Genomic DNA, 62,300 nt, shown 5'->3' on the forward strand with positions numbered 1-62,300 from the left:
AATTTGAGATATTTGGAAAATTCAAGTGAAGAAGCCTTTAAGCCAAGTGTTTGATTCGTATTACAGGATTGGACTTGGTCTTTGATGAGTGCAACCAAGTGGGGAGATAACAACAACAAGTGGGTTTCTTGATATCAGGTCTGAACTTCTTGACACAAGCTGGCAAGATTTGATAAATCAAACTTTTTCCAAAACCAGTTGGCAAAATACAAAGTGTATCCTTCCCCATCAAAATACTATCAACAGCTTCAAGTTGTTTGTATTTAGCTCAAACCCAGTTAAACCATTACAAAAATTTCGAAGAGATTCAAGTTTGGTTACTGCTGCAGCCGCCATTTTTTTCCTTAATTATTCAATGTTTTGATTTTGATTTCACCGCGAAAAGAAAATATCTGAATTTCGTCAGCCAATCAGAATTAGAATCGGAGAGACAAAATAAGCCAATCAGAATGTTTCATCCGAATTTCGACTGAGATTGCGCAACCCCCACCAAGCGACCCTTTTATCATTCCTCATATTTTCCTTCGTTTAACAAAAGTCTACGGCATTAACTTAGTAGCAATAACGGGGTTTCTCGATTTTATAAAAGAGACGCTTGGATTCCCAGGCTAGCTTTCAGGTTGAAAACAATAGAAAATTTCAACGTAAGAACCGTGTAAGAACCCATTTTCAAAAATTTCAAATTTTGATATCTCGATTTTGGAAAATTTTTACACAAAAATACTTTGAGGTTTTACTAAGGACGAAGGACGGTTTCTGTAATCTAAATATCTCAAACCATCTGATTATTAGGCTGCCCACATCCCCTCTGATAAGTTTTGATATAGGGGATGCGAATCAGGCTCACAAAACCGTTCCGAACTTAGCAAAAAATCTGCTAACCAAAAAAAGAGTTGAATGATAGAGAACTTTGATTGACAGTTTGTCGTCTTTTGTTATCTTGAGAGTTTTGTTTGCTAATTCAATTAATTTCGATAAACAAAAAGAAATAGAGGAGAAAGAGAGATTTCTAGCCATATGTTCTTTTTATTTGAATCTTTATTTGATTTCTATTTACGTCATCAAATAACTCAAACAATACACATCGAGTTTTTTGAAAAATACAAGTCGCCAAAATTCTGCAAAATACATAGCTGTTCGGTAATTTTCTCGGAAGCGATATCAGAGCCTGATTCGCATCCCCTATATCAAAACTAATTTGGGGATGCATGCAGCCTATCTGATTATCCCTTTAACTTTAAGCTTATGAGAATAACAAGCATTCCACCCCCACTATAGCGCACAACTTAAATAGGGAATCCAAAAGCTTCATTTCCCTTGTATCTAGTACCCAATATGATCAAGGCGTTCATGACCAGTTAGAAGCGCTTAAAAATTTCTAACAGTCTACTGACTAATGAACTAACTTACAATTGCTACATACACCCCTGTCTCAGTAACCCGGTAGAGTTTAAAAGCTCACCGGGGTGGCTAAGAAAATAACAGGATTTCACCGGGGCAGATTTTTGACTGAATAAAGTCACCGGGTTTGAAAATTTGAGGTAAATTTTCACCGGGGTACAGTTTTTTTTATATAAAGACCAGTAAAATCTTTTGATGCTATGACTACTATTTTTATTTAAGCCTCAAATTGTTCTAATGCTTTTTATACTCCCTGCTTGTAATGCTAAACCTCAATTTGGCTAATATTCAGTCATTCCAAGCTCAGAACTGTTATACACTGTTTTCGGTATTGTTTAGCCTCAAAGTTTTTATTAAATTGAGTTTAGGCAAAAAATAATTCAGATCAAATCTTCGGTTTGTGTAATTTACGATGCGCGATCCAACGATTCACGATGCACGATGCACGATCCATGCATATATTATGTTAATTATTCTAATTATGCATTTATAGGTTTTAGTAATCACATATTTTAATTCCTTCTTTTGTATTCCTGGAAAACCAATGTAAAGTATGCGTGTATATATTTTAACCTGAACAATCAAATCAAATCAGAACATGAACTTTTTTGCCCATGCTTTGAATTGAATATCTTGTAACCTTTTTGCTTTCTTTATTTAAAAAAAAAAACGTTTCTCCGATTAAACCAACCAAATGCATTGGATTGAGACAGGGTTATAAACAAAAATTTACAATGTTGTGGTGAAGTAGGGAAGACGTTTTTTAATAAAGAGCGCGTGTCTAAACTCACCTTTTTTGAGAAAGATCAAATGAATTAACTTGATCATCAAACAAAGAAAAATATCAAATAAATAAAAGCACCAGTTATTGCAATTCAGTTGGTGAAATGCTTTTATAAGAACATGCCAAAAGTAATAATGTAGCCAATGATTCCTTATTTACCTTATTCACTGTTCTTAAAAAATAATGAACGTACAAAAATGAGTATGTGCTTTAATAAATTTTTCGCGCCAAAACTTTTCTATGACGTCAAGGCTTTTTCTTTCAGTTTTTTTCTACACAGAAGATATAAAGTTATTTTAATCATTCTGATTATGATAAATTATTTCCCCTTCTTTTTTTAATTTTTTTTCGTTATTGTTATAGGATGTTTGTAGCTAGCATTATGAAAACTTATTCGTGCATAATTAGAATAATTAACATAATATATGCATGGATCGTGCATCGCGCATCGTGAATCGTTGGATCGCGCATCGTAAATTACACAAACCGTCAAATCTTGGTACCAAACAAATTTATATTATAGTTAAACTTGATTTTGTCAATACAAGGTGTGTTAATTTTGAAAGTGATACGTAGAGCAATGATGTACTGACTAAGGAGGCGCCACCATGGTTGGCGCCGACGAGCACATTTTTTTAAATTCTAGCCCTCCTTGATAGCCTAAAACAGGTCTGTTTTAAGGTTACTAAGCCGTATATCAAATGAAATAAAATGTTGAAATTAAAACAAACTAAATGTAAAGAGCTATTCAAGTTTAAAAAGTAATCGAAAATTGCAACACAAATTCATATTTATTTGTCAGTTTCATTTCTTATTTACTGTATTATTTTCTTTCTAAATAAATATTTCTTAAACTTTTTACATACACTTTAAACAGAACAATAATATAAGAAGAAAACTAACAAAGTGAAAAAGAAATGAAATTAACAAAGAAAAATAAATTTGTGTTACAATTTTGCGATTACTTAACTTGAAGAGCTTTCCATCATAACCCTAGGAACACATTTAAGATTGTTTATATGAGAATATTTTACGCATATTCAATGTATTAGACTTTAAATCGTTTGGGTTTTATGTAATTTCACTGAAAACTGTTGAAAACTTGAATGGGTCGTTTGATGCACGTATTCGCTAGCAAAGATATTTTTTTGTATTTGCAATTATTTATTGGAAAAAATAACATTTTAGTTTGTCAATTTCTACATTTTCATTTATTATGGGTATGTGCATCCTTCATGGCAAAACTGTCTTAATTTCGCATGATTTAATTAAACAGAAAACTAGCCATAAATCTTGAACTACTCTTCAGATTGACCTTGTATTTAGAATGTAGACTCACTGGAAGCATTGAAATAGGTTGATGAAAAAATAACTCCAATAAACATCCGGGTTCAATTTTTCAATTTTTCGGTACATGGCGATAAGCATTTCCCTTTTTTGACCGGGGTGACCTAAAAAGGATGATATTTGACCGGGCCTCAACTATAAATTTCTAAAATTTGACCGGGTTCAAATTTTTGATTATTTTTTGACCGGGGTTACCAATTTTCCACCGGGGACAAAATTTGGCCTGTTTTTAGGCATTTTTTTCACCGGGCTACTCACCGGGGTGGATCTGACGACCGGGCCACTGACTCAGGGGTGTCTACATGTCAAATCATACTGGCGCAATCTTCAGGCAATTCATTGTATGGTAGATTCTATTTCAATCAAAGATCCAATATGATCAAAGCGTTCATGACCAGTTAGAAGCGCTTAAAACTTTCTAACAGTCTACTGACTAAAGAACTAACTTGCAATTGCTACATGTCAAATCATACTGGCGCAATCTTCAGGCAATACATTGTACTGTATTGTAGATTCTATTTCAATCAATGACAAAGGTGAAGATAAAGATAAAAATAACAAGTAATACTTTAATGGACCTACCTATTTATAAAACGAATAATTAGAATTTAATGGAAGTAATGTATAATTTTGGGCATTGCCATTTTACATCATTGTGCGAAAAATCATGAAAATCTGTCGAGTTTAAGTTGAAAAAATGAAGGAAAACCGTTTTACGCCGGTTTTCGCCTGTTCCGGCGATTTTTAAGGAGTTCCGGATTCAAAGGATGATTTTTTGGGAAATCAAACAATGCTAAGTTTTGGGCATCATCATAAAGAACACTTTTCTGTAAAGAAACAATTAAATAAGTTGAAAAAATGTGACGGAAATGTGAAAAAACGACGATTTCCGGCACATTTCCGGTTCTACAGACCGGAAAAAAAATTTTTTTTTTCGGCAAACGGTTTTCGACACCTTTTCGGCAGTACTAATGTGCATCTATGTGCAAAAAATCGCAAAAAACTAATGATAAAATCTCGAGAAAATCTCAAAAAACCGCTTTTTTCGGGATATTTCCGGTTCTACCGGCCGGAAAAATTTTTTTTTCGAAAATCGGGCTCCGTCACATTCGAGGGTTTATAATAATGCACATTTGTGCAAAAAATCAGAAAAATTGAATGAGCCAATCTCGAGAAAAGTTGGTAACTAACGAACGAACTAACTAACTAACTAACTAACGAACACGGGTTAATTTATAGGACCTCCACCCCACCGGGGTAGGTCCAATAAGTAGTAAGTACCTTGATAGAAATTGAATGAAATAGAGGGAGGAGTGTGTTATTGATCTTCTTTTTTTTGACCATCTTCATCTTGTTGTTGGTCATAGTGAAGAGATTGTGAGAGACTTCCGATAATCACATCCAACGGTTGCGGGGGAGATGTCGCCAGGTCACTGTAGATGAGAAGTGGTGATGTCAGAATACGCAGCACGTATCACACAAACTTAATTGGGGTCACACCCCAGCTTGGTTACTGAAGGAAAAGAATTGGTTGGTATGATAAATATGTTTTTCTGCCGGGGGGGGGTCTCATGGTAAGTAAATGCACTGTAAAAGGTCGAAATGAGCGAAGATGAGTGAAAGTGCACTCTGAGTGAGCCGAAGTATTTTTGACAAAATCTTAGAAATTCTGAAAGTTTTCTGCCTTAAAATGGACAAAAACTTCAAGAAAATACAGGGTCGATTTTTCACCTACATTTACTCAAACTTGAATAAATTTTCTCTGCATTGTAATAAGGCTCAGATTTTTAAGGCCTAATTTTTGGCTGCACATATACGGTCGCTTTTGAATCAAGTGCATCATAAGCATATGTAGGCTCGGTTTTGATAAGTAAACAACCACGATTGGAGATGGGCGTTGCCCGACTTTACCGCCTCTATGGGTGGTATTGAATGGTGGGTGGGTCGCAGCGCTCTTTATTCTCTACTGGCGGTGTCCAGTCAAAAATCAGCGTGACGTAATCGACTCCTTCCTCAGGAGTCGCGCCGAAATACAAAGGGCATAAAAAAGACGTCTCTGATTACTAATTCCGGCGCCTCTCTGCCTTTTGACACCTTAGAATTAGCAAATTCCGGCCGAAAAGAGATAAATACCCATAAGTTTTCTTTTTAGAGAGATATTTACTTTTAATAGCGGGCGCATAAGAATGGTGTAAATCCATTTCATCATGAATATTCTTAACTTTTTTGGGAAAATCATCCTAAAATATTCTTACAGCACATTCTTAGGTTGGGATCCTAATTCATACTAGATTTTAAACATTTAGTACATACGTCTCAAGCATAAAATGGCACTTTTGTAAAAGGAGTGAGCCTAACTTGGGGATAATTGATAATTTATAATTGAAAATGCTCTTAAAATGGCATTCTTAGCTTTAGTAGCAAAATTCCATGATGGTGATATTCTTAGCATATTCTTAGTTTTTTGGCCATTTTCATCATGGACATTCTTATAAAGTGTATTCTTATAAAAAAAAAGCGTGTAGTATCTTCTAAAATGGCCTTCCCAGTTTGTCCGAATTTTGGTCGACCGCCACACTACTGGTCACATGAGAACTATCAAAAATAGCAAAAAAAATATCCAGGGTATATAAAGGTCAGTGTTCGCTACATGTTTTGACTCGAAACTTGGACCATGATAGCTCTTCTACTTTAGTGTCTTTTTATAATGTAATGTTTATTTTGGATAGAGCTGTCACATGAGTACTCTCAAAACATGCCTTGCATTTTAGTGAAAACTGAAAAACAAGCAACATGCTGAATGGACCTACCTGTTGATCAAAATCAGATAAAAGTAGGTGTTCTACATTTTACTATTGGTATTGGAGGCCCGGAAAACCTGAGTTACAAAAACTCGAGTTACAAAAACCCGAGTTACAAAAACCCGAGTTACGACAAATGTGACGTCACAAGTCTCAAATTATGACGTCATAAGTGGGCTTTTTAACTCGAAAAAGTTTTTTACTGTTGTTTTGTAACTCGAAATATCTTTTTTAAATTTTGTTTTAGAGTTACGTAACTCGAAAATAAATCTTAAATTTCATTTTTCGAGTTACGTAACTTGAAATTGTAGTACATTATTTGAACTTTCGAGTTATCTTCAGGTGAAACCAAGTCGGCCAAAAATTCTAGAATTCATACTATTAATAAATATACACCATTTCTTTCGAGAAGAATCAATAGATTCGATTCAAAAATCAGGAAAAACTAATGAAGCAATTTTGCATAAAATCCAAAAAACCTTATTTTTAGGTAGTTTTTGGCCCAAATTTGCCCCCAAAAATGTTTTTCAAAAATCGGGCTCCGTCACTTTTCAGGCATTGCCATTTTGTATCATTGTGCAAAAAATAAAAAAAAACTAATGAGCCAATCCCGAGAAAAGCTTGTAACAGACGAACGGACAACGGTCAAATTAAAGGACCTCCCGGTAGGTCCAAAAATATCCAGGGTATATACAAAGGTCAGTGTTCACTACACGTTTTGACTCGAAAGAAATCTGATACTTAGATCATGATAATTCCTCTCTTTAGTGACTTTTTATAATGTAATGTTTATTCTGGATAAAGTAGTCACATATGAGTACTATTAAAACATGCCTTGCGTTTTAGTGAAAACTGCAAAAAAATATCCAGGGTATATACAAAGGTCAGTGTTCGCTACATGTTTTGACTCGAAACTTGGACCATGATAACTCCTCTACTTTAGTGTCTTTTTATAATGTAATGTTTATTTTGGATAGAGCTGTCACATGAGTACTCTCAAAACATGCCTTGCATTTTAGTGAAAACTGCAAAAAGACTTTCCAGGGTATATACAAAGGTCAGTGTTCGCTACATGTTTTCACTCAAAACTTAGATCATGATAATTCCTCTCTTTAAGTGGGCCTTTATATGATGAACAAAAATACTCTAAAAAAGGTGAAAAAAGTAACCTTTAAGGACATTTTTAGGCTTAAAATTCAACAGCTAAGAACCTCCTAAGGCTTCGAAAATTATGGATGTTCTAATAAAAAAACTTGTACTTGGACCATGAAGGCTCCTCTTTTTTGAGTGTCTCTTTATCATAGAATGTTTATTTTAGAAAGAGCAGTCAGAGTCACATGAGGACTATCAAAACATACCTTGCACTTAAGTAAAAAGTGCAAAAAATTATCAGCCCATTCGTTCTGATAAGAAGGGATGCTGTACACAAGTTTTGTAAAGAGAAAGTAGAACGAAAAAATGGCCTCTAACAATAAAGAAGAATTGTTACAAGAAGAACAATCAACTAGACTGGATGTTCAATCTTCTAACATCAAAGAGCAATGTTCCATTTGCTTGGCTCCCTTGCTAGAAAGGTCAACATCAAATAAATGCAGAGAGTGCACAGAGAAAATCAATGCAGTACCAACTGGTTTCCAATTCGTAATTGCCGGACAAGACCGAAAGGAGTTCGAGTGTCCGATATGTTTGTGTATCATTCGAGATGCAACAGATTTGGGGTGCGAACATATAATGTGTGGGAAGTGTTTGGAAAGATATGAGCACGATCAAAAGGAGAGACTTAAAGAGTAAGGAATATATATTTTATTTGGAAAGTGTATTTTAAGACATCCACTTTTAAAGAGACCAGCTGCTAAACGAGCTTGGGACTTACCTATTACTGTGCAATAACATAATTAACCAAGTATTAAACGTGGTAAAAATGAATGAGACAATTTATTAACAAGAGGGTAACCCCAATTTGCGTTAGTATTTATATAAGTGTAATACGGTAGGCGATCAACTTCTTGAAATTGTCAATGGGGGGGGGGTGAACCAAATTTCAACAAAACTAGATCATAAAACTGTAAACTATAAAAACGTTTTCATTATCATTTTTCATCAGCTTTTCATATATATTTTTTTTTATCAAGGAACGCAAAGTTTTACTGCAGCATTTGTCAAACAGAATACAAACCAGAAGAGGTAACATTCATTATTTACATTCGGGGGGGGGGTTGGTTTAAAGGGGACGTCAGCTTTGGGATATAATTTTTACCATTTTTTTAGAGAAGATACCTACGATGAAAAAAAAGTGATTGCAAAAAGAACGAACAAAAAATCTTTTTTTTTGGCTGAGTTATTCAAATTTTAATTTCTATTGTTTTGACTCTACGATGGAGAAAATAAACGAAGGAGAGTAAATATGTGACGTAGATAATGTTCCCCTCCTCTTTCTTTTAATAACAAATTTCTCCGAATAACTCACAAATATCTGCTCTTTTTCGCCAGCGATTTCTAGAACAGAGATCCTCCATTTTCCAAGGCACTAATTCTATACTCAGAAGAGATCGTATTTCAGCCAAGTATAGATAAACTAGATAAAACTAATGAACAGATAAAATTTTCTGAAGGAAAGAAAGCAGATCGACTTTTCTGTTTAATAATTATGAAATCTCTCTCTTTTTACTGAAAATCTTGTTTAACAAATGTTGTTTAAAAAATAGAAGTAACATTTGTTACGTCACAGATTTAAAAAGAAGGGAAATTTTCAAACGTCTATTATTACGCATTGAGAAAAAAACTTTCAATAATATATAGCTCGTTTTGATCGTCTTGTTCTAAATTTTCTAAATGTAACAAAAAATGTGTGACAAAAATTTGGGCAGACGTCCCCTTTAAAAAATTAAATTTCATGGGGAATAGCTTTACCTCATCAGCCATACAAAAAAGGTTCGTCAATATATTGTCAATAAATATTTGGCTGACAATTTGTTATTGTTGCGGTGGGCGTTCCCCCGTCTTGTCGAGCTTGTCCCAATTCGCTCGAGGGTTTTATCAAATGTGTCAAAAGCTCGTTCTGGACTTTTAAATGTCAAATTGTTTCTTTTTTTATTTATCTCAGAAAAATTGGGTGAAATCGTTGGATCGTTTGATTCAAACGACAGTTCCAGTCAAATGTTTACGCAAACAATGTGATTGGGTTGGTTGTATCAAAGATTATAAGGTTCGTAACAAATCCAGCTGGCACAAAAACGTTCATCTAATGTTATATGGACGTTGTGAATATTAGATCTACGTTGATAAGGCTCGTAACAAGTGCATAGTTTGGGTTGGCACCCGGGAGAGGGTATTTAGGCAAATGGAGGTACGGGTATGTGCCGCCCTTAAGGGTGATTTTCTTGGACCTTCAAACAAATTTGATAAGAAAACAGAGCCTAAAAATGCCTAAAAATTTTAGAACAATGCCTAGAACAGAGACTAAAGTGGCTGAATTTTAAGCAAATTAGGAAGTATTTGATAGAGTAATATATTCATCCTAGAAATAAGTACAGTATAAAAAAAATTTTAGGCCCAAAGTGCCAAAAAAATAAGAAAAGCTGCTTCTCGTCATTAATTTACAGTTATCATAAAAAAGGTACTTCTTTCTTTCTTTCTTTAAGTTTCACGAACCGAAATGTTCACATCAATTGGTGCAATGTTCTTATTATGACTTTGGATGTCAATCAAATGTAAGAAAATTACTATCAGTTGGTTAATAAACAGCCCCCAATTTTTTTCCATCCCACCCCTGATAATCAATCTTTGCAAAAAATTTTCAGCTGTTCCTTATTTTGCTCTAAATAGCCAGATTTAATTATGTTTCAAAAAATATAATAGCAAACGAAATAAATTTACAATTTTCTGAAAATCAAAGTTAGCGATTTTTGATTACCAGCAGGTTTGACCCACAAAATCGAAGACTGTAAAAGCGCTGATTTAAAACGTCGTCCCCAGTTGTTCTGGATCAATTTTTTTGATTTCTTATTTCTGTGACAGGTGGAGCGGAGAAACTTAGAGAAACATAACCAAGCAAAACATGGTGCACACCAATTAATGTTACTGGATACTATCCAAAGGCTAAGTAGAGATAGACAAGAAGATCAGCAACAAATCATCAAGTTAACAACGGATAGAGAGGAAGATCAGCAACAAATCATCAAGTTAACAACGGATATAGAGAAAGATCAGCAACAGATCATCAAGTTAACAACGGATAGAGAGGAAGATCGGCAACAAATCATCAAGTTAACAACGGATAGACAGGAAGATCGGCAACAAATCATCAAGTTAACAACGGATAGAGAGGAAGATCAGCAACAAATCATCAAGTTAACAACGGATATAGAGAAAGATCAGCAACAAATCATCAAGTTAACAACGGATAGAGAGGAAGATCGGCAACAAATCATCAAGTTAACAACGGATAGAGAGGAAGATCAGCAACAAATCATCAAGTTAACAACGGATAGAGAGGAAGATCGGCAACAAATCATCAAGTTAACAACGGATAGACTGGAAGATCGGCAACAAATGAAAGAGCAGGCAAAACAAATCACTAGTCTGCAATCCGAGCTTACAAATAAATACAACCAACTGAATGAATTGCAAATAGAAATTAACAGCATTTATGATAGAGTCGAGTCACAAGCTAGCGTTATCCAAGTCAACGCTCAAAAGGTTGCACAAATCGAAAGCAAGCTTGATAACAAAGACTCAAAAGCTGATGGAGAACAACAAAGAGACCAGACAACAAGGATCGAAAAAATAGAAAAATCTTTAGATGATCAATCAGTAGAAATCAAACATTTAAAAACTTTCGCTGATCGTGCAAGTAAATTACACAAAACATTGAGTAATCCAGCAGTCAACGACAAATTTGACAGTTGTATGCATGTCACCGGTGAAAGAGTCATGGAAGAAAGCGAAAAGAAATGGTATGATCTTGTTGATGCAGTCAATGAAGAAGATGACGATGACGATGATTGTTTTTATCTCGAAACTTTAAATGATGCTATTAAAGAATACAGTGAATCCTTCGTATTCCCGAAGGATTGGGAAGCAAAATATGATAAATTGATCTTTGATTTAAACGAAGGTGATATTTTGAAAGGCGTTATAAAGCTGCCATGCTACCAGCAAGAATATATTTCATTGAAAACATTTATTGATATTGACGAGTTCAATAAGGAACTTAGCATTCAAAACAAATGGTTCCATATTTCTTCTTACGTAGCAAGTGCTATTGATGTCGATAACAGTTGTACAAACTTTATTCTATTCTACACAGATAAAATTGAAGATTGTTGCCTACTGCATGTAAACGAGGAAGATAAAGAGGTGAAAGTTACTGTAGACGGAACAAAATTCGAATTGGAGGATGGTTTTCTTTATGATGAAGACTCGTTTATAATTATAAAATTGGTTAAATTTGATTTAATGAATTCATTTTTGGATGACGCAGGGCTCGATGAAGTCTGATGTTAAGTACACTTCCATCTTTTCTATTAAAAAGTATTAAAAGTTGCCCCCAGGCTATTGGGGGAAACAGGTTGAAAAAGATTCTTTCTGTTTGAATTCTTCAATCTAAATATTCTTCAAATATATCATTTAAACTTTGATTATTAATAACCAATAATAATTATATCATTTAAACATTTTATTCATTGGTAAGCATTTATTTTTCACTTAGCGCAATAATTATATATTTTGTAGGAGCAATACTATTATTACTATAATCAATTACTTCTGAAAAAAACACAAGAAAAATCTATGACGTAATCATTTTTCAGGGTACCATTTTGGATTTTCACTTTCATGTTTTTCTTTATATGATATACATATTGTATGTGGAAAGTTTCGTTGAAATTTGTGACAGGGGACGGTTTGTGACCACATTTGGCTCAACGACTGATTACAAAAGGTTCACTGATTTTGACATGTACATGTAATTTAATAAGCGGGGGGGGGGTTGGAATAAGAATGTCCTGGGTGGAGAATTTTCGAAAAATTAATTAGCGGTAATACCTATGTTATATAATACTACAATAATTGTTACGAGATAATATCAGTTTGTTCCTCATTCCATTACTTTTTCTTTTTCTTATTCTCTACTACGTCTAAAATTGTTGGTTAGCATGCTAGACTAAGCAGAGGATAACAATTTTACGATGGCCCAGAAGGCTCAAAACACACATTTCTAGTTTTCACGCACTTCCAGTTCTTATAGAATTTGTGAACTAGAACTGTTTAGGGTCAATAGCCCAGAAGGCTCAAGTGACACTGCGCACTTCTGACTTTTTGTCACGGCGAGAAATTTCCAAGCGAGCGGCCCGCACAATGAAAATTTGTTTGGTCTTTAAAATTAATGTCGAGTTACGCAAAATGAGTTAAAATTTCCGAGTTGTTCATATCAAGAGTTACAGGTTAAAATTTCCGAGTTAAGTGCTGGTCAGCAAAATTTCCCCCTAGTAGCAAAAATCGGGGAATTTTCGGGCTTAAATCGGGGAAGCAAAAAGTGACCAAATATCAACTTTGTTCTTTCATCAAAAAATGTTGTTATATATGAATCACAGACTAGATTTACAACTCGTCAAACCACAAATTATTTCGCTATTATCATGAACTCATTTATTACAACTCGGTATCTATTCGAGGGAGACTTTTGCGTCTCGAAAATATTTTTAGAAGTGCGCAGTATTGTCACAAAAAAACTCGCAAGTGCGCATTGTCTCGTGAGCCTTCCGGGCCATGACCCTAGACAGTTCTAGTTCACAAATTTTATAAGAACTGGAAGTGCGTGGTGAGCCTTAGGGGCCATCGTACAATTTTTCCGAAACAGGTGCACTTTTCTAGCTTTGATAAGAAGTAAAGTTTTTGTTTACTTAACGAAAATTATAAGGACGACCTGTCAAAATGTCGCGTTTTCGTATAGAGCTTTTTAAGCTATTTTAAGCTATTTTAGTGAAGATTCTTCGGCTCTGCCCCTTTGCTGTACTTATACCAGATGTGTTAGAAAACGCCTCTATTTTTTTAAACACCGAGCATTGCCATGGCGAGTCCAGCCTTGAGTTTTAGATTTGGGAAAAGTTTTTTTACCCGCACTTTATGTGCCATCGGTACAATATTTTTCGGCAGTATAGGTGACGTGTTTGAAACCTAATGATGATAATCACCTAGCGTGGAAATCTAAGCTACGGTTGACCCTCTCTAATTCGATCAAAAATTTTCTTCGAATTAGAGAAAAATTTGAATGATACACGCTTTTTTATAAGAATGGTGTTTTTTTCATTTCATTATGGATATTCTTAACTTTTCGGCGAAAATCATCCTAAAACATTCTTACGGTATTCTTAGGTTAAGATCGAAATTTAACCTAGATTTAACATGTAATACACGCCCGGAGAGCTTAAAAATGCCATTCGCGGGTTCAATTGCTACATTCCATTATGGTTTATATTCTTACCATATTCTTAATTTTTCGACCATTTTCATCATGGACATTCTTATAAAGTGTATTCTTATAAATAAAAGCGTGTATTCGAGTATTTTAGGTGACTTTTCCCTCCACGGTAACTGAGAAAAGTTCGAATTAGAGAAAGATTCGAATTACAGAAGTTCGAATTAGCGTTCACTGTAGGTTGATCTTAGTTGTACAATATTCAAAGTCAAATTTAACAATCCATAAATATAAAAAAAACAAAGCACCGAAGACGCTATATTACTGAAGCAGTGTGTCGAATGAACTCTTGTAAAATGGGCCTAATTAACTGGGTTAATAATCGGCCTGTTAAAAGAACACCAATCAACATGTTGCAACTGTCAAGGGTTTGAGATGTTTGTTATATGGTTTTTGAAAGCTGAAACCAAAGTTTATTTACCTGTCATTATTACGGCTACCATCTTGATTTGTAGTCTCTGCTCGTTCATCCAAATAGAAAATACTTAGTTGGCTTTTCACTTCTTCTGATGCAAATTGATTAATCGAGGCAGTAAAAAGTGCTGGAGGAACACTGCGAAAAAAAGAGGAAATAATCTTTGGTGAGAAAGCTTACGACAGCTGACCCAAAACAACTTTCATCTTTCATCATCATCGCCACTGAAATTTGTTTAGAAAACTATGGACCTCAAAACAGAACAAAAGCAAAGTAACTAAACTGAACTGAAGGATTGTAACTCAAGATTTAAACCTCTCCCCCGTAATGTTTAACGCTAAACCAATAGAAACGTCATAAAGGAATTGGCATCGAGGTTAGTTTGGTTGGGTGACATTAGCTTTTGGATTATCTTTGAGTATTGTACGCAACGGAATGACATTCATATTAATCCTGGTGAATTCGAAATACCTTATCGGGGAAAACTTCGTCGGGGAAAATTTTCGTCGGGGAAAATTATTCGTAACTTGCTGGTAGTTGGTAAACGCAATAAGGCCAGGGCAAATTTTCGTCGGGGAAAAATATTCGTCACTTGGCCAAAATTTCGTCACTTTTCCCCGACGAAGTTTTCCCCGATAAGGGTAGTCGAAAGTGCGCAACGCACTGGGCTCAACTTCAGATGCTTCAAATTATTCATAGACCCGATTGGAGCAGAAATAACTGAACGAACAGTGCCAAGGCCTTGAAAATCTAGATTTTTGAAAAAACTAAAAAAAACATCCCCAGATAATCACCAAAAGAGTTACCTGAGAGCAGACCCAATGATTGCTCCTACCACCATTGAACGCCAACCAGATAAACATTTATAGACGATGCCAGTCAGTGCTTTAAAAAGTTAACAATAAATTAATGAACTTGATGAAAAGTTACTTTTAAAATTTAAGGTTTAACAGGATGCTATAAAGTGGATCTAAAGAAGACCACTGACCTTCATAACTGAAGCAAAAGTGATATCCGCCATCTTTGATCGGAGTTATTTAAAAAGTGGTAAAGATGACGTCATTGCAGTGTTCAAACTTTGCCTAATGTCAAGCGAAGCCCCACCACAAGTATTCAAGAAAAAGTTGTTCTACCACTTTCGGTGCATCAAGTAGTGGAACCATTAATTTCCCGCTACGAAAATGCAATATTGAAAACAAATCTAAACTCGAGAAAATATTTTTAATGCAATTGAGTCGCTAAGCCTTGATTCGTGATATTCATATAAAAACGAATTTTATTCAGAAGCAACCCAAAGCAGTGTTTGCCACTTATTTTGAATTCAAATAATAAAACTAGTGGCAACAAGCACCCAGGCGCTTGTTGGGTGTTTTTGTATGAAACATTACGTCATGAACATCATGAATACGCTGACACGATTTACAAAATTTCAGCTTTTAAATAGAAATAAAATAAAACAGCCGTAATGACGGCTAAAAACTCCGACAATTGTCAGTGGTCAACCTTTCTTAATATATCTTTAACATAAAATTTAAAAGAGTATATCCTAGTAACTGCAAGCACAAAGGCAAACCAAATCGGAAAATCAAACCGGAAAGATCGGAAAATCGAACCTGACTATTGTCTTTACGCACAATACACCTTTTTACGGTTAGCTGCTTCGTATAAAAAGTCACCAAAATTTCGAGTAAACAAAACATCTCATTGGCTAAAAGCAAAAACATAAACAAAAAAAATGACCAGAGTAAGAGCATTTTTCTCCTACTCTGCACATTTTTTTGCTTTTAGCCAATGGGATGGTTTGTTTACTCGTAATTTTAGTGACTTTTTATACGAAACGGCTCGGAAAAAGATGTATTACAAATGAAAAACACTGATTTTCAGAAACTCCTTAACCGGAGATTAATGATACAAAGCACCTACCACCGGATATGAGGAATGATGAGGCGTTATTGTTGGTGTCACTTGCTTCGTTCAACGTTACCAATAACAAACTGGAAAATAAAGAATTTTTGAACCAGTTTTAGACTACAAAGACCGGTCTCCACTTGCGCGCGCTACGATCGCACTATTTCGAGCAAAGCTTCAACGCTATTGATCAAAAGAAAAATGAAGCAACTCCATTGGCGCGATCTGACGTAACGGTTGAAAAAAGTTAAAATGTGTTCAACTTTTTTTTCGAGCTCGCACTACATTTTTCTGACGTAATCGTTTTTCAAAAAGCAAAAAGGATTATTGATGCCAAAAGGTGCGATCGCAGTGCGTGCAAGTGGAGACCGGTCTTAACAGTAGATTGAAATAGAAAAGCAAGCCCGAGTCTAAAATATTTTTTCTCCTGTATAGGCTACACGCACCGTATCTGAAATTCTCGTCACAGAGTTACCCCAAATTTGTGGTAAGCTGTTTCCATTTTCTTAAAAAATGTTTAGAAATCCAGATATAGGGCATGCTGATCGTATCTGAAATTCTCGTCACAGAGTTACCCCAAATTTGTGGTAGCCTGTTTCCATTTTCTTAAAAAATGTTTAGAAATCCAGATATAGGGCATGCTAATCGTATCTGAAATTCTCGTCACAGAGTTACCCCAAATTTGTGGTAGCCTGTTTCCATTTTCTTAAAAATATTTAGAAATCCAGATATAGGGCATGTTAATCGTGTCTGAAATTCTCGTCACAGAGTTACCCCAAATTTGTGGTAGCCTGTTTCAATTTTTTTTTTATTTCAGAAATCCAATGATTGTATTAACCTCTAGGCATTCAAATTCAAATGAAATTTAAAGATCTCTCTTATAAAACTTACCAATATCAAGCAATTCAAAATCAAAAAATAAAGACGGGGGTAACTCTGTGACGGGATTTTGTACACCATACGCATCCCCTATATCAAAACATATCAGAGGGAATGCATACAGCCTACTATAAATAGAGTAAACTTCTAATGAACTCCTCCGGGAATCAACTACCATAGCAATGTTGTTTGTAACGTGATTTAAGATAAGGTCTATATTTCATATTTTTGAAAGGTTTTCCCTATTAATTTCAAAATAATTTTCAGCAGTTTTCATAAACACATCGAATTTTATACGTAAGCCTATGCCTTGGATCCATCAACTATAACACAAACCTGTATAAGCCAGAGAAAACACCAGCTCTCCATCCAAACTTGGATCCATTTCTCAAGAAGCCCATAAAAACACGTCCATGGTACTCTCTCTGTAACAAAAGAAAAGAAAATGTATCAATTTTGCTTAGCTCAATACAAGTTTTTCTCACTTGTAAACGTTGATTTGCCAAAAGGACTACAAACCACATAACAACAACATACTAAAAGGGACCAACGCTAAAATGATTCATGGTACCCTATCGGGGAAAACTTCGTCGGGGAAAATTTTCGTCGGGGAAAAATTCGTCACTTGCTGGTAGTTGGTAAACGCATTAAGGCCGGGGGAAATTTTCGTCCAGGAAAATATTCGTCACTTGACCAAAATTTCGTCACTTTTCCCCGACGAAGTTTTCCCCGATAAGGTATACAACATAAGGAGAAGATTTTTACGTACCAATAATATCATATCCTTTTAAAACAAGATCGTTTAAAACCTTTGGTCTGACCTTTATAAAAGTAATCCACGGCAACATTATAAGAAAGTGACTAAAGGCCGGTCTCCACTTTCGCGCGACATGAGCGAAAACTGTTTGACGTTTTTGTAAGGTCATTGGTCGGTTGAAAAATGAAGCAATTCCATTGGTAGAAATTGACGTGACGGATGAAAAAAGTAGAACTTCCTTCAACTTTTTTTTTGTTCGCGCGAAACTGTGGATTCCGGCCTTAAGGCAAACTAATCAAAACTAATCTTTTTCGTTGGTCAAACTTTCAAATGTATAAAATCTATAGTCTTTGCTATACCTGTGCGTGCACTGAAGATGTGTACACAGATAGCGTTGTGTTTTCGATGTGTTCAACCGCGCCCACTCGTGCTCCAATACGACCTCCGATGAGAAATCCAGCTAAGCTACCTCCACACACACATTGCGAAACTAAGAACAGGTTACGATTGTAGTGGCCTTCACTGTGAAAGAAAGAAAGAGAAAAAAGAGCTAAAATCTAAGCTTTAAAGAAAATCATTGTATTGGTTTATATCTTACCGATACAGTATAGACATTTTTTTGACACTGTATTAAAGGTTTTGTTTTTAAATAAGAGTGATATCGTTTGCTTACTCATCACTTTTAATTCACAAGCTTTTTCACATTGGATTGACCCGTATGTAGAGCAAGATTGGTCAGAAAGAAGAAAAGAAAAACATTTTTTCGCTTATATCAGCATAATATAACAAAATGCAGACACTGGCCTTATATGAAATGTGTCTGATACGAAACGGGAACACTTATGTAAAAATAAAACCCTTATACGTTATAGGAAATTATTTAAAATAGTCCATGTCACGGTCAGTAATCAATCATAACGGCTTCATGTTTGTTAGATGTAAAGATTATAGACCAACAGAAAGTCGTTAACCCTTTCCGTGCCCATGTCGTATATTTGACGTTCCGGAAATTTTTCGACAGACCCATGACATGTCTATTTGACATTGCGAAAACGACAACCCTTTTGCAAAATAATGTTTTTTAGAATCAATTGAGCAGCCGCACAAAAAAAAATGGGCAAAAATTTATAAGTCATGTCCAGTGAATTTGACATTGCGCCTGGCGGCTAACAACTGGTGATGACAAAATATACATGCCATCGACTGCTCAAAATATTTTCTCCCGCCGAAAACAACTGCATCGCCTCGAAAATCAAAAATTGTCAATTTTTTCTTCCGTGGGCACAGAAAGGGTTTAAAAGGGCGCGGTGATCCTTATTACCGATGATTCTTTTCGAAAAATGTGAAATGGCCCGTGATATGAGTCAATGGACGAACAAACAAAGGAATATATAGAACCTAAATTAGTAGATCTAAATATTCTTACTTGTCGGGTTTGAAAAGGTTTTTTACTTTTTCTTTTCGTTCTTCATATGAACTTATTATATTTTGCATTTCTAAACGATAAACAAAAAAAATAAAGCAAAATGAAATTTTATCAACCCGTTTAATAATTTTTAGGAGATCAGAGGCTAAAGTTATAAGAGGGGTTAATTAATTAATGGCTGTATTTCCCGATTTCAACATCCTTTCAGAAATTTTACCCCATTTTTGAATTCCCCGAGTCAAATTCCCAACGTCCCACATTTCCAACAAACCCACAACTCGACATGTTTAAGTGATTGCTACCATATTTTAGAGTTCCATCCACCTCCCCCAATCAACGATGTAAAAATAATAGATAACCAACTACCTCTAGAAGACACTTGTCCCAAGAGAACAACCATTCTTTTCCTATTGAAATGAGCACTCCTTTAAAAAGCTCTGTGTGCAGTGCGTGTTATGCTTTTAGCTAGATTTTGACACACTTTTTGACATCCACTGAATTGATAGAAAATTTGAATTGTCATTTACTGCAAATTTTGGAATTGTTTTCAAAAGATAAAGGTACCAATCTTTAGACAAATTGACTACGGATCGGCCTGATACCACTTAATCTTCATCTGGATAAATAAACACTCATAAAATGCTGTTATCTGAATAATATATATGTGATTTGAAGTGCGATATCTCACGAATGAAAAGTGCATGAAGGTTGCCTGATACAAAATAAACAGATGAATGTTTATAGAACAATAATATCTAATTAAAAAATTCCTTCTGTGAGGCTGCCTATAGGAAAATACACTTTTTCTAACCCAAATTTTGGAAAAATATACATCACGTGATCGATTCTGTCCAATAGAAGGTTGCAAATGAAGCAAGTTTTTATTTAATTGCACTTTTTACGATGCAAAATGTCATTAATATTTCTACAACCGTAACACGGATGTTTTTTGAGAATCAAGGCAAGTTGGTTATCTATTATTTTTACATCGTTGCCCTAATATATGGTATCGGATTTTAAAAAATTAAAAAGAAATTAACTCGATTAATATTATTGAGAAAATCTAGTCATAATATCGAAAACAACATTTTTAGTGAAAAAGGAAACATGAATTCCTAGTATAAAGCATCTAGAAAGATAAAAATTCTTAGAAACCACAAAATCAAAGCTATGTAAATAAGTAAACTAAGCTTATCAAGAAATGCGCTCTTAATGGTAAACGAGCTTAGAAGCCCATCGGTATAGACTTTGATACGATTCTAGTTTATAGGAACGACTTTCTGCCCTGCCTTCTCTAATTATAAATTTTGACTTGATGCGTTGCCCTCGTTTGACGTCAATGCAATAAATTGTTTCAATCTTTTTCAAGCAAAGACTTTAGCTGCTAATTTTATGCCGACTTTTTGTTGCTATAACAATTAGAATAAGCATGGCAGAAAGTCGACCGTCTAAACTAGAGCTAACACCTCAGATTTTGAACAGTCCAGCGAATCGAAGATTTGCATTTATACTTTCATTTTCTTTTTGGGTGACCCTTCTTCATTTTTTATCTCTCCTTCACATGTGTTTTCACCAACATATTCAACCTTGACTGCACCTTTGAACGTGTCTCTGCGTAGAAGAGCATGAGTAACCGCTTTCATGGCTGTATTACTGACCGCATCAAGACCAAAAGAACCTTTCAAACCAAACAAATTTGACAAATTTGCCACATCAGGTGGAGCGCGAAAATCCATTTTTGACTCTCCACCGCTGGTGATTATAATCCCTTTCCCGTGTTTTGTTTTGGACGTCAAATTTTGTGAATTGGAGAACACATACTTACGCAGTGACTGACTTTTGATAGCCGTAGTATATGCTATCTCGAAAACGAGGCCTTTACTCGTACCCAGCCCGACCTGATGATGATCCAACCGGAACGGTAATCGATCAGCCATTGTAAAAGAAACAATATCGAAATCCAGTTTCCCTTCCATAAGGGATCTGAAACATTTTTCACATTTCGGGTTTACAGCTATGACGTCAAAAGCAGCCATTATAGTTTTATTGCTATGGGAACGTAAATAACTCAACTGGTCAACATGATCCAAATCGAAAGTCAAACGAGAGAGCAGTTGAAATTTCTCCGGTATCACTAAATCGTTTTCCGTGTTTGATTTTGATTGACCAACTTGGTTCGAACGCAGTTTTTCTATATCAGCTTTCAGCCTATCGTGCAACTGTTTAGCCTGAGCGACAAACTTTTTAGCCTCTTCAGCCGTACTGATCTCATTTGGGCTTCGCTTATTCTTCTCCTTCTCTTTCTTAGGCAATCCATAATGGCGGTTCAAAGCAACAACAGTGTAACCAAGGGAAACCAGCTGTTTGATATTCTCCAAGTTGTCAACATAACTAGACGATTCTTGAACATTTAGATCACAAAATCTTCGAACAACCATTGTCTTTTTCCCGGATTTTATTTTTATTTGTTCTTTTTTTATATTACTTACCTAAAAATATAAATAGAAACATTAATAGAAAGACAACACGTTAGGAAGTAACATAACAACTGCAAATGCGAGCAAAATGGATAATATGTAAGTCTTGTGATCGCAGTCGGAGGCAACTCGAAGGCTCCTCCTTTGAAAGTTGTCAACCCGAAGGACGTTGAGGTTGCCACTCTTTCTCCTTTTTATTATTTAAACACGGAATGGCGGTACAACCGCTGCCTTTTATAAACCCTGCACCCAGTCTCTCGATCCCGGTCAAGGAGAAAGTGGTACCCTAATGGTAGCACTACTCAACATGAGTGTAAAAAATTTAAACGGAAAATTTCATTGAACTTTAAATCGACCAACATCGCGTAGTGCTACCGTTAGTCTTTCTACTACTTTTCCAAAAACTCCGATCAAAGATGGTGGATATAGCTTGGCTCTAGGTATATAAAAGTCAGCGGATACACGGCATCATTAAAAAATTGGCGAACCATAAAATTACCATAAACTTTTCTCCGAGGAAAAATTTTGTAAAAATATCTACTCCCTTATGTATATTCTTATATCTTTAAATAATACTATTGTGCCTAGAAATCTTCTCCATATAAATTGAATCTAACTAAAATTATCTAAAATTCCTCTACAAATATTTCTAAAAAATAAATTAAAGTATGAAAAATGAACAAAACTATCAAAAATTAGAATTATTGTCAGAAAAAAATTGATTTGTTAATAATAATTTTCTATATTTCAACGTAATGTTACTGATGCTTGCTTTAAGGATACAATGGCGCGCTTCTTATGCTGACAAAGCAGAATCAATAAAATAATCTCTCAAAATTTGCGCTCACTCATTTTTTTTCGTTAGATAATTAAATTTAAGTCTTCCTGTTTTGTTCGATTTTCCCAGTTCTTGTTCTGTTCATAGTGGCTCTTTGTAGAAACAGTTCATCAGCTGCCTAAAAGCTTAAAATTTTTTCGGAGCATGCCACTTAAAATATATGTTATTATTATTATTATCACACGGCGCGGGAGGGAGGGGGTTTGTATAAATGCCGTGTGAGCAAATGGTAGGGTGGCAAGTCAAATTATGTTTGAAAGAAGTTGAAATTAAGATGATAAGTAGTGAGTAATATACCCAGATCCTTTGGAAAGAATTGGCTTTCTTTATCAATAGGCAATACAAAAGGCGCTGTGGTATAGTGGTCATTGACCTTGGTTGCTGCACATGCGACAGAGGTTCGATTCCCAATCGCAGTGGTTCACTTGGCAAGTGAATGAACTGCCCGGGTCAACTCATGCCATGTGAGGTGAAAAGATTTTATATACAGTTGACGCTCTCTAATTCGATTTTCATAGGGGAATAGGATTTTCAACGAATAAGCAGTGTACCAAATAGTAGAGCGTCGTTTATGAGGGTTTCTTGTTGACGGTGACTTTCAATATTATCGAAATGTGAATTGGAATGTCGAATTAGAGAGTGTCAACTGTACCACTAAATGACATGACGAAGAACTCGAACTTCAAGCCAATCAAGAGTTTTCAGTCTTTCTTCTTCTTGACTTCTTTGACCGCTTCGTCAGGAAACTTGAACAAAATGGCTGCCAACACTTCCTCAATCTTCTTGTAAGGATCCTCAATGTCGGTGAAGAGAAGAGCTAATTGTACGGTAGCGGCAATGGCGAACAAGATGGTGATGAGAAGTGGTTCGTCCATTTTGAAATAACCCATTCGTTGCAGTAAGATTAGAATGCTTGATAAAACAGCATGTTTCGTAGAGCTTTGAGAAAATGGATTATTATACAGTGGAGTCTCCATAACTTGAGAACGCAAGGGGAACACAAATTTGTTCGAGTTATGGAAGTAAGGTTTACAAGGTATTGTTAACTGAAGGGACGAGAAAACTTGCTCGAGTTAAGAAGACATTTAATTCGAAGTGTAGAGGTTCGGGTTAAAGAGACTTAATACTTAATCAATCCATCTCTTAGGCTTTTGTAAATGTTAGTAGAGCTTTAAAGGTTATGTTTTTAAAATAAGAGTGATATTGAGTGCTTACTCAGCACAATATAACAATAAGCAGACACCGTCCTGATATGAAACACGTGTCTGATATGAAAAGGAAACACTTATGTAAAACTTTATGTCTAATGGCATTGTGTCAGAAACTTTTAACAGATTTAGCTGAACATTTGTTTGAACTCAATGGAATAGGGAACTGATTCAAAATATACGGCAGACGAAAGAATCAAGATACAGTTGAGAAATGAGTTTGTGAATGATTTTAGAATCCAAAATTTGCCCTTGACAGCGAAACGCTCACTTCTTTTTCGGGTTAATTTGTTTTCCTAATATTTTAATAAAAACGATAGAGTTTCCAAAAAAGACAATTAAAATGTGAGTACAAACTAGTTTTCATTGATAGGGTTTCTAAGAGAATTGTTGACTTACAAGTAAATACAATAGAGTTTTCCAGTAATGGCACTTACAATGTTGGTTTGAGGAACTCGTTGTCAGCACCGATTGTTCCACGAATAAAACTATCCAATGGTCTCATCAAAAACTTCGCACCACTGCCTATCGTGTGAAAAAGGACATAATATTGATCAACAGATGGAAAACAATAATGTAAAAATTTTCCTAGTTTAGGTACCGGGTGTGCCAAAAAAAACGCGCCTATTTTTCGATTTTTGGCGTACAAATTTCTATTGAACAAAAACAAATGAAATTTTTAGAGAGGATTTAAAATTTAATTTTTTACCCTTGGTGAAAATTATACATTTGTATGTTCATTTAAAGTGACTTTATGATAATTCCGCTGACTTAGGTCAATTTTTCATTGTTCACGGATTTTCATAGTTACATTTTCCCATATGATTTTTGTTGGCGAAAACGTTTAGAAGTTCTGCTCGCTATAATATAACCTGATCGGTCGAAAAAATGTGAAATATTTTTAATAATTATCGGAGCCGCGAACTCACTCACTAAACAATTATGAACAAAAATCATAAAAAAAGAAATAAGTTTATACCTAAGCTAAAATTTGCCCTTCTCGATTACAAAATAAACGGAGAGTTTATTTTTTGAAAAATCTTTATCACTTCCTGAGAAAATTCAATTGACTTACCAGTTTTCGACGAGATTTTATTCTTTATCCAGTCGTTCCTCACTTATTCGACTTTCTACTATTATTCAATAATATTGAAAGTCACCGTCAGCGAGAAACTCTCATAAACAACACTCTACTATGCAATATGCTCCCTTTTTCAATGAAAATTCAATTCCACTTGAAAATTGAATTAAAGAGCGTCAACTGTAGGGTATTTTCAATGGACAAAACCTTTGAGAAAGATGAGTAAGTTGAGTGAGTTTTACCATGGTGCTTGTTTTCTCATCGAAATTATTATTGAGTAGTTAAGTACAGTGACGAGAATATCCTTGAAATTAACGTACCTCGAACACTACCAATCAGAACAGCCACGAAGAAAATTTGATCAAGACTTGAACCTCGGTAAGTCTCGGCCACCGTATTGACGCCATTTTGAATATTTCGCACCCGCTGGACTTCTTTCAAAACCAAAATAATGGCCTAGAATAACATGATGTTTTTATCGATTAAATTTTCAGTGCTCTAGTTACTGCTAGTCATATCAATTTGTATAACAGACTCCTTTATTTGAGAAGGACCGTTGCCTCCCACGAGATAGAGATGAGCAAAGCTTTAACTTAAAAAAGAGCCTTGTCTAGCAATATTTTCAAGATTTTTTAGCATTTGAAGACTTTTTGCTAGTGCGAAAAATGGGCTTTTCCAGAAATAGTCTGTACCCCCTATGTTGAGGAGTTGTGACGTCCAGGGTGGTCTGGAAAATAAAAAATCCAGGGTGGTCAGGTTTCTTGAATGACGAACTGATTGCCAGTAAAATCGGACTCAAAATCCAGGGTGGTCAGTATATAACGAGGTCGAAAATCCAGGGTGGTCCAAAGAAATGGGAGGAAAAAATCCAAGGGGGTCCTGAAAATTTGGAAAAAAATCCAGAGAGGCTCACCTTTTTAAAAAAAGATTTCCTCAACATAGGGGGTACAATTTTTTTCTGGAATAGCCCAATTAGTGTCATGGTTCATGGTTCGAAAAGTTCGTATAGAAATACCTTTACAGCGTTGATGTTGACAATCTTGTAAAAGATATCAGCAGGTGAGAACATTACTAGATACCTGAAAAAAGAATTTAAAAGAATTTAAAGACCATCTCAAAACAGAAATGAATCAAGGGTGATCAGAATGGTACTGATTCCCTATTCATGGTATGCACCATTGCAGTGTCTTCAACGGACCCAACAGCTGATTGGTCGAAATCAACGCATTGACATACTTTACGTCACTTACAAACAATCAGCTAGTGGGGCCATGATGTAATGTCAGAAGACATTGCAATGGTGCATATTATGAATAGCTTTTGAAAAACTGTGTAAGCCTCGATGAATTATAATGTAGTTAGACTAGGTAAATTTTGGGGTATGCGTCTCTAAAGAAGTGAACTTTAGGCCGAGAGGGGCTAAACTCACGAGGATCTGGTTTCTTGGTTATGAACGGTAAAAGGACAATATAATAATACGAGTGAAAAGAGATCAAAAATTGTTACAATTTCTGACGTCAGAAATAAACAAGCAACATGCTGAATGGACCTACCTGTCGATCAAAATCAGAAAAAAATAGGACAAATAGCAAGGGAATAAGAAAGTGTAGTGAGCAGCTTGAATAGATTACCGTGAGTATCAGAGCTCAAATTAGTCAAAAAAGTCTAAAAAAAACAAACATTAGGCACTTTTTTACCCAATTTACCACTATACAAAAAATAAGAAAAAAATACCAAGCCAATCTCGAGAAATGCTCATTTTCCCTAAATATGACAAAAGGGAATTTCCCCAAATAAGAAAATCCGATCTTTACGGCCAAAATAAATTTTCCGAAAAAAACAACTTCAGTCACGTTTTAGAGAACCTTGCCCTTCATCTTTGTCCAAAAACTAATGAAGCAATTTCACACAAAGTTCAAAAATCCCATTTTTAGGCACTTTTTGGCCCAAATTTGCCCAAATAAATTATTTTTTGAAAATCAGGCTTCGTCAGACTTTTTAAATATTACCATTTTACATCAAAGTGCATAAATTCAGAAAAAAATATCAATCCAATCGCAAGAAATGCTCTTTTTCCCTAAAAATGATATAAGGGAATTTCCCCGAATAAGAAAATCCGATTTTTACGGCCAAAAAAAATTTTCCGAAAAAAACTGCTTCAGCCACTTTTTAGAGAACCTTAAGCCCTAAAAACTTATTTTTAGGTAGTTTTTGGCCCAAATTTGCGAAAATCCGTATTTGACGACAAAAAAAAATTTTCCGAGAAAAATTACTTCAGCCACATTTTAGGGAACCTTGCACTCTATCTTTCTACCAAAAATCAGGAAAAACTAATGAAGCAATTTTGCACAAAGTCCAAAAAACCTTATTTTTAGGTAGTTTTTGGCCCAAATTTGCGAAAATCCGTATTTGACGACAAAAAAAAATTTTCCGAGAAAAATTACTTCAGCCACATTTTAGGGAACCTTGCACTCTATCTTTCTACCAAAAATCAGGAAAAACTAATGAAGCAATTTTGCACAAAGTTCAAAAAACCTTATTTTTAGGTAGTTTTTGGCCCAAATTTGCCCCCCCAAAATTTTTTTTTCAAAAATCGGGCTCCGTCACTTTTCAGGCATTGCTATTTTGTATCATTGTGCAAAAAATAAAAAAAAAATAATGAGCCAATCCCGAGAAAAGCTTGTAACAGACGAACGGACAACGGTCAAATTAAAGGACCTCCCGGTAGGTCCAAAAATGAGAGAAATGATGTCAACGCATTGTTCATTTTGATTGGTTTTATTTATATTCAAATTTATAGTCGGAATACGTTTTTAAGTTAGAGTAAAAAAAAAAAATTGTTCATTTTCCTTTGAAAAAGTGACGTCATAATGAATTTTCCTCACGACGGGCAACTCTGGACAGTGTAGGCCCGTCGTCATGCAAAAAGAAACAATTGCATTGCACAAAAAGCCGTGTAGCCCGCTTCGAAAAAGTAACCGGTTAACAATAAGATGATAAAATCAAATTAATAAGAAATTCATCTTTCAGATCTAAAATTTTTCTTTCAGATCTATCACTAATATGCCTGTAAAAACTCAATAGTATGATTGATACTCATCGAAACAGAGCGAATATTTTGGGTCCAGTTCAATCAGGTTCAATATTAAATCGCAACATACCATACAATTGTGATGTAAATCAAGTTGGTATTATTCACATAAAATACATTCAATGTTGACTTCCCCAGCAAGAAAGCTGAGATGAGAGCACCACCTAGACAGGAAACCAGACACACAAACCAACTTGCAAACGGATGTGATTTGGCATAATCTCTTGAACCTGGCGAAAAGTAAGCAAAGGTAAATGAAAAATTATTTAACGTGGCTTTTGAAGTTCCTAAAGAATTTCTTACCATTTAAAATCAGTGGCCAAAGCAAGCATAGATTGCACCTAAAATATGTACCATCAAAAGACAAGTGTATCATGTTATTAAAAAACGCTAGTTATATTTTTATATTGTGAAATTTTTGACTCTTGACTGTATACATTTTGTACACTTGTACTCTTTTATCACATTGGTAGCGCATAGAGCGAGTTCATATTTTCTGCAAAAAAGTGGGGTAAGGTTTCATTACAGAAGGGGGATGGGTATAGGGGGGATAAAATAAACCTGGGGGGGTTCACACCAGACTGCAAACTATGGCACGGTTTTTTCGTCCGACACAGATTTATCCGACACAGTATTCTGGTACGGAGAAACCTCTTTATATACTGGAACGAATGAAAACCCGTCTCTGAGACAGAACAACTTAAACACTGTATAAAGCGGACACGCTTTAGACAATCCTCACTGTGTATGATTTTATATCGTTCTATTATCACTTTTACAAGAAATTCACACAAGAGAGAACAGTAGAAATGCTCTGCATCTTGACAATTACGAATTAGGTTTTTAGAAGATTTGATCTCAAAATTTAACCATAACTCTTAGGATTTCATGGTGGTAGAACTAATGTGACCGCAATTTGACGATTGCCAAATTACTTAAAGTACAGTCGAGCCTATAACTCGAACACAAACACAGGGAAAACAAATTTGTTAGAGTTTAGGAAATTTCTAGTTATGGAGTAAGATCTATGAGGCATTGGTGACTGAAGGGATCAGAAAACTTGTTCGATTTAAGGAGAGGATCGAGTTTCAGAAGTTCAAATCATGGAGACTCCGCTGCAGTAGAAAGAACAGTAGAAATCCTCTGTATATTGATGATAATTATGTTTTGGGAGATTTGATCTCAAAATTTAACCATAACTCTTAGGATTTTACGGCGAACTTAGGTGCTAGACTTAATGTGAACGCAATATGACGTTAAAGTACATTTATTTTTAAAAAACAGTCTTCTACTTTCTCAAACCAAAGTATACCATTACCTGATCGAGCTCTCAAACTAAGTGTGACCAGGGTATAATGCACAAACAAGAAATAGGGCGCCATTTTGACCGTGTTCACACTTTCTACTAATTGTTGCGGCGTCTTTGGCATATTCTTTGGTATGTCCATCAAAGTGTTTGGCAATTGTTGGAGATAATTGGTCAATTCATCCATGGTTGATAGAAGAATGTTTTCACAATTTCTAGACGTTTTTAGTTTATTTTTTGTGTCTTTTTCTCTGCAAAATGAAAGAAAAAGAATGAAATTAAAATTTAGAATAACATAAGTAATCATTATCCAAAATGATTCATGCAAAAAGGAGTTAATATATCAACCAACCCTTTGAAAAATATAGTAGGGGGAAATTTGTTCGTTTTTTTTAGGTCACTCGATTTTTTTAGTCAAAGCACTTGTTATACATTTTTGGAAAGCTAAGGGGTAGGGGAATCAAAATAATTTGGGTGCCAATTTTTTTTCGGACACTTTGGTGTGATTTTCGAACAAATACGACGGTCTCAGGCAAAAATCATAGGGTGAAAAATTAATGAAAATTTTAGCTTGAGAAAACGGAGACTTGTTGTATATTTTTGGAAAGCTCTCAAAAAATCAAGATTAGTGATATATTGCGATTATAGGTGATTTCTTTACCTAACTCGAGATATTAATCCTTAAAAACAGTGTTTTTCAGTGTTTTTCAGCCAGAAACAGCTGTTTTGTCCAGTTTTTGCGCTTTCGGAAGCTCAATATCTCGAGTTAGGTACTGAAATCACTTATACTCGCAATATATCACTAATCTTAATTTTTTGAGAGCTTTCCAAAAATATACAACAGGTCTCCGTTTTGTCCAGGTAGGGGTAAATGCTCCGGATTAAAACAGCACCATTTTCAATGTCCGACATACAGTCTAATTAAAGAAATTCCGTCAAAAATTAGACCTGATTCTGTTCCTCAGCCAACCATAAAACCCTCTTCTATGATTGAAGGAAACTTCAATATAAACCAAGCTATACATACAGACTAAAACTAAATAGTCATTTCCCAGGAATTTCCAGAAAACCCTAACTTACTTCATCATAAATTAACATAGACAAATATTTTTGAAGAACCAACAAAAACGGTTCACTTGGTATCGAAATAATAAACCAACTTTAAATGCTTTGAAAAATTGTCGGCCAGGTTTATAAAATATTATAAAGAATGTACAACTGAAAAATATTCTAACTAAAAAATAAAAATACTGTTGACTACCACTCTCTAATTCAATTTTCATGGATCTGAATTCGAATTGTCTAGATAGCCAGAGCTTCTCAATAATAGGATAAGACCCTAGAAGGCAGGTACTACGGGCCTGCATATTTTCAAAGTTTGTCGAATTAGAAAGCGTCAACTGCAACGCTCAACCTCTACATGACGAACCAATCTCAAAAGAAGACACTTTTCAGCTCTTTTTGAGAGAGAAATTCCTTAATCGATAATGTAGTTCTTTTCTTGATTCTGACCTGAGTCTACGCTACGCTACTACCAACTACTTAATGAAAATGGCTTAAAAATTAAACGAACTAAATATTTATTTACACTTTTTCCCAAACAAATGATTTGAGGAATTGAATTATAAAAAATAACAAATATAATAGCGTATAAAAAACAAACAGAAAATGAATACACAGACTGAAATCTGAAATTTCTTTGGTACCACAAATATCCAAACTTCCAACACTCACATTCCTCACCGAAGATCTCATCGTTTTACCAGTTACCAGGTCACTAAGAACACCCCATATTCACAGACCCGGTGGGATTTTCTCCTACTGGAAAAAATGGCCAAAATGTCGTCCCGAGTGGAAAATACAATTTTTGTCCCTTCTGAAAATATTTAAATAAACAAAGTCTCGCTGCAAAATATTGTATCCATCCCCCAATTGAATTCAAATCCCCAGCCATGAAAAACATAGGAATATCAATCCCATCAAGTTTCAGTCCGTTATTCCTACTCCCTACCGGGTCTGTTAAAATAGGGTGTCTAAGAGACAAATCCCGATCATCTTCCCGATTTCATCGACTGATCAACTTCATCCAAGAAAGTCAGTTTTCTTTTGAAGCTTGTGAATATGCATGTGATAGATCTTAAGTGCAGGACCAAGTTTAATACGTAGACCAGTTAAACAATCATTTCGTGACATCAACAACATTGCTCTACCGTCAATTTCCTATGAGGGTTCGAAAAATGGTTAGACTAGAGTCGTTTATAATCCGTGTAATACAGTAATATGGGTGTTATACGATAATGCAATAATTGTTACGGGCTAAAATCAGTTTATGACGTTAGGAATATCAGGAAAATGAATTTTTCAATCCGCTGTTAAACCGTAATGGAAATCCCTTATACATCCTCAAAACTTCATCTACGATGGAGCGTCGTCCTACGTAGATGCTCTCCTCCAGAGCTGTCACGGATATGAAAAGCAATTACGATTTGAGGAAGAATCATACATGACGATTTTGAAATAAAAGAAAATTCTTTATTTGAAACTCATTCAATTAGTAATAAAAATGAAGGTATTAATTGGTTAGTAATTAAGTGAAACCTTTGTCTGGTTTTAAATGTTGCTCTTAGAGATTTTAACTCATAGCTTGAAAATATTAATTCTGAAATAAGGGCCATGCTATATGTTAATGCCAGTTATGAATCGATTAATAAAATCAATCAAAAATTAGACTGGAGTCGTTTAAAATCCGTGTAATACAGTAATATGGGTGTTATATGATAATGCAATAATTGTTGCGGGATAATATCAGTTTGTCCATTCCATTAGTTATTGCCTGTTTTTTACTATGTCTGAATTATTCGTCGAACATGTTAGACTCGAAGGTAAAATAATGAAACAAAATCTTTAAGCCACACCTTTTCAATCATTAACGCAAGTCAAGAGACAAAACGACCAAGATTTTATCAAGATATTACAATACGTTCGTTTGGGAAGGTAAATACACTGAATTCGTTTTATATAATCCGTGTAATACAGTAATATACGTGTTATACGGTAATGCAATAATTGTTACGGGATAATATCAATATTTATCAACTAAAATTTGTCCTTTCCATTGTTTTTTTTTGCTTATTCCGAATTAGTATGCTAGACTAGTAAATGGTGAAAAACACTCCAGAATGCAGAAACTCGCAAAAGTCGGATGAATATTGTAGGAAAGCTGCTATTATTCATTAGCATTTGCAGCAAAGAACGCAGATAAAATTAAATTACTTTCGCAAATCAAATATTTTTTTCTTGGTTGTCTTTTAACCTTTTTCTGAAAAAAGATTTTCTTCGAATCCTTTCTGAAAGTTTCTTTCTCGTGTCCCAATGCTGTCGTCCTAATTCAACCATCCTTCCCACTGCTATTAGACTTTGCTACTCCGAGAGTCAAAGTTCAACCGGGGTAGAGCCTTAACCCTTTAAGACTTTGCGTCCCCGATGAGTGTCCCCAGGGCAAAAAAGCAAAAAAAAGTCGATGTCGTCCAATTCTAATGAAATTACGAATATAACACAATTAAATGGTGTAGAATTGAATGGCAATATTGTTTTTTGTGTATTTGGGTCTTTTAAAGGGTAAAATTGGGGGTTTTGGGCCCAATTCTGGGCTTTTTGGGCAAAAAAATGACCCAAAAATGAAGTTTCTCCAATTTCGATGAAACTTTCCAGTTTTATCCAATTTTTCATTTAGAACACGAATATGAAACTTAAAATTCTTCAAAAGTCCTGAAATACCCTCAAAAAGGGGGTTTTGGGCCCAATTCTGGGCTTTTGGGGCAAAAAATTACCCAAAATTTAAGTTTCTCCAATTTTGATGAAACTTTCCACTTTTATCCAATTTTTCATGTAGAACACGAATATGAAACTCAAAATTCTTTAAAATTCCTGAAATACCCTCAAAAAGGGGGTTTTGGGCCCAATTCTGGGCTTATGGGGCAAAAAATGACCCAAAAATGAAGTCTCTCTAATTTCGACGAAACTTTCCACTTTTATCCATTTTTTTATGTAGAATACGAAAATTCTTCCATAAAAGGAAAATCAGATGGGTTTCAGAGAAACAGTCCGTGAAAGCAGCCGGCGAGGCGACCTTTTTTTCCGATGTGTTCTGAGAGCATATTTCAGCTAGAAATTTTAATTTGTTCTGATCAGACTTCGAAAATCAATCAGCTAAAAATAATGTGTTCTGGCGAGACAGGGGTATAATTAAGTTCATCTAACGTGTTCTTGTTGTCTAAGTAACCCTGGAAAGCTATGTAACATAATTTGATTGAACAGAGAAGTATGAAATAATATTGAAAATGATAGTTAAATTCCTATCACACATAAAAAAACAACTTTACAACAATACCAGTTCATAGTCATATATCAATCATATATTCCGTATATATACTATACTAATAATACACTAATGAAAAGTAATCGAAACTTTTCAAACAATAAATCATTTGTAAGGAAAATGCACCAAAAGTAACAGTTATGAAAATTAACTACAAGTTATGTATTTAGAAATTATATACAGAAGTGTATGATAGAAAATCGTTGTATAAACCGATGATACTGAGAATCTCAATCTTTGTCAAATGAAAACACTCTCATACGCGTTTTTTGACGCCAATAGTGCACTTTGGCTTGAGCATAGACCAATATCGTTCTAAACCAAAAATCTCACCCTGATATTCTCATAGAATCTATTCCTTTAAAACCAAAAGGTGAAGAGAAACGATAAATTACTTTAAAAGCTTTAACGAAATAGGATTCTCAATATCAAATTCAAACGTCATCTTGAGACTGGCTGCTCGCAACATCAAATTCTCGCTTTTTGTGGTATTCATTCCAACAACCTCGTTGATTAAATGAGCAAAGAGCAAGTGGTTCGTTCGGTTGTGAGCACTTGTCACATTTTGTGCGGGTTTTTGCTCCGCAAATCCGGCAGCGCAATCTTTGCTCTTTATTTGGAGCGTCGTCTTTTGTGAGCTTAGCTTCTGAATGTCGACCTTGAATATGAATTAGTGTAATTGTTTAAATATTCACTTTTTCTAAATAATGTGACATGATCACACTGAAACACTATTCAACAAGCTAAACAGATCCAAAATAGAGTTTAAAAATCTAAAAAGTAATTACGTGACTGTAGTTTAAACAAGCAAGAGGGAAAGATGAAACCTTTAACGCTTTTCAGGAATTTAGGAGAAACTAATTTTTTATGACTTTTACCTTTACGAGGTGATAACACGCTCATTTCAACTTTTCTTCTTTTTGAGACATTTGATGATGGGTTTCGTAACAGTTTGTCCTTATTATTGTGCATTCTGCATTTTGCGTACCAGTTACGAATAACAGCAAATCTGAACTCGCTGCTCGAATATAGCCGTTGCTTTTCCGTGATAGAATGAAGATTTTTCCAGATTGTGAAGGTATTACACAACGCGTATGTCTCAATTAACGAATCAAGCACTCGGCTCTGTTTGCGAACACTACGAAACTCGCTGTTGTAGTATGCTTGATGTTGGTTTGTACGGTCAACCATCCCATAAATCTGGCGATACAAAACCACTGAGGGTGGAGTGTGAATGGCCTGTCCGTTCACCTCAATTGAAGACCAGTTTTCCCTGGCAGAATCAACATCATTGTCAAGGAAGCAAACTGCATTATTATCGTTCCAATATGTCAAATTCAAATTTTGGTGATGCAGGGACTGTGAGTATCCTCTGACAAAGGATTTGGTATTCTTTAGAAATGAACCGTGTTTCTTTGGAAGATGGGCCGTATTTCCACAAACAGTAGCAATGATTCTGGTGTTCCATATGCTAGCTGCATCTTTCAAAAGTTGAATAGTTGGAAATCTACTATCCATCACCACAAGTCTTCCCATATGTTTTAACCCCTCTAAAAGTTGCTCAACGGTGTTGTAATTTTTTCCTGAGCCCGTGTTTGTGAACGTTTGCTTGCCGACCTTCACCAAGTGATTGTATGTGTAATATCCACCAAGTTCTCCCTGATCAGCAATTTTATTGACGGTCCACCCCATTCTTATCGGCTTGTCAGGATTTCTTATCTTAAATTTGTTTCGTTTACTCTTACTGCGGATACGCCCCTCATCAATACACATTTTAAATCCAGGAGACCAAAGCGTTTGCGATTTACGTTTTATCATATCTACACCCGCCTGGATGTTTTGTAGAGGATGATAAGATGCCGATGATCTATCAGGTAGATTAGATGCATCTGTCACCCGAAAATGTTTCAATAATGATTTAAATTTAATAAAAGTCATGACCTTTTTTACTTCCGTTTGTGATTTTAAAGTATCACTACTCCAGGCCCACTTTTTCTGGGGGTAGCGTATCAAAGATAGATGCCATTTCAAAGCAAAAAAACCACGAATCAAGGAACGTCCTTTTTCAGTTTTTTCAATAACACCAATTTCTTTTGTATACACCGGGTCATTTCGACCATGTGCATTGGTACAGTCAATACATTTGTTAATGAACTCATCATTAAGAATCTTTTCAACAAGGTCATTTGGCTGCACATCAGTGTCAAATTCCATACTTGGCTTTCCAAACTCAGTAAGGTTTGGCGATGGTTTTATTATCTCTAATTCTGTCTGAGAGGAAGTTCTCCATTTACAACAACCAGCATTGTCCTCATCGCTCTCAACACCTTCGGGATCATAATCACATTCATCATCATTATCACTCAACTCATTTTCATCACCACTGGAGAAAAAATCACTTTCACACTCGGATTCATTCTCGCTGGAACTCGACATGTTGACAGCTATTTTGCAAGTGATTTTCAATACTGCCATATTTGCATTCATTACCATGGAAACAGTATGCACCAAGTCGGACTTTTAAACCAAAATCTGGAAAAATTGCCAATCAAACTAAAATTTCCAAAAATCTTCATTTCCTAAATCATCATCAGAAAACATTCACACATTTAGAATATATTCAGTCTATTTTCATAAATAGCTCATCACTTCTAGCCAATAACAGTGCTTTCTATAGGAATAAAAATCTTTAAACTCGTTTATCTCAAAAACTAGGGGGTTTACGAAAAAATGTTATCTAACTGTTTCAGTCCATAGAATTTGTTTGGAAACAGCAAAAATATTAACCTTGGGACTAAAAGCAGGTTGAATTAGAAAAATTGGACCCTCTGATTATTATTTTGTATTACTGACAGCCTAATGTTTAGACAAGAAACCATTTTACGGGTGCAATTTTGGGGTTAATTTTGAGTGTAATTTTAAATTATTCAATAAAAATGTTTGTTAATTCACGTTTCATTAAAATTAAAGAAGCTCGACTGTTGGGTCTTGTTTAAACCCTGAAAAGACGAAGATTGGACCATAAACCCTCTTATATAAGGGGTGTCTCGAGGGGGTTTTCATAAAACTTGAGTGTTGTTTTCGTATTCTACATGAAAAATTGAATAAAAGTGGAAATTTTCGTCGAAATTTGGAAAAAAATTAATTTTTGGGTCATTTTTTGCCCCAAAAGCCCAGAATTGGGCCCAAAACCCCCTTTTTGAGGGTATTTCAGGACTTTTGAAGAATTTTAAGTTTCATATTCGTGTTCTACATGAAAAATTGGATAAAAGTGGAAAGTTTCATCAAAATTGGAGAAACTTAAATTTTGGGTCATTTTTTGCCCCAAAAGCCCAGAATTGGGCCCAAAACCCCCTTTTTGAGGGTATTTCAGGACTTTTGAAGAATTTTAAGTTTCATATTCGTGTTCTACATGAAAAATTGGATAAAACTGGAAAGTTTCATCGAAATTGGAGAAACTTCATTTATGGGTCATTTTTTGCCCAAAAAGCCCAGAATTGGGCCCAAAACCCCCAATTTTACCCTCTAAAAGACCCAAATACACAAAAAACAATATTGCCATTCAATTCTACACCATTTAATTGTGTTATATTCGTAATTTCATTAGAATTGGACGACATCGACTTTTTTTGCTTTTTTGCCCTGGGGACACTCATCGGGGACGCAAAGTCTTAAAGGGTGGGAGTACTGTCGCTTATCACGAGACATGTGTCTATAAAAATGTAAAAAACACGAGGAAATGATCACGCAACTTAAAAAAGGAGAGAGAAAATTCTAAGAAACCTGTTCCTCCAGCAGTTTACTCTCGTGAATATATCCATGTGCTTTGAAATAGTACGCCACATTCTGTACCGTCCAATCAGCGACATCGGTCGGTAAGGCTCTCAACACATCGTCACGAATAGATGAGCGTACGTCTGAAAAAAAAAAACAAATTGTTAGGTGAACTTAAGTTATTTGAAAAACATTGTCCCGAAAAAAATGACGATTGCTCTGGTGAAAAGTTTTATTATGACTGAAAAGTCTTTAGGGTTTCAGCTACAATTTGTGTTCTTCGAAAAAGGTCGTCTTTCAGGTCAAAATACTCACTTTTCAGACAAAAATAAAAAACCCCATTTGAGATAAAAATTTTCCATCTGTAAAAAATGATCCATCGGTAAAGAAAAATAGAAAAGCTTTTAAAAAAAAGATAAGATCTGACAGAAAATCTTCCAAAACAGAAATAATCCAATTAAACGTAAAAAATGAACCCTAACTTTAGAATTTAGTTTTTCGTTTTAACCGTAAAATTAAACGCTGATATGATAGAAAAACTTCAACTTTGTATTCTGTAGAAATAGTCCAGCGGAATTAGCCAATACAATACAATACAATTTCCCGGACAATTTCCCCTGCCTACCTCAAGGAGGCCAGAACATTCTAGTTATTAAAGTTCATGTTAATAAATTTCGCCCGTACAAACCTGGAAGCGGTACTTTTGGATTCAAGATGTGCGAGAGATCGTTGCGTACACCTTTCCCCATTACACTTTGCGTTTGCGGTGCCACAGCGGCTGTCGGCTGGTTGGGGATCGGTGCAGTTCCAACGACGTGTGCTGGAGGAGGTTGTATCATAGGGGTGACACCTCTCGAAGCTTGTACTGGGACACCGTGCGGGGGTTGGTGGGCAGCAGGTACCCCGTTAGGAAGCATATAATTGACAGGGATGAACTGTGGTTGTGGCATCGATACAGGGTGGTGTCCTGGTGGTAGGGTTACCGCACTTGAGCCTGGTGGTAGGGGCGCGTAAGTGAGACCAGACGGGTGGTAAACAAAATTGGAAGGTTTGACAGAGATGATGGGTGGTGTGGCGACCTTTGACGATTGCAGTGAAGCTGGAAAAATGAAAAGAATTAGGAGATTAAAAGCTTGAGACTCACTCAAGGGACAAGACAATCAGCACGAGTAACGGAAACATATTGAAGTAATCTCGAGCAATCTTTTTCTAACGCTATGGTTAAAGGGTCGTTAACACGAACTAATAAATATGTAATAAATAGGTTATGAACAGCACAAAGGTGGTACATACCTGAAGGAGTAGGATCCACGGCGCGTCGGGGTGCAGAGACGATAGGCATAACTTCCATAGAAGAGACGGTAGTAATCGAGTTAACCGCTATCATGGTGTCATCTATGGAGAATGATAATGGAATTGAAATTGTTTCTTAGGCTCTCATTTTTTACGACGGCCCACTGCTTTAAGCAATATGCCCATCAAACATTAAGAGCCATTTTCTGTAAGAATCAGGCAGGTCGAGGAAGTGATATCCTCAGATTTTTCCAATTTTTGGATATTTTGCTCAAATACATGAAAATAACATCCTGTAAAATTTTTTTTGAAAAATCTTTTTTCGTTCAGATGAACTTTAACTACAGTAAATTCTGTATCCTCTCCTCCTCTTAGAGTCCATCTGTAAGGCAGTATAACTTTTTTCAAAGTTCTTTACTAGGTCTGTGTAAGTATCTATAATGATAAAACAGTACAAAGGTATGGAATGCAAGAAGAGACTTCCCTTTAAAGATCAATTGCAAATAATTTTTAGCATTTGAAAACAATGAAAAACAAGAGATTAGCGTTTTTCCTTAGTGGTGAAATTTCTTGTCAAAAGCCTCATTTCACCTGTTAAAAGAACCTTCAACTTCTATGCTTAGTACCCCCACTTAATTTTCTCTTAGTATTTCCTCTGCAATAATGTTAAAAACATTAGAATCAATTTGATTTGATTTAGGGTTTTGCAACAAGCATCAGCCAAAGTTGCTTCCTCGTTACCTGTTGGGGTCTGCTATTTCTGTCTCTGCGACCCTAATTTGCCCTAAAATTCAGTGAAAGTTGTGTCCAAGACTTTGATACTGCAATCTAAGACATTTACCATGATCTGGAACCACTAGGAGACAGTTTGGAAAATTTTGATAAAGCTGGATGCCTGGTTGCTAGGGGAAAACAATGCGTTGCTAAGGGAAAAATTGGTTAAGTCTTGATGACTTAAAAATATTTTTGAAGATAAACTGTGCAAAAATGGTATTGGAGCACATGGGTTTGATTTTAGAATTGGGTAATATGGCCAAAACACTAACTAAAAATGGTTTGTTTCAGTGGTGGAACTTATGGCCATGGCTTTAAAAGCTCATTGAAAATACTAAAAATTTACAAAAAGCTATCTTTAACCGCCATTTTAGGGCGTGGCCTTAAATGTCACATGAAAATTCTCAAAATGCCATTTTTTCAAAGTACTCATGGATTTCTTCCAGGAAAATATGATTTGAAATGAATCTTAGGCTTGATCATGTTTAAAATTGCTCTTGAAGTCAAAGATTTATCAAAAAAATTTTTACAGGATGTTATTTTCATGTATTTGAGCAAAATATCCAAAAATTGGCAAAATCTGAGGATATCACTTCCTCGACCTGCCTGATTCTGCCTGATTTTTACAGAAAATGGCTCTTAAGAGGCTGGGTACCAAGTACCAAAAATGAAACGTCAACGACTACGCCGCTTTGTTTATTCAATGATTTATCTTATCAGCCAAAACTTAATCGGCCCTAAGTGACTAAATTTTGGATTGGTGACTAAAATTGGGACCGACTAAAAATTTGGGCCAAGTTAAAAGTTTATATTAAAAGTTTATAATTAAGCTTTCCTTAACCCACTTTTCATATCGGTATTACCAAATTTTTAGTCGGTCTTAATTATTAGTCGGCCCTTAGTGACTAAATTTTGACGAGGTGACTAAAATTAGGATAGGGCCGACTAATAATCAAGGCCGACTAAAAATAAGGCCGAATAAGTTTTGGCCGATAAGGTACTTCGAAGCCAAGACACCACTTACTTTCAATCGCCAAAGCATGTGTTTACCTACCCTATTAGTCCCGCTGCTGAGATCGAAAAAAGTGGCTGATTTTTGGGTGGTCTTCAAATTAAAAAAAGACCTATATCACATGATAGAGCTCTTCAAACTGAGCAAAAAAGTGTATTACACCAAAGTTCCAATTTCTCTAGATCAAAAGTTATGGGCCTATTTTTGGTCAAAAAGGTGTTTAATTTTGCATAAATTAATGCAGATTGTGGGGAAATTCCCTGTTTTCCATCAGTTTTTGACCACAAATAGGCCCATAATAACTTTTGATCTAGAGAAGTTGGGACTTTGGTGTAATACACTCTTTTGCTCAGTTTGAAGAGCTCTATCGTGTGATATAGGTTTTTTTTTAATTTGAAGACCCCCCAAAAATCATGAATTTTCAGGCCTTGCAATTTTGCCTGGAAATCGCCAATTACTCGTTACTTGCACGATAATATCGTGGAAACTTTTTGATTTTGGAATCTAAATATACTAATTCGCGAGTTTCCACCAAAAAAAGTTAGTTCTAAGATGTGTGTCACGAAATGAAACATTTATCGACCTCAGCAGCGGGACTATATGCCGACTTTCAAGCCGAACAAGAGATATATTGTAAATTTGCTTGTTGTTGTAATTGACAAAATAAAAGCTCTCTTTATGTGACAATGGCCAACGCAAGGTTTTTTGTGTGAAACAGATTTTAAACAGCAAATTAGTACACGTTTATGGAAAAATTTAGGTGAATTATGCAGGATTAGGCGGAAAGACCTCTTTGTATACTTCGCCGAGACGGAAGTTTTAAAACTGACTCGAGGACTGAGGTGTCGGCAATGCATATTTAGTATCTTTGTAAAAACAAAGAGAAATAAAACTCTCTGTACCTGAGGACTGGGGTGTTGGTAATTCATCTTTAGTATCATTGGAAGAACCGACAGAACCATCGTTGTCATCAATAACCAGAACTTGTTTCGTTGAAGATGTGCTGGTCACAGATTTCCCTTTTGAAATGCACGTCGCGCATGCCCATTTCCCTGTCGAAAGTGAAGAAAGAAACTATTGTTTCAATGAAGGAAGAGAATTTTACAGAGAGAGAATTGTGTCAAAATAAAGTATCTAGAACAACTTATTAAATGGTTTTCTTCACAAAATGTTGCCAAAATGCCAAGAAAATGTTTGGGAAAATATAAAAAAGCTAAGCAACTTTCAATTTTGGAATGCAGACATTAGGGCTTCGCCTTAAACCCCATAAATTACAGTCAAACAAAAATGCAAACAAACAACTGATTAAAATTACTTAACCATAAAATTTACAGTAAAAAAAAATGCAATCACACAACTCCCTTGGCGATTGAAATTACTTAAGGGTTTAGTTCTTTTAATCTCTGGTTGCACCGGTTAACACAGTGTACGACAATAGTTATAAATTCCTTACAATAAGCTTTCAAAATTGATTCCAGGTTTTGGTCTTGAAGTCCACCTTTAGGTAAAATTGGTCGAAATTTTTTCCCGTATTCGGTTGAAAGCCGGTTCGAAAATTCTTTGATCAGTTCTGCATTACTGCGCCTATTCCCATGATTATCGGGCCAAGATTTTCTTTGCAGATCAATTTGCTGTTGAAAGTCTTCTAACTTTTTCTTGTACGTTTCAATTGTAGCGGAATCGGTATCGGGAGTTCGATTAGGTATGACTCGATTCATTTCATTGTGGGGCATCATTGATGTCTTCTCGGCTACTGTTTGAAATTGCAAGTGTTGTCTTTTTGAGCATGGAATAAAAAGTGGTTTTCGTGGTTTGTCGTTTGACATCTCCACCATTGTTGGCAACGATAGATCTGTGCTTTCTGATAATGATGTCGCCGATATTGATGTTGTTGCAGACGGAAAGCGGGAAACAAGGTTTGATAGGATCGACAAAGTGTTATTCGGTGCTCTTGAATTTGTCGTTGGAAAACGAGTATTTGATGATGAACTTGCCGACAAATCTCTTTGGAAACATGCTTGGATCAAGTTGGAATTTGTCGTCGTTGGAAGACGAGGGTTCGACGATGACGTTGTCGGTAAATCTTGCTTGAAGCGTGCAGCTGGAATTAAGTCGGCAAGCTTTGGAATCTTTATAGCTGGAAGGTCCTGCCAATTATGATTGTTGTTGTGATTTGAATAAAAAGGAGTGCCCATTTTACGTTTCAGAGAGTCCTTTAATTCAAACGAATGGAGCTTCATCGCAGGGGCGCCAGTGAAAGTCGGTGCCGATGGTTTTCGGACTTTCCCGGCTTTGTCAACGGTTTTAGAAGATTTCCTTTTCTTTTTTGACACCATGCTGGGCAGGATAACCATTTCAGCCTTAGTCAGCTCTGGAAAAATCGAAGGTGGATGAACAGGTCTGACAAAACCACCTTTACCGATTTTGAACTTGAACCCTTCCGGCCAGTGTTTGATGCAGATGACCGGCTTCGACCTTTTGTTAACCAGATCTTCGCGAAGCATCGGGATGGCTTTGATCCAAAGTTTCCTCATGATTGGATCTCGCGCTTTATTTGGGAAACCAAATGATCTGATATGTTCGTCTTGTTTTGCGCTTTGGTTTGATTGAGGTTTGGGATCACTACCATGGTTTGAGTAGCAACCTTTTACGATACATCGCATACGACCCATCCTTCTCAAATAAACTCCTTTCTTTCCAACTGAGTTTTAAAAATTGATATGAAGAACAGCGAAATCGACGAAAGAAGCAAATAAGAAGAAAGACTGCCACCTTTTATTTTTCGGATCTTTCACTTTTTTCTCAAACGATATTTACAGTGTAATGTCTTCAACATTTTTACTGGGACCTCTTCCAATGCAATGTCTTTCGAATCCTTTGACGCTACAATGTCTTCTTCTTTCCCAATGAATGGAATTTACAACATTTACAATGCAGCAACTTCAACGTCGCGTTTCGAGTCGCGTCAAACGAAAAGATAGAAGTGAAACTATCCAAATGTTTTACTAGTTCAGCACCCTACTTTTTTTTGTGTTATTTGGTTTTTGACATCAGTTTTATGATATTGCCAAAACATTGAGTTGAAGTTGAAACGAAGGAACCAAACATCAATAGAGATCGAAAGTGTTTTTTACGAGTGGGGAGATTTTAAATTCTCACAAATTCACGTTAAAAGGCTTACCTGATTTTATCGAAAACACCCTGCTTTATAATTTACCTTAAGGGCCCTTTTTACGCCAGCCATAATTTGATTCCGGAACCCTTGCGCCGGCCCTTCTTACGCCAGTGACGAAAGAGTAACACCGATAAGCGGTATAGCTAAAAAGAAGTCCTACCTGAGGGAGTTTGCTCCAGTTTAGGTGTATGACATTGCATGTGGTAGCCTTTGTCGCATGCATCACAAAATAATAGTGTGTCCTGTAGGAAGAATACAATAATTGACGAGTCTCAATAATTTGGACACCACAGGGAGGGGCCAGTTTGGAGTGAAACTTTTATATTTTATATATTCGGTATCTAAGTGACAGCGAGCAGTCCTGAATTTGACCAACACCACTTCGAAATCTCCCTCATCTTGGACCATAGCTCCTGCTGCCAAGATAGCCTTTAACTTGAAGGTTCTAGAATCTTTTTCATTGACTCTAAAAAAATTAATACTGCAGAAGAGCGAAAAAAATTGCCAAGATGGCCTTTAACTGGAAGGTTCTAGAATCTTGTTTAAAAAGCATATTGATTTTGTGATAGTGGGGACTCCACTCTACCCAATTGCAATAAATTATAAAGGCTTTCCGTAAAGACAGAGAATATCTTTCTTTAAAATATAAATAAACCAATTTACCAATGAGCAATTAGGCGTAGGTTGTCACGTCTGTAAACGTGATAGTAGGCCCTTGATGATGTTGCAGATTTATATTAGAGAAGCAGAGAACACGCAGTTCTTTTTATAAGTAAACTCTAATTTTCGGGTCAGCCCCATTGAGTTTAGGGCTAGAGACGAGACTCCTGCATAGGAAATGAAATCACTTATTCCCTTCCAGAACGCCCAAGCGTAGTTTTTACACAAACGCCGGATTGAAACTAAAATCTATCGTTAGATTTCAAAAAATGTAGTCCTCCGAAACAAAAGAACCACTAGATACAATCCGTCGTCATGATTACGGCACGTTCTATGCGCGTTTTGGATGGGAAATAAGTAGCTTCCATTTCTCTTGCCTGAGAAGGGTTAAAGTTTCGCCTCTAGCCCTTCGGGCTTGAAGCTCAATGGTCAGCCCTGGGGTTGCTTAGCATTCTAGCTCATTCTCCAATCTCCAAAATCTGTCTTGACCCCACCTGATATTGTACCATATTCATACTTATTGGGTCAAGGGCTATTGTTTGCCATAATCAGATCATCTAAAAAAGCTTTTAATTTACGAAATCGACTAATTCTAGGTCTCGAGCCCTCGAGACCTAGCAACCTGGTTGCTTATAAAAATATGTGTAAGTAAGTGAGTTTGCGACCGCAGTCGAGGGCGACCCGAAAGTTCCCTTTTCGTATAGCTGTCTACCCGGAGGTAGGGAAGAGCGACACTCCTTTCCCTGGATTTCTCCACTTACCTTTGATCCGTCTCTTTAGTTGCTGAGCATCAAGCAGAGAGCATAAAGTACCATTTTGGGAATCTTTGGTATGACCCGGCTGGGGATCGAACCCACAACCTTGCGCACCGTAGCTGGATGCTCTACCTTTATGCTTCGGTCGCTTCATATAATATATAAATATGTGTAGTAAACATTTCAAAGCAAGAATCATCTTACCGGATCACCAGTGCCATCGCATATAGAGCAAGCTTTACAATCAATGCATTGCCATGAACTATCTGATCTGATTTGCTCCACTAATTCTTGAGAATAACTCAAACAAGATGGGTGTGCTAAAAATGATAGATAATGACATTAAAAAGCCGTATTTTCTCGCTAATTTCCATTGTTTAGTTTCCAGATACCGCCTTATTAAACTTATATAACTACTACAGTTATTAACGCGAATATGTTACCCTCGTGTAAATTACAATCGTTAAACAAAATTTAAGCCACAGTAGTTTTAGAAAACCCTGCCTTTTACGTTAATGCGTAATCATTTTTCCCGTAAGAAGCATTTGTCAAAACAGAATTTAGACAGCAAATTAGCATATATTCTTGAAATTTTGGTGATTAGACCTTTTCATAAATTACGTCACGGACATCGCTTGCCTTGCCATTTCCATGGTGATCATGCCCCCTGAGACATTAAATGAGTTTTTCATAAATAGAAAGTAGTTGTAATAAAATTCGCTAGAAGTTAATCACCATGACAATAAATTCAAAACAATGCAACTGATGTTCGTGACGTAATTTATGAAAAGGTCTATTATGCAGAATGTTGAGACGGAAAAGTCTCTTTCATATACTTCGCAGAACAGAGTTTTTACAATGAATTGCGTTTTTATTTTTTCGAGTTCACCACTTTGATGCATGTCTTCGAGCAATGATTAACACATAGCATCATAGAGAGGCGAGAGTGGACTCAAATTTCATAGATTCTCAGCACTTGCATATTTGAAAGGTTTTTTAATGATATTATTATAGAAAAGAGGCACGCCTCTGACAAAGCAGTATGAACAATACTATTCTCAAAGTTTGTGCGCGCGCGGCGCCAAAAGAGGAAAAAGTTTTTTTTTGTTTAAAAATGCTGTGTATAAGCAAATCGTGGGAAATGTCCTTAAACGCGTAATAACTTAAGAGTTAGAATACCTTTATTAGAACAATCTTTGCATATGAGTAGGTCTTCAGGCTGTCCGAATTGATTCTTCTTACTATTTTGTTGGCAATAGTCACAAAGTAAATCTTCTGTCTGTTGCAAAGGTGCCAGACTGGCTTCCTCAGCCTATAATAAAAGGAACGGAACGAAAAAAGTAGGGTAAGGTTGCTCGAGAACAAATACTTTATCGGGGAAAATTTTCGTCGGTGAAAATTTTCGTCGGGGAAAAATTCGTCCCTTGCTGGTAGTTGGTAAACGCATTAAATTCGGGGGAAAATATTCGTCCCTTGTCCAAAATTTCGTCACTTTTCCCCGACGAAGTTTTCCCCGATAAGGTAATCTCTATTCATGATGTGAAGCGATGCAATAACTTCAAGAAACATGTAACTAAGATCTATGTCGATTTCCCTGCCGAGAATCTCTGATCTCCATTCATGATGTGGAGCACTGCAATAAAGAGGTTTTTTTCTATCCAATTCATGATATGCACCACTAGAGAGTCTTCCGAGAGCTTTTAAAAATTTCCACCCAATACGTCACTTAAAGAATAGAAAAAGTGACGTATTGGGTGGAAATTTTTGAAAATTCTTGGAAGGCTCTCCAGTGGTGCATATCATGAATATATCTATCAACCCTTTGCAGCCCAGTCGGCTTTTAAAAGAGGGTTGGTATGAATTTACAAGGAAAAGACGTCAAAATTCTTTGTAATTGCAACGACTTTAAGGAATTTTGACATCATTTCTTTATAGTAAACTCGAACGCAGTCTCCTCAGACTTTAAGGTTGATAGGAGTATACATGGTATGCACCTTTGCAATGTCTTCCACGGGCCTAACAGCTGATTGGTTAAAAGTGACGTATCGACTGATTTTACGTCACTTACAACCAATCAGCTGTTGGGTCCGTGATGTATGTAATGTCAGAAGACATTGCCATAATAGTGCATATCATGGATACGCTAACAACCAATCGGCTGTTGTAAAAGTAACAATACATAGGTGCATATCCTGAATCGAGCCCTGATAAATCGAACCAAGTTAAACTCAAAGTTATCCGCCATGTTTAATTAGAATTTTTAGAAATTGGGTATTATTTGGTACTACTCAATATGGGGACTGCCGTTTTAATAGTACAATGGAGTTTCTTCAACTCGAACGAACCTCTATAACACGAATGTTTTCTTAACTCTAAAAAATGTTCTCGTCAATTCGGTTTTAAAGGAGAAATGAGGTCTAGAAATCATCACTAAACTGATAATGAAATATGAAAGAGCTCATTAACCCTTTGTGCGCGCTGTTTTTTTTTTAAGTTGAGATTTTTCTAAATTCTTATTTTGAAATTCAAAACTGCCATAAAACAAATGTGCCATAAAAGCTTGTAGCTTTTGATTTAGAAGATGGTTTGGTACCATTGGAAAGCTATTTTTATACTCTTTCTTTTAAAAGCATTTGGTTTATGCCCCTTTAAATCAAGTTGTCAGGAGCTATGGTCTCAAGTCTGAGACTCAGTATTTCGGCTTGTTTTGGACGCGTATACGCGTCCCTCGTGGTCTAAAGGTTAAGACGATTCCGAAAATATATGGTTTATAGGGGTTTACTTTTTTCTATATCGAAGAAACAGCTGATTGAAAATTCTTTGTAGTTTCTATGGTTACAAAAAATGTGACGTAGTGAACGCAACTAGGTTTCTATGTAATTACATAAAGTAAAAAAGAGAGAAATAAACAGCGTAGTGTTTTGGTTTTTTATCTCACGTTGAGAAGAAAGAAGAAGTTTGTTAAAAAAATGTCTACAACTAGTAGTTTAACCTCATCAACAGATAGCAGTTCAGACGTCCAGTTAAGTCCTTTGACAATTTATTGTCTCTAGTAACGAGTACTCAGAAAAATTCAAGTGGGGAAGAACTTTATGACAATAAGCCAGGGTACACTGAGGAGGAAATGAAAGTTTTAATGAAAAAAATTTTCAGTTAAAAAAAATTTGAAATCCCCACTCACAAGAGACGTTCCACACGGGCATTGCCGATGTGGTTCACGTTTTTTATAAGAACAAACTATATAAGAACATAAGGTTACGTTGGCCAAAAAGTTAAGAACAAGTTAAGAACATTTGAGGCTTTGTGGATTTTAAAACGGCCAATTTCTTAAGAAAATTGACAAAAATACTCACAAAATGGTGACAAAAATAAGATTATGTTACGAACCTTTTTAGGCTTAAATTTAAAAAAGTTAAGAACATTAAGGCCTCAAAATTTTTGGATATTCTTATAAAAAAAAACGTGTACCCTAAGTTAAAACTTCTACAGTAATCTGGTCACTGTGACAGGGGGTTGTTGATGCAAATTTAAAAACAAATGAAAAACCCTACATCTTTTCGTTCCAAATTCAAACTCCTCTTGCGAGATGCTGACTCAGTGAGAAGGACTTTTGTACCGTCTATATTAATCTCATCAAATATTTTATGTTTGAAAATAGTAGGTATTGCACCTTCTACAAGTTTTCGATCTCGTCTCTTTCGCTGATGAAATTTATCTGTGCCTAAAAGCTCTGCCATTAAGTCCCTTGCATAGCAATTTAAATGAAAGTGATCACTACACAAAACTCGATTTCGGTTAGCTTCAAAGTTATATAGGTTCCATTTAGCATTTGCCATGTTGTTCAGCCACCGTGCACTTAATAAACGGTACTTTTGTGGATCTGGTATACGATGAAAGCTCTTTGGTTCCTCTTTTTCCTTGGGTTTACCAGTGGTGTTAGTACATCCCAACGCAAGACAAGAAGGCATTTTTTTAATAGCAGTAAGACCAAAAGTATTTCAAAACCGATTTATAAAAACACACACACAAGTTACAGTACAAAATAAAAGCTGCTTGAAAATGTTCAGAAAGTTTTTCTCTTTCTTTTTATTACACACGTTCACGAGGAACTTTCATAAAACATCTCTTTTATTCAAATTTCTTGTTACACAGAAAGATAATACTTTCCCCTCGCTTTCACTACGTCACGAAATAGAGGGAGAGTGGTTCGCTCTCCTTCGTAGAGCCGAAAACGAGCAAACTTTAAAGCTTCATAATTAGATAAATAAAAGAGATATATGAATCGTTCTTTTTTTGTTTGATTGCATTTCTTATGCTCTATAATTTTAGGCAAAAAAATGCAGGGGCAAGATGCAAACCTCAATTCCCCTAAACCTTACTCCATAGTGTCCTAATAGGTTACCCTCCCTTGAAAATTGAAAAAAATCCCTCTGCCCCCCCCCTTTTAGACCCCCCCCCCCCCCCTAAGGTTTTTTAAATAATCCCCCCCTATGAAATTTTTTTTGATTTTTTGCTCATAACATAATACTGCTTCTATTCATGTTATCTCGTCTCTATATACAAAGAAAAAATGTAAATTGCCACCACCTCGAATATAAAACACTATCACATATTTTTAGCTTGAAGTTGAACCATAGAGGTATAAAAACACAGGAGAAGAATGTAGTAGGGAAAGAAAAAATCAACTGAACATTCTTCTCCTGTGTTTTTATACCTCTATGGTTGAACAGATATATTTTATGTTTTATGTTTGACACCAGAGAACAGAAAAAATTTTTTCTTCAGATTTTTTCTCTCCACCCTTGACTGATTGACTTTTTGGAGCTATTTTTTCTCCCCCTCCTTTTGATTGCCCCCCCCCCTAGAATTTTGAAAACGATTTTGCCTACCCTTTTTCCCATTTTCTGAAAAAAATACTCCCCGGAGGACACTACATGTTTTTTTTTATAAGCATAACGCTTATAAGCATATGAAGGCTCAGATTTGCAGAATTCCTAAGCATAACATGAGCATATATGTCAGCCTAAAATATTTTTCAAGTGGTCATTTTTATCTGTTTAAAAAAGGTTTGGTAGAGGTCAAGTAAAAAATAAGACATTCCACGGCTAGCTACATTCCACTGCTCCCAAAATCTGAACAAATTTTTACAAAATTTCTGAAATTTCATTAAAGACTTGGCTCGGGGGTGAATCATTAGCATGATTCTTAAGCATATAATAAGCATAAACTATGCCTGGATGCTTTGAGAACTTAAGCATACACGAGCCTGACCAAGGGGCATACACTTGCTTATAAAAAAAAAACATGTATGTACTCCATATCTCGAAATTTCCTTCACTCGAACAAATTTGTGTTTCCCTTGCGTGTTCGAGGCTCCGCTGTAAAAAAAGCAAGATACCACATTTAGTAGTGCTTCCCTTAGGATAACCAAAGTTCTAAAAAATTCTTTCAAAAGTTTTGTTTGGCTGTCTCCATTGTCAAGCAATTCATATTGACCCTTTATCAACCATTTTTCCTTATTTTACTCATTTATTTTTCTTGAGCTGGATTTTCCAATTTATATGCTAGCTCTCTAGACGGATAGTAAAATTCGTAATGGTTATTAAAGAAATATCAAATTTAATTCTGCAAAAATATTGTAACTTGACAAATAAAAAATAAAACTTACTTTCTTGTGTATCAACTGAAATCTCTTTTTTCTGGATGAACTCTGACATGCTGTCGTTTCTCCAAATCTTGGGCTCAATTTCTCAAAAAGAGTCTCGAAAAACAATTGAACCTTATTCCTTGCCAACGCTTCTCTTTTTCTTCCATCTCCCTCGTCATAAAAAAGCTCTGATAGTAAATTCTGATAAAGAGTGTTCTCAAGTTTTCTATTGTACAATGATGCTGGCTGACTGTCTCCAGATCCTCCTGCAAAGCTTGCCAGTTTCTTTAAGATCTCAAACGCTACAGGATATTGACATTTAGCTTGTGAAATCAAGTCTCGCTTTTCTAAACTTTGATAACAGTCTTTCCAAAGCATGATTCAAATCAAAGATAATTGGTGCGAAATGTTGTCAAACCTTTTGAATCTAAAAAAACTGCTGAAATACTTTTTGGTCTAAAAAAGAAAACTGAAATTAAATGATAACAAATTAAAAGTAAGATTTAAGTATAATAAAGTCAGAATAAAGAATTCACAATTCATAATTCAAGGGCTTTGTGTATTTGGCATAATTCCAGAATAAGATTGAATATGGGGGGTGGAGGATATAACATTTTTTGGAAATTTACCCCGGACAGTGAGACTTTTGACCCCCCCTGACAGCAGGTCTAACCCCCCCCCCCGGACAAGCATTAGTTGACCCAATGGGCAATCAAAATTATCTTCAAACAGAGCAAGTTTACCACCCTGACAAGGCAAATTTTCTGGAAGAGTCCATTATATCTACAAGTGCATTCTATTTTTATAAGCATGTAAATAATGCCTCAGTGTAAGACAGGATAGAAAAATCATACATAATACAAATCCTATATTTAAGGTCACTCTCGCTAATTCGAACTCGAACTCGAACAAGGAATCTTTGTTCTTTGTTCGAATTACAAACATTCAAATTATAGACAGTATTTTAAGAGGGTTTCTCTTTGACAAAAACTGTGAATAAGTTCAAATTATAAAAAGGATTCGATTAATAGAAGTTTGAATACACCAGAGTCGACTGTACCATTTCACGGTCACAAAGTATCATGGAGAATCTGACTGACCAACAGGTAGTCCATTATGTTGTCTTGGCAACTATGAAATGATTTACATTAAGATAAATAAGAGTGGAAGGGTCCGGCCCATTGAGTTTCAAGCCCGAAGGACACTGGACACAGCTTCTTAATCCCAGCAAAGCAAAATCTTTGATCCAGAACGTGTTACCCTATTGGTAGATTTTAAAACAGAAATTTCATTGAATTGCAAATTGATCCACATCGAGAAGTGCTACCATTAGGGTACAACCTTTCATAAAAACTTTGGATATGAAAGTCAGCAGGTCAATAGATCTTATTGGAGTTTTTGATTTTTCTAAAAAAGCGATGCATTGTGGCATTGTTTTGGGAGTATTACAACAGAATTCCCTCGAGAAATTCCTAATAGATTTCTATTGTAATATTCTCAAAACAATCCCACAATGCATCGCTTCTCAAAAAAAATCAAAAACTCTGATTGGAGTCCAAGCTATTGCTTACCTGTTGTGAGTTGGGCGGATGATCCAAGACCACTTCACCAAAGTTAACATTAAAATACATATCTCTCAAAAAACTATCGACATCATTCTGACTCAAGGTGCCAGAACTGACCTTTTCTTGAACATTTTTCTCCCGCAATCCCAAACTATTAATTTTGTTTTGTATTTTCTTACGCAAAGGTAGTGCGCCTTTTTTCTTTTGTAACTCCTCAATCATTGGTTCATTTAAAGAAATACTTGTTACCAGTTTATACAAGTTACACTTCTTATTATTACTTGATAAATTCAACAATTTTTCAAAACGTTGGGAAAAATATTTACTGCTACGTAATTTACTCTCCTCTACATCTGTCAATAAACCCAACATAATCTTGCGTTCAATTTTACGAATTTTGGCTGCAAATTCTCGTACGTTTTTAGGATGCTTTGAGAATTGGATTGAGATTTTGGGTGGGCTTTTAGCATTTGGACTTTCTTGCATTGATTCGTCTTCGCTAAGCTCTCCCTCACTCATAGCTTCATCCTCCACAAGTTTACTTTCATCCATATTCAATAAATAAAATCAAAAAATTATTCTTCAATATTTTTTTTGATGTGATTCAGTTTTAATTACTATATACCTAAAAATTACAGAAAAAAATATATTGTTAACTAAGGTGACACAAGTGATTGAAAGAACATTTTCATGCTGGCAACAAGCTGATATTGTTTTGTGGCACAATTAGTCAGTTATTTGCTATGTATATGACATTGTAATCACAAAAGCACAGTGGCTTCCAAAAGCCGCTCCATCGGAAAGTCTGTTTTGAGATTGCCGTGCATGATGAAGGCTAATGACGGGTCCTAATTTCTAGTGCTTTTGGCTTTTTGGCACCTTGGATGACGAGAAGTTATATAAATTTATCTGTTTCAATCGTTGATTCTAATGGTTGAATTTTTTCTTATCTTTAGTTCTCAAATGAAAGCAGGAATTTGATGTGAGCGTTATTTTTTTCAAAGAATCCTTTCTGATTGGATGAAAGCACTTTTCCTTCATTTGATTGGATACTTCTTTTTTAACAATGGCACAGCAAGTTTTTGATTGGACAAATAAAACAAGCAAAAAATTATTTTCCAGGGGGTGAATTTTTAGTTTTTCTTCTATTCCTTCATATTTGCAAATATTTTTCCAGACTGTAGTCTACTTTTTCGAAAATTTTCACAAATTCAATGGAATATCCAAAGGTTTAAATTTTTTTGCTCTCTCAATTCTTGTCGTACATCCTCTAGCGTTTGCCTGATTCCGGGCACCTTACCTACAGCTCTAACTAGCCAGCCAAAGAAGTTGATTTTGCTTCTAAAATGTGCACTTCTAGGCTACCATCATGATTTGATAGCTCTCCCTGTAAGCCCGAGCTGTTTGTTATGCAAATTACAAAAGTTTGCTGTTTTCTTTACTTTTATAATCACGGACGCACGATGACACCTGCAAGGTGGTCCTTGGTATTTATCTTTGACTATCTCTTCAATCATGCGGGATAAGTTTGATATTGTTTTTGCTATGTTAAATAATGATTATTCATTTCAATATTCAAGAAAAATTCCAAGTGGAAGTTCTCTAGGTTTCGTATAAAAGAGACATTGTCCGGAATTAGGCACTATATGTCCAGAATGAGGGACGATTGGGAGCATGATGTTATGTTTATATTTATTTAATGCTAAATTGAATATTGGAAGTTTTAGTTTGAAAAGGTAGGGGAAAGGTTGAATTTTGTTCTGTTCAGTTCTGTTAACAAAAGTATTGTTTTTTGATTATTTACCGCCAACTGCTCTAACTTGGGACTATCTGACAAAACATGGAGCGGCAATTCGGCCACCATTTCACCGAACCTCCAAAGTCATTAAAAATATATTATAGTATTACAAAATACACGATTTCTCTTTCGCACCAAGTAGGGTTTTAAATAGAAATATGAAAAAAATGGAAAGGCGAACGAAATTGCAGGGGGGTAAGGCTCCAATGGGTCCAGGGCTGAGCCCTCCTGGGGGTTCAGGGCGAAGCCTCCCAAAGCCCTGAGATTTTGATCTTCTCATGCCTAAAAGTTGCTTAAAATTTGTAGAAAAAGAGCTTGAATTGCTCGTACTTCTAAGAAAGAAATGTATAAAGTTAAATGAATCATGACCATGAGCCATATTTTAGGAATTAGTGGGATTAGGGATTAATGAGATAAAAGTGCTTTATATTCTTTACACTCTACGTCGTTATATGACGGTTAAGGGGGAGCGAGGTGGATGCGTTTAAACCTGGCGTAATAAAATAGGACCCTGCCGACGCACCTGACTGTCCGGTGTATTTGTCCGGTGGCAAAAAGTATCCTTTCGCTACACAAATATAATTCGCAATAAGTCTGGTGTCATCAGTCCGGTGTTGCATACAGGGAATTTTGGACGTCGAACATTTATGAAACAAAAAATTAAGAACGCACCGGACTGGTCATGTCTGGTGTTTTGATTGTACAGTGGGAAAAAATGTCCTTCTCCGAGACCGGACATCCGACTTCCTTAAGTCCGGTGTAGAAATTGTCCGATGGTAAAAAAAATTCTCATTTTACACCAGACTTTCGCGTGTCCTGTGTTCGTTAGGTCCGGTGCGTCGACAGGGTCCTAATAAAATCAGGTGTTAGAATGGCAGTGCTCCGCTCGTCTTGAAAAGCTTTGACTTACGCCAATATCTTACTTTATATCCACTCCTTACACCAATACGCCAAAAGTAATTACTGCCTAACGCCGAATATATTTGGCGTGCACTGTTCACTAATTCCAGCCTGGGTGTCACTCCGAGAAATCCTTCTAATTTCATGCTTAACTTCCAGGTGTAAACTTGTAAATGCGCGCTTATCATAGTCCGCCCGAGTCCACCCATGTGCAATTGCACGCTTAATTTACCCCCTGCTTTTTTTAAAACGGATCACTGCTGTTCCTCTCAGGCAAAATTGTCAATTCTGTAGAGGTCACGAAATTGCCGAGTACAGACATCGAAAAAAAAAATTCAAAATGGCTGCCGAGCGAGCACTGACAAAACCAAAAAATCAAGAGTTTTCAATTGCCTACTACAGCAGAATAAGACAGAGAAATGCAGTAAAATAAAAAGTAAACAAACCTTGAACCTTTTGTTTTTCAAAATAAAGAAAATATTCTAGCTGCAGTAATGTTTTTTATATTCAGAAATATATCCATTTTCCACCAGACCTACAACAACCACCAGCAAGGTTTCAAACCACGCTGCGGCATTACAGGCAATGAATTCTGACTTTAAAAATGTTGGTCCAGTTCCCTGGAAAGGGTATGATTACATTTCCAAATGACTTTTCTTTACAATAACATTTGTCTTCTCACAAATCCAAAAAGATAGGCTATAAAACCAACACGGGGGTCAACTTTTTTAACAACAAACCATCAGATCAAACTTTATAAAGATCAACCATGTAAATGTCACTTGTTTTTGTAATATTTGGATAATATTAAAACCTTTTTGCATATATTTGGTTCTTCAAAACCATTTCCCTTTCCCGCAGCAGGCTTCAAAGTTCATGCTGACCCCCAGTTTTTTTTGCGCGGTAATCTAGAAAGGCCTTTAGTGCGGTATAAACAAATGATTTCATTGGTTTAAAAAAGTCAAAACATCACGTGATCAGAATCATGATCGGAGTGAACGGAAGCCATGGTGATACGTCATATGATATTTTCGCGCGTTTTAATTCGGCAAAGTTTAGTAAACTTGACCATGTATCAACAGCGTCACAAACCGCCATATAAACAAAATTCAACATTCTCACAAAAGTGGTCTTTTTTATTTCCCAAACATTTGTCTAAAGCGTTCACTTCCACAATAATTTATGTAAATTGCGATTTCGGTCAGTCCACAGTCGGCTTCAACATACACGTGTTTTTAATTACGTGACCGAAGTGTCTACTAAAACAATCCGGGGGTAAGTGGCGAAGCAACACAGCAGATTATTTGTAAAGTAAAGAAATATCTTTTGGCATTGACAATCAAATATAATATATTATATTATTATATCCTTAATTCAAAAATCAAAAATTCATTTTTCATTCGCAAAAAAAAAAAAATGAATTAATAATACTAAGACGCCCCGTTTTGTACTCTCATTTAATTTCCGATCTCGGAACGTGCAAAACGTCTGTCCGCACAATATCCACCCAATCAGCTTAAATTCACTTTAATTGTCCTTTGACTTTCAAAAAATAGTATTTAAAAATTATGAATTTATAATAATTACAAAAAATAAAAAGTTTGATACTTTACATCAGTGAAATATTCAATAAATTCCTAGTTTCAATTTTCATTCAGTGGGCGTTTTTCTAGGGCTTCGTTTATCGCGCAATTTCTGCGCGCGTCACACAAACTTTCTCGGCCGCTTGTAATAATTATGCATTGCCAAATTTGGTTCTCCATTGTCAAGTCAGGATCGATGGTGACGTCACCTAAGCATAAAAAAGAAAGGATTTCGTCAGTTTTATGCGAATATTAATTTGCGAGATATTCTATTCGCCGCACAAACGCACTTTTCGTAGACTAGTCGGAATACTTTTTTTTACTCGCGGGATTGATGGTAACTTTTCATCTTCGTTATCTTTAAAATGAAGCACAACTGAAAAAAAACAAAACTTCAGAAAGTTGCGTATTTCCAGTGAGTAAAGGATTCTGACAATTAACAAAATTGATGATGATGATTTTTTTTCGGTCAGGCAAATGTCTCGTATTGGGGGTTCTAGTCTTGACCCCTAAGTCTACGCAAGATTGAAGCGTTTGGGGAAACGAGTCAAAACTCCAAAAAAGCTGGTGTTTTGAGGCGCTTCCGTGCGATTGAAATATCGCTGTTTCAGGGCTGCAAATAAGCGTCGGTCATCGGTCAATGTCCGACTGAAAAAGCTATTTGACCGACTGAAAATCTTTTGTGTCGGTCATGATGTCCGAATGAAAAAAGGAATAAACCATTAACTTGAGAGTTGAAAATAAATCTCTTACACCCCTGTCTCTTACTTAGCCGATTCTTTTAATACTCGCTTCCTTTGTAGCTTTCAGGGTGTTTCTAAGTTAACTTTTATTGACTTGCTTTCTTCGTTACTTTCTTTGTTTCTAAGATCACTTTTATCAACCCGCTTTCTTTGTAACTCTTTTAAGGGTGTTTCTAAAATTACTTAATAGTCAACTTGCTTTCTTCATAGCCTTCTTTGTTTCTAAGATCACTTTTATCAATTTGCTTTCTTTGTAACTTTCAAGGGTGTTTCAAAGTTAACTTTTATCGACTCGCTTTCTTCGTAACTTTCAAGAGTGTTTCTAAGATCACTTTTATCAATTCGCTTTCTTCGTAACTTTCAAGGGTGTTTCAAAGTTAAACTTTTATCAACTCGCTTTCTTCGTAACTTTCAAGAGTGTTTCTAAGATCACTTTTATCAATTCGCTTTCTTCGTAACTTTCAAGAGTTTTTTTAAGACCATTTTCATCAACTTGCTTACTTCATAACTTTCAAGAGTGTTTCTAAGTAACTTCCAAGAGTGTTTCTAAGATCACTTTTATCGAATCAATTTCTCTGTTATATATGCAGTAACAAACTGTTTAAAGGTAACTTTTATTTTTCCTACTCACTTTCTCCGTAACTTAAAAAAAAAATATACACTGAATGACCGACAGGATTTTGAGTTTGACCGACAGGATTTCATTTCTGTCAGACATGATGTCCGATTGACTAAAAATATTTATTTGCAGCCCTGCTGTTTGTGACGGACTGATCAATATTTTGATTTTTGAAGCTGGGATTTCTGTAGAATGATAAAATATGGCTTGACGTAAAATTTTGCGTAAAATTGACCAAGCATTCCAGATTTTTTGCCGAGAAAAGTCGAGGAAAATCATCTATTTTGAACTCGCACAATCGAAAAGTGTTTTCATTTCTTTTCTAATATATACTTGTAAATGAGGTACTCACTCAATGTAAGCAATGATTATAATACTGATTTAGATTATTTGGAACATGAAATTGATAGGTAAAAACACTTTTAAAAACCTTACAATTTGATAGCCGTGCAATTACGCGTTTAAATCTTGGAATTTTAAGCGTGCAATACACCTTTTAGGAGTCTCGCTATCTTCACGGTACTCCATTGCAGAGGCCGGTAAAAATGGTAGGTAAAAGTGTGCACTTTAGTACTGTGAAAGGTTAGAGGAATGTAAACATTGTGAAATTTTTTCTCTCCTTTAAAGTTAATGATTTAGATATTTGAACATGATATCAATGATAATTTTATAAGTCTCTCCTGAAAATTTTACAAAAATTCATCTAGAGGAAAAGAAGTTATGATTAAAAGGAGTTCTTTACCTACCGTTTTTCTGCTATGATTCCTTATGAGAACCAAATGTTTACCTACCGTTTTTTTACGGAGGAGAGTGAATTTTCCGTGGTCGCTAAAGCAAAACAATGGAAAATTGGATTGATGCGTACGCAGTCGACACTCCTAAACGGTGTATTAGAAGAAGGATTTCTCAGGCAGACTGGGACCCAGACTGGGTGTAGCATTGCTTGTTGTCAGGTTGGCGCTGTGGTATAGTGGTCATTGACCTTGGTTGCTCTGCACAGGCGACTGAGGTTCGATTCCCACTCGCAGCGGTTCACTTGGCAAGTGAATGAACCTTCGCCCGGGTCAACCCATGCCATGTGAGGAAAATTGGGTAGTCAGTCCAAGGTGCTGACGGGGCGCTATTGAAAGCGTCTATAGTTGCGAAAATAGGCCTCAAAGCCTCCTGCGCTGCAACTCAACCAAATAGAAAGGTTGTAAATTGAAAAAGCTGCTGCCAGACCCAACCTTTTTTGAAGTCTCCAGGCTACCCCAAAGCTTTTGACGGACACACAGACAGATGTTCTCGAATTCTAGCTCAACTGGAGTTGAGAAAAAAGTCAAAAAGCAAAAAAAGGTTTAAAAAGTTGCAAATTGAACCGCCATGGATCAAAGTTCCACGATTTTGATGTTTCCCGCTCGCTTCGCAGAATTCGAAGGTTCCGTGTTATTTCCACACGAAATGTTCTTCAATTTGGATAATCAAGACCCGTTTCTACGACACACCGTTGTTGAACAAAGAAATTTGTTCAACTTTTAGAAGAAAGTCAAAACGGAGGAGATCATTCTATTTACTTATCGAGGCAATTTGTAAACTTTCATTTTCAAGGTCAACAGAGCAAGCAAATCTCGAAACATCAGAAATCCACGAGAAAACTCCAGAAAACAGTTAAAGAATCTTTTCCTACAAATCAAGATGCCTCGAATTTCAAGTAGAAGATCAGAAGCAAGTGAAATGGAAATCGATGGATTAGGTAAGAACATGTTTTACTTGGCATTTTTCTTGATATTTTAATTTCATTTAACTTTTTTTTGTTGCGTTTTGCTGGATTAAACCAGACCCGATCAATCGAACTTGTCGAACCAATCGAACAGTTGAACTAATCGAACTACATCGAACGATTAAAGTTCGATTAAAAAATTTAATCGAACCTAATCGAACACTCACAATTTTTGAAGCAATAGCAGTTCGATTAGTTAGGTCAGTAAAAAGTTCGATTAGTTCGATGATATTAAATCCTCGTATCTTCCCTCTCGTTTGCAAAAACTTTTACCTGGCACGCGATTGCCATTTCGACAGTTACCAGACTTAACAGCTTGACGTTTATTGTACTCGGATATTGATATTTGTCTATCCGGAATAAAGTTCGTAGCCCCTCTGTTGCGATTTCGCGCGCAGCCGAGTGGCGGAATACTATGCCCCAACAAACCGCCTCTGGCCCTAAAAGGATACAGGAAAAGTGTGTAATCCGTTATCGGAAGTAATTTCCCGACTTACCTGGACTTACATTCTGAATTTTAAAAAGAAGCTAATATACAGTGTAGCTGGAACCTCGATATTCCAGGATTAGAAAAAGCTATACCTGTTATCTTTTTTCTTTAAAGAATCAACAAGCCATCAACATAGATAAATTACACATATTTCCTCAGAAACTTTTAAAATTATCTGCCATTATGACTTTCTTGAAGCCGTTCCGAAATTAACCAATCGGGTTATGTATCGGTAATTCCTATGGGAGTTCTTTTCCGAGATTTGTAAAATAGCTAAGTCGGCAAAAAAACTTTTCCCGGGGGTTTGAGGAATAAACAGAACTGTTATCATTTGTTTTTTATTTAACCATATATTCAAATTTGTGCTCAAAAAATCTTAAATAAATAAGTTAACAATATTCAATATATATTTGTATCTCTCAGAAAATAAACACTTACAGAAGGACATAGTTTATCATTTGGAATACCCCCGTGTTTGGACCATTCTATCGTAGGCGCAAAATAGGGCGGAAACTAAGTAGCACTCTCAGTGCAAGATTGCCGCCTCATCTTTATTCGCCCGCGCGAAAACGCGAGCTAATCATTTTTTCTCGCGGGCTCAATGGGAAAAGGAAAGTGATCGATATTCTTTGAAGGAAAAACGTCAGAAACAAACCCAAAGACCAAAAGATGTATTTTGTTGTTGAGAATCGATCCTGTGAAGATGAAAAAATTTCTGCTATGCGTTTTTTTCGGAACGCTGAAAAACTCTAATTTCGATCTTCCTTAAGGTAAAGAGGTTGCGAGATTTGGGTTAGCGAGGCAAAAATTGCTAAAAAACTGGTAAAATCGTAATCCTTAAAAATCGAAGGTCCAGCCTCACTGATATACGGTGGCGGAGCAGCACAAACTTGTCGAACAAAACAGAACAAAATTGGTTTATCGAACTGATCGAACCGAAACCCATTGATCGAACTTAATCGAACACTCACAATCTTTTAAAAAATCTTAGAGTTCGATTAATTTTTTTAATCGAACTTTAATCGTTCGATGGAGTTCGATTAGTTCGACTGTTCGATTGGTTCGACAATTTCGATTGATCGGGTCTGGATTAAAGTTAGAGTCCCCTGCCAAGTTGGTGACTGGTCTAGTTTGCAACCCAACGTCTTTGAACCCGGAAAAGTCATACAAAAACAAACCTCTGGAGAATTTCTTTTGGTAGTTATTTGCCTTGATCTGTTTCCCGTATTACTGTGTATATATAAAAAACAATCTAAAAATAAAAGAAGAACGAGAAGAGTAGAATTGAAAGATCCAACTTTGTACGGAAGCACACGAAAAAACTGCCTACCTGTGGACTAAAAAGTTTTGTAAGAAAAAACACTTCATTCAACTGCCACCCAAAAAAATACTTGTCCTAAACCAGTCAGGATTAACACCGCCCTAAATAGGAACAAATTTTTCGATTTCACAAATACTCTTATTAGGTTCAGTGGTTTTTCCAAGCACTCAAATGCCTCCGTTAGACGGAGGCATTAAACTCAATTCAAATTGAGTTTCAGAAACTCAATTTGAAAGAAAATTTTCAGAAAAGAAGTAAAAGATCAAATTTCACCATAATAAACTCACTCTTTCTTCCCCTTATTTAAGTCCATTAAAAGGAATAAAATGAATAAAACTTGTAGTAAAAGTTATTCAGTTATCACAGCTGCAGTTGATTCTTTTAATTGAGTTTTATATACTAACCCTCCATCTTTATCTACAATAAAGGAGAAGATTTTTAATTGAGTTATTTTCTAATCTGAAAGTTTCTTATCGTTTTTCATTTGTACATATATATATTTTTCATTAGTACGTTCAAGTTTAGAGGCACCACCAGGAGGGAGTCTTGCAGTTACTCCTTGACACTATGTGGAGTAACTGCAATTTTGGACATTTTCTACAGACACCACCACCCTTGCAGTTATTCCATAGTGTACTAACTGATTTTACCCTCAAAATCGGTGTATACCACCCCTAAAATGCCAAATTTGGCAATTTTTTCACTGAATTCCTAATTTTTGATACCATTTTACTGGGTACGTCTTATTAACGACCGTTCAAGAGTTAAATATCTCAATTATTTTCCAAGTTTGTTAAAATAACTTTCATGCCTTGCTTGAAGAAAAAAATTTGATTTTTTTTTACTTTTGAAAAAAAT

At 35.7% G+C, this 62,300-nt stretch overlaps 5 protein-coding genes across 8 annotated transcripts; 1 reads left to right on the forward strand and 4 right to left on the reverse strand.

Moving 5' to 3' along the window:
- Positions 1-4,873: 4,873 nt before the first annotated feature.
- On the reverse strand, positions 4,874-19,595 carry LOC136803573 (complex I assembly factor TIMMDC1, mitochondrial-like; the record flags this gene model as incomplete). The annotated part of the gene is given in 8 exon segments (XM_067060309.1): positions 4,874-4,965; positions 14,232-14,363; positions 15,032-15,110; positions 16,149-16,219; positions 17,349-17,437; positions 18,129-18,291; positions 19,196-19,265; positions 19,562-19,595. Coding segments are annotated over 8 exon segments (730 nt in total), but the record flags the coding sequence as incomplete, so codon positions are not given.
- Positions 9,441-11,932, forward strand: LOC136803509 (putative leucine-rich repeat-containing protein DDB_G0290503). Its single transcript, XM_067060249.1, has 3 exons — positions 9,441-9,538; positions 9,975-10,043; positions 10,351-11,932. Exon 3 carries the CDS (start codon positions 10,408-10,410, stop codon positions 11,830-11,832), a length of 1,425 nt encoding a protein of 474 aa, XP_066916350.1. The 5' UTR covers positions 9,441-9,538; positions 9,975-10,043; positions 10,351-10,407; the 3' UTR covers positions 11,833-11,932.
- Positions 19,596-20,230: 635 nt separating the features above from the next.
- Positions 20,231-21,680, reverse strand: LOC136803510 (ribonuclease P protein subunit p30-like). The gene has a single exon (XM_067060250.1). The coding sequence runs from the start codon at positions 21,631-21,633 to the stop codon at positions 20,701-20,703; it is 933 nt and encodes a 310-aa protein (XP_066916351.1). The 5' UTR covers positions 21,634-21,680; the 3' UTR covers positions 20,231-20,700.
- A 1,380-nt stretch (positions 21,681-23,060) lies between these two features.
- Positions 23,061-29,397, reverse strand: LOC136803574 (trimeric intracellular cation channel type 1B.1-like). The gene is made up of 6 exons (XM_067060310.1): positions 29,209-29,397; positions 27,961-28,120; positions 25,815-25,878; positions 25,120-25,255; positions 24,156-24,243; positions 23,061-23,449 (listed from the first exon to the last, which is right to left on the reverse strand). The coding sequence occupies exons 1-6, from the start codon at positions 29,381-29,383 to the stop codon at positions 23,212-23,214; spliced, it is 861 nt and encodes a 286-aa protein (XP_066916411.1). The 5' UTR covers positions 29,384-29,397; the 3' UTR covers positions 23,061-23,211.
- A 1,276-nt stretch (positions 29,398-30,673) lies between these two features.
- On the reverse strand, positions 30,674-52,878 carry LOC136803511 (uncharacterized). 4 transcript variants are annotated; one of them, XM_067060252.1, is made up of 9 exons: positions 52,236-52,878; positions 46,197-46,329; positions 45,222-45,337; positions 43,763-43,844; positions 41,330-41,479; positions 38,642-38,743; positions 38,037-38,447; positions 37,358-37,491; positions 30,674-31,416 (listed from the first exon to the last, which is right to left on the reverse strand). In XM_067060252.1, exons 1-9 carry the CDS (start codon positions 52,779-52,781, stop codon positions 31,279-31,281), a joined length of 1,812 nt encoding a protein of 603 aa, XP_066916353.1. In that variant the 5' UTR covers positions 52,782-52,878; the 3' UTR covers positions 30,674-31,278. The 4 variants fall into 4 exon arrangements, with proteins under 4 accessions (XP_066916353.1, XP_066916355.1, XP_066916354.1 ...); XM_067060254.1 differs by lacking the exon at positions 52,236-52,878 and adding an exon at positions 50,686-51,128; XM_067060253.1 differs by lacking the exon at positions 52,236-52,878 and adding an exon at positions 48,569-49,030.
- Between the last annotated feature and the right edge of the window lie 9,422 nt (positions 52,879-62,300).

The sequence above is a fragment of the Clytia hemisphaerica genome, unplaced genomic scaffold (assembly GCF_902728285.1).
Source record: "Clytia hemisphaerica strain Z4C2 unplaced genomic scaffold, Clytia hemisphaerica genome assembly, whole genome shotgun sequence".
NCBI lineage: Eukaryota > Metazoa > Cnidaria > Hydrozoa > Leptothecata > Clytiidae > Clytia > Clytia hemisphaerica.

Excerpts from the sequence above, each read along its gene's own strand:
- LOC136803509 (XM_067060249.1), top strand. The coding sequence starts at position 10,408 with ATGTTACTGGATACTATCCAAAGGCTAAGTAGAGATAGACAAGAAGAT.
- LOC136803510 (XM_067060250.1), bottom strand. The coding sequence starts at position 21,633 with ATGGTTGTTCGAAGATTTTGTGATCTAAATGTTCAAGAATCGTCTAGT.
- LOC136803574 (XM_067060310.1), bottom strand. The coding sequence starts at position 29,383 with ATGGATGAATTGACCAATTATCTCCAACAATTGCCAAACACTTTGATG. Across the intron at positions 28,121-29,208 it reads TAGTTTGAGAGCTCGATCAG|GTTCAAGAGATTATGCCAAA; the intron begins GTAATGGTATAC and ends ACTTTTCGCCAG. Across the intron at positions 23,450-24,155 it reads GAGTTCCTCAAACCAACATT|CTCTACGAAACATGCTGTTT; the intron begins GTAAGTGCCATT and ends ATTTTCTCAAAG.
- LOC136803511 (XM_067060251.1), bottom strand. The coding sequence starts at position 43,099 with ATGGGTCGTATGCGATGTATCGTAAAAGGTTGCTACTCAAACCATGGT. Across the intron at positions 37,492-38,036 it reads TCCAAAAGTACCGCTTCCAG|ACGTACGCTCATCTATTCGT; the intron begins GTTTGTACGGGC and ends TTTTTTTTTCAG. Across the intron at positions 31,417-37,357 it reads GTAAACTGCTGGAGGAACAG|GAAATTGACGGTAGAGCAAT; the intron begins GTTTCTTAGAAT and ends GAACCCTCATAG.